The sequence below is a fragment of the Phocoena sinus genome, chromosome 21 (genome assembly GCF_008692025.1).
Source record: "Phocoena sinus isolate mPhoSin1 chromosome 21, mPhoSin1.pri, whole genome shotgun sequence".
NCBI lineage: Eukaryota > Metazoa > Chordata > Mammalia > Artiodactyla > Phocoenidae > Phocoena > Phocoena sinus.
The window spans coordinates 27,267,583-27,339,671 of NC_045783.1; positions in this window are offsets into that span (position 1 = coordinate 27,267,583).

Genomic DNA, 72,089 nt, shown 5'->3' on the forward strand with positions numbered 1-72,089 from the left:
CTGTTTTGAGTCTGATAACCTGAGTTTCTTCCTGAATTATGAACCGGGGACTCTTGGGTGACGCCTGTCATTTCTCTCTCCTAAGTTTTCTCATCTATAAGATGAACTGGTTGCACTCCGTGAAATCTAAAACCCCTTTTAGCTCTTCTCCCTGTCATAATGTTTCAGATTCCACCATTAAACATTGCTTCCTTTTGGTTTTTAAGGCTTTCAGGTTTTTAAGGATTACCATTAAAGTGCATACCTTGGGGGAGGAATAACACGTTAGAGTGTTTTTAGCCCATATATTTGAGGTGGTTTGCTTGATATCCTAAGGGGAGGGTCATTTGGGAATATGCCATGCATTGATCCACCAGAAAAAAGGGGGGCTACTAGAATCAGACAGAGGCACAAATGGGGTGACGGAGCACCAATGACACACAAAAAGAATAACCAAATGCTAGTTTATTTTACATATATTTCTTAATTTCTACAGAGAACCTGGGAAGTAGTCATTACCAAACCCATTTTTCTTATGAAAACAACTGAAGTTCAAAGATATGCAATGATTTACCTACAGTCACATGGGGAAGAAGGAAAGCATGGAACCCAAGGTTCTAGGTCACCAGAGTCCATGCCCACATTTTTCCCACCAAAGTGCGTTGCTTTTTGTTTTGCTGCTTATTTTTCACAATGTTACCTAAAATGAGTTCTAAAAAAATAAAAGTACTACACATGGATTATCACATTTAGCCCTAGCTAGTAGATCTCTTTATTTTCCCCAATTTTTGATGAAGATCCGGAAGTTTAAATATTTAGTTGTCTGACTAACAACTCATAAGGGAGAGATAAAGTGGGAACATATGCATACATGGAAAGTATGTTTTGTTTATCTTTGGCTGTTTTGGGTCTTCGTTGCTGCCCGCGGGCTTTCTCTAGTTGCGGAGAGCAGGGGCTACTCTTCGTTGTGGTTCTCGGGTTTCTCATTGTGGTGGCTTCTCTTGTTGCGGAACATGGGCTCTAGGGGCATGGGCTTCAGTAGCTGTGGCGCGCGGGCTTCATTAGTTGTGGTGCACGGGCTTAGTTGCTCTGCAGTATGTGGGATCTCCCAGGACCAGGGATGGAACCTGTGTCCCCTGCATTGGCAGGTGGATTCTTAACCACTGAGCCACCAGGGAAGCCTGGAAAGTATCTTTTGGAGCTTATAACAAAGACCCTGGTTTAGTACCACACTGAATCACCACTGCCAAAAGTGCTTTTCTTCCATCTCTACCAATTTTATATCACATTACTAATTTTTAATCCTCTAAATTTAATAAATTAATTGTGTTAATTGTTCTTTTTGTGTAGAATGGTACAAATAATTTATCTCCTTCCCCATCCTTTTTTTTTTAATCAACAAACTAATTCCTTGTGGGCCTCTCACTGTTGTGGCCTCTCCCGCTGCGGAGCACAGGCTCTGGATGCGCAGGCTCAGTGGCCATGGCTCACGGGCCCAGCCGCTTCGCGGCATGTGGGATCTTCCCGGACCGGGGCACGAACCTGTGTCCCCTGCATCAGCAGGTGGACTCTCAACCACTGCACCACCAGGGAAGCCCTGTGCCTCTTTTTTATTCAAACTGCTCTAGTATTTGATCTGAAAGTCAGGTTACGCATACTGATTTGTTCATTTTGAATTTTATCAATTTAAAATTTAAACAGATACTTTTTCAAATGTCACATATTAAATTTCAATTCTTCTAATACTTGTTGATGAATACCTGATCCGTCTCTGGAGCCAAAATTTTTATAAAATTTGTTTGCTTTTAATACCACCAGATGTAGTACACCTAAAACTAACAAAACATTATAGTATGTCAACTATATTTCGATAAAAATATCTACAACTAGATAGTATGGGAAAAACGATGTCATCTTTCTGAGACCTATTTTCTGTGACTATAAGACAGAGGAGTTGTGCTAGTCTTTAAGATGCTCTCCAGCTCCAAAATGGCATGCTTCTTACCAAGCCAAAGCTACCATTAGTTTATTTATTTGAAAGATATTCACTGAGAGCCTATGGTATGCCAAATACTGTATAAGGCATTTTAAACACAGTCATTAATTAGCTGTTGTGTTCAGGAACTGAGAATCTGCTGGAGAGCTCATTGCTGTAGAATAACAGTCTATTTATGTTTGTATGTTTCTTTACATGTGTTTAATGTACCTTTTCTATGTCCCCTCCCTTGCCTCTCACGTTATTCATCCCATAGGATAAGGCATCCCTACTGTTCTTCTTTCCTATCATCAATGGATTTTAAATCTGTCCAGCTTTCAGAGTTTTCCATTCCATACATGAAACCATAGTTAGAGGTAGACTTAATCACAAATTGAGTAGGTACCTGACTTCCTAATACGATTTGAGGGGCTTTCTGCTTGAATTTTATTTGTATTATTTTTAAAGTGCTTAAAGAAATATAGAGATAACAGAGGTTTCAGTTTGAGAGAAGATAAGCTAGGGGAAAAATAATAGATAAGAGTTGTAGTGATGAATGAGGTGTTCTGGTATGACAGACATGCCCATTCAAGGTCTTTGGTTTATCCCAATTATTTCTAAGCCCATCACGCTTTTGAGTTAAGTCTGATAGCCATAATAAATTTGGATGTAGTTGTCTGTTAGCTTAGAAATCTATTAATGCCTTGGACAAGAAAGGGGAGAGTCCTGTTCTACCATGATCATTATGTTCACATTGGGGCCCCAATTTTTTAGCGTGATAAAAAATAGAGGCCATTTAAAATAGAAGATCCAAATACTGGACAAGTTCAAAGCAACACATATGAGATGCAATAGTTGGAATAAATTGTAGTTGTGTCATTTTTAAGGGTTGTTATTTTTAAAAATACATTTCTATATAGTCTTAAATATTAGAACGAAATATTAATGGGGATCTGTATTAACTCTTTCTCCCATTTTAAAATATATTTTTTTCTTTTTTTAACAGCTTTATTCATATGCAATCCATAGAATTCACTCATATAAAAAAATGGGAGTAAACATAGGCAAATTATGTATTGAATAAGGGGTTAATATCTAAATATATAAAGAATTCATACAAGTCAATAGAAAAACATCCAGTTACAAAATGGGCAGAGGATCTGAATAGACATTTTTCCAAAGATGACATACAAATGGTCAGCATATATATGAAACATCACTAATCATCAGGGAAATGCAAATCAAAACCACAATGAAATATCACCTTACACCTATCAGGATAGTAAATTGTCAAATTCTCCCTTCATTTTTGTAAGGCTTTTGCTTCATGTATTTTGATGCTTTGTTATTTGGTGCCAACCTGTTTGTAATTGTTCTATCTTTCCGGGTTGATCCTTTTATTATTATTATTATTTTTTTTTTTTGATCCTTTTATTATTATAAATATCCCTATTTATCTCGAGTTACAGTCTTTGTTTTAAAGTCTATTTCATGCTAGTATAACCATTTCTTTCTGTGGTAACTGTTTGCATGGTATAATTTTTCTGCCTTTTTACATTCATCTACTTTTATCTTTGAATCTAAAGTATGATAACATATAGTTGGATTATTTTTTAGTCCAGTCTGAAAAACTCTGACTTTTGAATGAAATTTGTTTAATTCATTCAAACTTCATGTTATTTTTGATATAAAATTGACCCTTGAACAACACAGGGGTGAGGGGTGCTAACCCCTCAACACAGTTGAAAATTCATGTATGTCTTTTGATGCCCTCAAAACTTAACTACTAATGGACTATTATTGACCAGAATCCTTACCAATACCATAAACAGTTGATTAACACATTTTGTATGTTATATGTATACTGTATTCTTACAATAAAGTAAACTAAAAAAAAGGAAAATGTTAAGAAAATCATAAGGAAGAGAAAATACATTTACAGTACTGTACTGTATTTAACAATACCATAAGTTTACATATTCCACTTATAGGATTTACAATATTGTCTTACACAGTACAAAACACTGTGGATGTTGTATGTACTATTAACATTAGACACCAAAAATGAAAAAATAATTTGAAAAAGAAATTCATATATATTTACAGCTATAATAACTCATGCATTGGTAATAAAGGAGCAGTGATATGATTGTTTCATGGTAACCTAGTATTATTAATACAACTGACATGATCGTTTCATGGTAACCTAATGAATGAATCATTATAAAATTTTTATGGCATACAATATTATAATCATATTTATAATACAGTACTATAAACACTGTTATCTTGTTTCTAAAAGCCACTTACCTGTGGTTATAGGCTGATACACAGTTTCTCCAATTATAAGAGAGAAAGGCATACTGTACAGTAATGTAATTCTTTGAAAGCAAAATTATAAAGCAGTAAGAAAACTAACAAATTATTAATTTTATCTGAAATATGACTCATTCCCATTTAAGGATAGAATATCTACTTCAATACAATTCTTGCACGTAATGTTCTACATTATGAACACGCAGGTAACGATGATGGTGACACAAAAATGTCCCATACAGTTCTTGCCATACAGTTATTAGGTTTTCACAGGAAAACACACACATACACAACAGACAAGTTTCTTAACTGTATGGCACGATTGTTATTTACTATCTATTTAAGTGCAACTGGATCGTCCATAAGGTCTTCGCTGTCATCATCTTCACCTTAAGTAGGCTCAGGAGAAAGAGGAGGAGGAGGGCTTGGTCTTGCTGTCTCAGAGGTGACAGAGGCAGAATAGCTGAACCAGGTGGTGGGAGGCAGGAGAGGTTGGCACACTCAGTGCAACTTCAATGGAAATATATTGTAATTTCTTCCTGACGTTTTTGTCTTTTCATTTCCCTAAACATGTTTCTCTAGAGTACTAATCCTTCTTCCATCATTTGCTTTAGTTTCAGCCCGTATCATAGAAGGGTCCGTGTTGTAAAAGAAATCAAAAGCAGTCTTGAATAACCGGAACGCTTTTGCTAGATTTTCTAATGTTAGTTTGTTTGCTGGCACTGCTTCTTCTATATCTTCTTCCTCATTGTCTGGCACTCATTTGGAAGCACTCAGTTTGATGCAGTCATATCCTGTTAATTCCTTGGGTGTGGTGTCTATTAGTCCTTGAATTTCTCTAAGATCCATATCTTGAAACCCTTCACTCCCCATCTTTTTTGCCATATCCACAATCTCTTTCATGATTTTCTTGGTTGACGCTATCATAAATCCCGTGAAGTCACGCACAACATCTGGACACAGTTTTCTCCAGCAGGAATTTATTGTTTCAGGCTTGATGGCTTTCACGGCCTTTTCTTTAACAACAATGGCATCTTCAATGGTGTGATCCTTCTAGACTTTCACGACGCTCTCTCCATCAGGATTCTCTTCCATAACATCGACTTTTCTTTCCATAGAGTACTGTGTATGATGAGTCCTTATGATGCCCTGATCTAGAGGCTGAATTAAAAACATTGTGTTTGGGGTAAGAACACCACTTTGGCGCCTTTGGTGTTGAACTCGTGGGGTTCTGGGGAGCCAGGGGCATTGTTCAATATTGAAAGAACTTTAAAAGGCAGTCCTTTACCAACAAGGTGCTTCTGACTTCAGAGACAAAGCATCAATGGAAACAATCCATCTTGTACAAACAAAAGACTGGCAGCTGCTGTTTATATTTTTCTCTTCAAGGCTCAGGGGTTAGCAACTTTTTAGATAAGGACAGTCTTGATCGTAAACCCGACTGAATTTATACAAAACAGTAGAGTTAGTCTATCCCTTCCAGTCTCAAACCCTGGTGCTCGCTTCTCGTCCTTACTAATAAATGTTCTTTGTGGCATTTTTTTTTCCAGAATAGGGCACTTTCATCTGCATTAAAAACATGTTTAAGCAGATATCCTTTCCCTTCAAAGATTTTCTTAATGATATCTGTGAATTCCTCTGCTGTCTCTTGGCTGGCAGTAACTTCTTCTTCTGTTATCTTGACATTTTTTTTTAAGCCAAACCTCTGTATAAAATTATCAAACCGTACTTTGCTGCCACTAAATTCTCTAGCTGTACACCCTTCACCTTTCCTTTGCTTTAAGTTGTCATACAGTGACTTCACTTTTTCTTGAATAATGTTGGAGTCTATAGGTATGCCTTTCTTATAGCAAACTTGCAGCCACATACAAGCCGCATTTTCAATATGAGATAAAAAAAAAAGTCATCCACAGAAAGTGCCTTCTGGTGTAGCTGCAGGGACAACTTCACAAAGTTTCTCTTCTTTTTTTTTTTTTACAGTGTCTCATGCTGGATTTATCTTGAAATGCTGGGCAACAGCAATTGCAGACCTCAGTCCATGGTGCATATCAAGCCATTCTACTTTTTCTTGTAATGTCATGACTTTTCTCTGCTTCTTGGGAGCATTTTCAACATTACTAGTGGCACTCTGTATGAGTTCAGTGGATTTATTCAAGGTTTACCGTATTGCACTCAATGGAATAAAAAATACAGGAGAGCCATGAGAGATCACTTTTTGCTGTGATGCTCTTTACTGGAAAGATGAACTGCTCATGTCGAGAGATGTTTAGTGTCACATGGCACTGTACATGAATATTCAGAGCACTTATGGTCACCCAATAGCAACCAGTGGCTATGAAATTATTTCAGTAGTGCAGTAGGTACTACAGTTAGTTTTATACAGTTATAATATAATACGGTACCTTCATGTTTGTTTACATTACCCTGGACTGTGATCTGTGTTTGTGTGTGTAAGTTTTGATACATTTTAACTTTTTATTATGGATTTGTGTATATTTTATGGTAGGAAGTGATACAATAGATGGGTATCTACATAGAGTTTATGCATTCAGAACACACCTTTTTCTTAATTTTTAAACTTTTTTGATATTTCTAGGCTACATGATCTGTCTGTGAGTTTTTTCCAACTTCACAAACCTCCAAAAAATTTTTTCTGACATATTTATTGAAAAAGACCTGTGTATATGTGGACCTGTGTTGTTCCAGGGTCAACTGTACTTAGATTTATATCTGCCATTTCACTTTTTTTTAATCCATGTCTCATGTCTATTTTGCTCCTCTCTTCCACCTTCTTATTTTCTTTGACATTAAGCAAATATTTTCTAGTGAAGCATTAAATTTCTGATTTTTTTTAATTTAGTTTTTTAGTGGTTACTTTACAGCTTGTAACATACATCATAACTAATCAGAATCAACTACAGGTTTATACTAGCTTAACTTCAGTAAGATATATAAACACTACTCCTGTATAGCTCTATCATTTTCCCTCTTTGTGGTATGATTTTATGCATATCTCATCTACTAATGTTACAAATCCCAAAATACATTATTATAATTATTACTTCACATAGTTTTCTGTCTTTTAAAGCAGCTGAGAGAAGAAAAGAGATCAAGTATACGTTTATAGGTTTTGATGTATTAATCTTCTTTTTTAACATTTCTGATGGATTCAAGTTACTATCGTTGTCACTTCCTTCCAGCACAACTTTGCTTTTCTTCATTAATTACAGTTTTCTTTAGTTCTTTAAACATATTTATAACAGCTACCTTGAAGTCTTTTTCTCTGAAATCCAACATCTGGTCACTTTCACAGACCGTTTCTGTTGCATACTTTTTTCTTTCTTTTTCTTTTTTTCCTTATAAATGGGTCATACTTTCCTGTTTCTTTGCATGTGTCATTATTCTGTTGTTGGAAATTGGACATTTTAGATAAGAGACTGTAGCAATTTGGGGTACCGTTTCCCCTTCTAGGGCTTGTTATTGTTACTTGCTTACTTATTTCTTTAGTTATTAGTTATATTACTTCAGTGACATATATTTCTTTCTTTCGGTGTTTAGCTTCTGATAGGGTACCCAGGGAGACTCAGCTTTGTATATGCACCAGAGCCTCCAGAGGCCACCTTAGCCAACACTTCCTTTCACCTTGGTGAGATCCTACGCTACAAACCCAGCCAAGCTCACTCAGACTTATCTATAGAACTGTGAGTTGGTACAAGAGTTTTGTTCAAACTACTACATTTGTGGTAATTTGTTACGTATTAATAGAAAACTAATACAATGGTTAACCAGTGTGCAATATTATCCCACTCTAATCCATTCTCCAGAGAATCTTTTCTAAAATGGAAATCAGATTGTCATTCTTCTTTGCTTCCCGGTAACTTCAGAAGAAAATTTAAACTTAGCATAGTGTCCAAAGCTTTATCTAAATATATCTCCTGTGCTGAAATCAAATGGTGAATTTGTACCCCTTTAATAAGCTGGGCTCAGGCTTCCCTGGTGGCGCAGTGGTTGGGAGTCCGCCTGCCGATGCAGGGGACACGTGTTCGTGCCCCGATCCGGGAAGATCCCACATGCCGCGGAGCGGCTGGGCCCGTGAGCCATGGCTGCTGAGCCTGCGCGTCCGGAGCCTGTGCTCCACAACGGGAGAGGCCACAACAGTGAGAGGCCCGCGTATCGCAAAAAATAATAATAATAATAAGCTGGGCTCTCCTTCACAAAACACCCTGGTCCCTCACGCCCCATTTAAAATGAAATCTGAACTCTTTACTCCTGTCATTGTTTACCTACACAACCTGCTCCTCCTTTCTTTATTTCCCTGGTTTTATCTATAGTTAACACTGTCCTCTTGCTTACTACACTCCAGTCACATGTGTTCTCTTCATGCATACAGCCTTTGGACTTTCTCTTTTCTCTGCCTTAAATGTTCTTTTCCAGCACATTGCTTGGCTGGATAATTCTTATCATTCAGATCTTAGCTTAAATGTCACAGCTTCAGAAATGCCCTTCCCAACCACTTATTCTAAAAGAGTCTACAAGTCACTCTCACAATACCCCATTTTATTTTAATCACACACATATCTATATCAATTCATCAGAAAGATAGAGCAATTACAAACATGAAGGCACCTAATATTTGTTATTGTTTGCATCAAAATATATGAAGCAAAAGTCTTAGAGAAGTGAAGGGAAGAAACTGACTATTTTCCATTCTAACAGGAGTAAGGTAATATCTCATTGTCATATATTTTCTTGGTTATTTATTTGCATTGCCGCTCCCCACATACACTAAAATACTGGTTCTATAAAGCAGATAACTAGATCACTTTTTTAACTGCATCTTAATTTTTTAGAACAAGGCACACAATTAGCACTCAATGTTTGAATGAAATAATAACCTCATCAGTGTGGGTGCAAGGTCGTTAAATATGATTGCACAGTGCACAACTGGCTCAGCCATCCGCAGGAGGCAGCCACTGAGGGATAAAGCACAAAAAAACACATTATGCTATGATTTAATCTTCATAAGAGAGTTATAGAGTTATAAGGGGTAAGTGGGAAGTTTTTATTTAAACCAATTTCCCCCAGTACTCAAGATTACATGATGTATTACCTTGGCAAAAGTCTTGATCACTCTAATATCAGAACTGTGGCAAGTATTATATCTGCAGAAAGGCAGGTCAGGGGATAGCGGTTGATTTATTCAGTAGGAGAATATAATTACACTAATTATTGTTTTATAATAAATTAGCAGTGATCAAATTCTGTAATGAAGCTGTTCAGCACTTTTAGCCTGGGAACCAGCAGGCTGAAATTCACTGGGCAATTTACAAAATAGACCTATTAAGGAGTATAGTTTTCTAAAACCTTACCTGGCCAAGTTGGCATAGGATTCTTTATTAAAACCAGTATGAATTAGTCAAATCATACAATGTGAACTCTAAAACAAATGAAATTCCAATAGTCATAGAATACTGATTGCCAAGAAAACCCATATTCAAAAGGAAAAGATATTTAATGAGTCGGGAGTTTGAGATTCATTGGCAAAGGAATGAAAGATTTTCTATGGAAAATATTTTGGAGATATATGTCAGCAAAAATGTAACTAACCTCAATTGCCATTGAATAATATTTTCTAGAAGAAGGCATCTCGAGACCTGGTATTCAGCAATCATTGTTGCCTGCATAGTTTTGTATAAATCGATTAAATTCTCCAAGCCTTAATTTTTACTGCTAAACAGAGATAAAATAGCAATAAAAACAGCAATGTGCCTTTCCATCACATATGACAGTTTGGGGCTCAACTGCAAAAACTGTATGATATAATTTCATAAACTGCAAGGCAATATTAGAAGTGAGCTATGCGTTTTAGTAGCAATGATATTAGATTTGCTAGGCATTGAATACTCAAATACATAGCAACACTCCAACTCACCTATTTTTTATTTTCACAGCACAAATTGCTATGACCATTGAACAAAAATTAAATAGAATAAGAGATACATTAACAATATGTTGAAGCTGCTGACTTTCTTCTTTTACACCCCAGGAACACTGAGGCCCTGGGATCAAAAAGGCCAATGTGAATTTCTATGGCTAGGTTCACATAGCAGATCTCAAGGTTGTAAACGTTCACACCCCCATGTTCAAATTTCAAGAGTGCTGTGTGACTTAAGACTTCCTTCCTGCCCCTGAAAGGGTCTCTAGTCATAAGCGTATATGTGTCCTGTGGCCTTGTGCTTTTCCTCTCTCCATGCCCCCTCCATATGGCATTTCTGTTGCTGCGTCAAGTCCCTGGGGGCCTCAGCATCAGCAGTCACAGCTGGCAGGAGTGATTTCTATAAAACATTTCAGGGTGAAAGGGGCTTCATCCCCCTACAGTGCTATCACTATCAGTCATCTCAGCAGAATCAGAGTTGAGCCTCCTTCCAGTGTGACAGCAGCTGCAAACTGCTGATATCCTCTTGATATGGATTTCTTGACTGTTAACCTAGAATAAAATGTATATTGCTTTGTAAAAAATATATGCAGAAAAGCTTCTTACTTGAAGGATTAAAAGTAAAATCGGTTTTTGTTCTAATTTCCTTCTGTTCTATTGGAACAGCAGAAGTACTGACTTATTTTGACTATCCTTCTGCTCAAGGCAATGGTATTTTTATATTAAACAAAAGAGGGGATTTACTGCAAATATCCAGGCCTAGACTCAGGAACCAGGGCTACAAGTCAGCTACAGGAAAATTGGATTTTGTTACGAGATGCAACTCTAGATATTTTTTCCTTAATTGACTCAGTGACTGCAGAAAAGTTCATTTACTGTAATCAATATTACTTTACATTGTGCCTCAATCAAAAACTACTTTCTGTGGTCAATAGCAATTAGACAGACGTTCAGAAGTAATGAAACTCAAGATTTATACCTGCCGCTCTTCTCAAAAAAAAAAAAAAAAAAAAGCTGGGGAAACAGATAATTGCATTATATTGAATTCGCCACCTTGCAGGGAAGATCTAGAATGGGCTTTGGAAGAAAGTCAGAAATACCACAGGTCAGGAAGCTGAGATGAAAAATCTTGCTAAGCTTTTATTTCTGATGTCTTTCTAAGTTAACTGAGATCTAATAAACAACAGGAAAAACTCTGAAGCAGAAAACCCACAAAGGACACAAGAGGGATATAAAGTGTTACATCATAGGAATTTTCAAAGAAGCAGAACAATTTCACTGGAGAAGAAATTTATAGACAGTTGTCTTTGGTGTTAATGAAGAGCAATGGTTGGTGAACATTGGAAAGACAATAAGGATGAAAAGAAATCAGAGCGGGAGGCATACTAAACAGAAATGATGAGACATGAATGAGCACCTGTGAAGAACTGAATGGTTTGTCTGAATCAACTCACTTTGCCCCCAACAGGGTATTTTTTTTTTTTAGACGGAAGTGGATAGCTGGGAGCAGAAGACAAACCCATGTGAGATCGGAATCCACAACAGGTAGTGAAAAGCCCACCGGACTCTGGGCTCGAACCGAAGACCCTGAGATCAAGGGTCTCATGCCTTACCGACTGAGCTAGCCAGGCAGCCACTACCTGAATGAACATAGGAAAGTATTTACCTTCTGCCAGAGTATGTTAACCCAACTCTTCTCATCATACAATAGCCGAAACATCTGCTACTTGGTTTTCTATTTTTTTGCTTTGATTTTTTTTAACCTTATTAAATGGTTTGGACCAATATTTCCAGGAGGACAAAATTGCAGTGACACAGAAAGAAAGGCCACTAAGTGTGGTCTGAATCAAGATGGGATGAGTTAAGTCAAACTAAGGGTAGGACTGGCACTGGAAGCCGGGGAAGCTGTAGCAATGGTGCCTGTGTGGCTCTAGCAGAGAGAGGTAGAGGCTGAGGAAGAGGCTTCTTACAACAAAAGAAGCTACAGTGGGTGAAGGCAGTCAACAGGTACTACAAACTTCCACTTATAAGATAAATAAGTACCAGAGATGTAATGTACAACATGATGACTATAGTTAACCCTGCTCTATGTTATATATGAACGTTGTTGAGAGTAAATCCTAAGAGTTCTTATCACACAAAAGAATTATTTCTTTAATGTTGTATCTATATGAGGTGATGGAGATTCACTAAACTTACTGTGATAATCATTTCTTGATGTATGTAAATCAAATCATTATGCTGTATATCTTAAACTTATACAGTGCTGTATGTCAATTATACCTAAATAAAAGTGGAAGAAAAAAAAGAAGCTACATTTGATAAAGCAAATTTAAAAATGAAACGATGTGATGAAATTTAAGGTACTGAAGGGGAACAGAATAGGCCAACCCAAAATGTGTCACTTTGGCCTGTGGATTGTTTTGAGCTGAAGGCAATCGAGACCCAGCAGACTCAGGAAGAACTTTTACCTCTCCCTTAACTCCCTAAAATAATTTAGATAGGGAGATAGGGGCCCTGGCTCAGAAAGAGGGCTGTTACCAGAGATAACCTTTTTATTTGAAAGACTTACCTGCATGGCAGGGCAAACATCTAATTACCAAACATTTGCTCTTCTTATCATCCCGTGAATTATCTTTCTCTCCTTTGAAGCTCCAGCTCCAATCCCATTCCTTAGCTCAGGATGGCATATAAACCCCAATTGCCTGACGTGCCCTTGAGTCCCATAGTTTTATGATTCTCCTAAACATATGAAATTAAACTTGTTTTTCTCCTATTAATGTCTTCCATAAATTTAATTATTAAACCAGACAAAGAACCTAGGAGGGCAGAAGGAATATTTTCTTCCCCTATAATACAAAGACACAGCAGTTAATAAAGTAGCAAGATCCTAGAACTGGAAATCTAGATGAAGTCTGGTAGGAAGAATGCTTATAACCCAAGTTACTGCAGGACACCAAGCCTTGGGAAACACAAAAAGAGGCATACTTGTACCACAACCATTGTAACTTCCTGATTTTTCTGGAGATTTCACTCTCTCAAAAATAGCAATTTCTCCAGAAAAAAAAAAATCTAGAAACACCAATCTCATATTTTTGCTTTCTGGTTTGAAGAAGTTATTGAACTGTATTACAGATGCCTACAAATATTCATGAACAGACTCTCCTTTCATTGCTCAGGGGACTCAACTTTCTTTGACCATCTTGTCTTTTGGCTTCTATCCTTGTCATCCCTCTTTATCCATTTTCCTCAAGACACTCAGAAGAATCTTTTGAAAACTGGAGTTAATTGAGTAATATCATTTTCCTAACTCAACCCTTTCAATAACTTCCTGTTATGCTCTGAATACATTCAAAACTTCTAATGGCCTGGAAGGACCTGCAAGATATGCCCCCCTCACCTCTATAGCTGTATCCTGTGCTACTCTCCCCAGCTGGTGATGGTCAGTACCCCAAGCACCTCTTCACCTGAGGAACCTAATATCTCTTTCTCCCTTCCTCTCCCTTCAGTTGAGAACTTTCCCTCATGCCTGAGGTTTTGAAACTGATTTTTCTTACCGGATGATGTATGGATGTTTATCCTGGAGAGAGAGAGGGAATTAGCCAGAAGTCCTGACGATCTCCCATCATATTTTTTTATTATACTTAAAAGGGGGCTTCCCTGGTGGCGCAGTGGTTGAGAGTCCGCCTGCCGATGCAAGACACAGGTGTTCGTGCCCCAGTTCAGGAAGATCCCACATGCCGCGGAGCGGCTGGGCCCGGGAGCCATGGCCGCTGAGCCTGCGCATCCGGAGCCTGTGCTCCGCAATGGGAGAGGCCACAACAGTGAGAGGCCCGCGTACCGCAAAAAAAAAAAAAAAGGCATTGATGGGCATTTCACCTTAATTCTTAGCGGTGTGGACTCAGGAATGCGCAACACAGGCAATTATAGGAAAACCTGAGGGGAAGGAAAGAAGGGAGACAGATGGAAAACCAACTATTAGATGAATAATGCTAAGTATAGAAAATTATCAGGGATTCAGGCTAAGGAAAGAGCCTGTTGTCTACAGGAGAAACCTAAGGAAGGAATAGATATGAAATTACAAAAGGAAAGTACCAATGGACCTAAAAAGTCAAATAGGAATTATTGAACACGATAGAGTCACAGAGAGCCTGTCAATGTAAACAATGGAGTGAGAACGAATATTTAGAAATACAGTTTATATTTTGAGTTGATTTGTATAAGAATAGGAGAATGAGTAAAAGAATAAATTTGAATCTTTCAAAAATTATGATTCTTAAAATGTTGACCTGATATAAAATTAGCATAGAGGCCAAGATGTCATTGGTCCAAAACTCAGCTGCATTAACATTTTTCCTATATCCCAAAGGGGCTAAATAGACATTAGTACATCAGACAGATTTGCTTTCCTTCACTTGGTCTATTTACTTTCTGCAGTGCAGTGCCTTTTATGAATGATCTTTTGTCAAAAAATATGCTCTAGGTACAATGCACACACATGTTGTTGAAAACAGGACTGGGCTTTTACTGTTCTAGCTTCATTCAGGCATCTAGTACAAGTCTGCTGTTATCTTAAGCTGTACTGTGTCCCTACCTTCTCACTTAACAATGACACAAAGATCCAATTTATAACCATCAGATAGGAGGGGGTATTTATCTCTTGTGAGGACATACACAAGTGTAGGAGGCACAAATGGGTTTGCAGCACTTGTCACAGTCCGTTGGAAGTTGAATCAACAACAAAGAGGACATTTTAAATTATCATTTTGATTTCAATTTGCTGCTATACCCACAAGTAAAAGAGCAAATAAATGATCATTCTATAACAGGAAAAACCACCCATCCTTTACACCAACCAAAAGGGCTGTAATAATTACAGGGAACTTAAGTGGGGTGAAATTGTGAACTAAAAACCAGAATAAGCAGCAATAATACTCTAAATCCAAAACTGAGCTCAGAAGACTTTTTATTTTGCTTTATTTTGCTTTATTCTGCTACTGAACCATGAACCAAACAAAAGTTTTGGGGTTTTGTTTCTTTGTTTTTAATGTTTTAGAGAAACAAGATAAACAAAATAGAATATATATATATATATATATATATGTAGTATATATGTATATATAGTTTCTATGTATATAATATATAGTCATATATATAGTTTCTAAAATGATTCACTTTGAACAAAACTAGATTAAAATATTCTCTAAAGTAGCATAATATTTTCATTTCAGTACTTCCAATTATATACTATATAATCAGGATATATATCCCTAAACATATACGTGTAGATGTCTGTGTGTGAATGGTGTGTACACGTGTGTATACATACCACATGAATATTAGCTATTTGAGGATTAATTTGGGGGGAGTACAAATTGTCCATATTTTTCTCTTTTTACAACAACATAATAAATGCCATAACATGTATAAACAGTTTCTTTTTTTAATCAGATACTTCTTTTTATTTGGCTTTTATTCGAAGCATCTAATCTTCACATTTGGCACATGGAAGACACATCTACAGTGCAAAAGAGGCACATTTTCTGGCTTCTTTCTGAACAGTTTTGCAGGGGCACAGTTAAAGAGCTGAGAGAACAAAAGCACCCTGACTTGATGGAGGTGGATTTGTTGTAATGCCAACTCTTGGTTCAGCCATTAAACTTGAGCTTAAAGTCAATGCCTCTTCCTTCTTCTCTGCCCCCATCCCCCATGTAAGGCCAATTCGGCCTTAACCTTGTTTTAAAAGGGTTAAAAGCATTCCATCCATCCCAGAACAAGTAGGTTAATTTCACCGAGGAATAATTTTTCAGTGTTTTGTGTGGGTCAGTTTGCGTGGTGTGCTGAGTCAGCAAAACTCTTAAATGGAGAATAAAATGAGGTTTTAAACAAAACAACAAAAAAAAACTGGTAAGAGTGTAGAACTTTCTATCTGCTTTCATTCGCCACCTCTGCATTGAACAGCACAGCCTCTTAGAGGTGGCAAGGTGACAAAGGCCTTGGAGGATGGCAAAGAAAAGCCCAGCTTGCCATTCTTAGCCTTGGACTCCATGCCTTTGAACACAATGTCACAAAAAACTAAAAAGAAAAGAAGGTCATTAGAGATTCTGCCCCCTTCTTCCTGTGTTTCCTTTTGATTATTTAACTGAATCTATCCAAGTAAAGCTGATCCAGGGAGATCTCCGCTCGCCGACTCACCCGCATCCTCGCCCTCTGCACCGTATCGCTGTTGTGGTTGGCTGCGCCTCGTCCGCAAAGCCGCCCCGAGAACGGCTGGGTTTGGCCGCTCGCAGGCCTCCCGGCTTCCGTCACCGCAGGGAAGCGGCCCCTCCGACGCCCCGTAGAGCGCCGTCAGCTTCCGGTCCGTCGGGAAGTCTAAGTTCTGCTCGGAGTCTGACGTGGCCGACTTCAGGGAGCTCCGCGACCCGTCTGTACCGAACCACTCCCCTTGGAAATGTAAGTGTGCAGACGGTCGAAGGGCGGGGCCTGCCGGTCCAAGGCGTTTTCATAGATCTTGGCCGGCTCGTAGCCGTGGAGATGCTGTGGACGGACGTCTGAGGTAGCAGGAGAGGCTCTCGGTTTCGGGCCGCGTGTCCGGCCGCGTCTTGGGGGCGCCGCCTGCCTGCGCCTCCCTGGGCTTCCACGTGGCTGCAGTGTCGGTGGCCGCGGTGTCGAAGGCCTCGGTGTCCTCCTCGCCGCCGCCCTCGTCGTTGATTTCTCGGTGGATCTAAGTAGTTTCTTAAAGGGCCTGGTACATGTAGGTCCTGAATTCATGCTAGTTTTTTTCCCCTTTGTTTTTTTTAACCTTTTTTTTTTTTTTTTACATAAGGTACTTGTTACCCATTTTAAATATAGCAGTGTGTACATGTCAATCCCAAACTCCCACTCTGTCCCTCCCCCCACCCATCCCGCCTGGTAACCAGTCTGTTTCTGTTTGGGAAACAAGTTCGTTTGTAGCACTTTTTTTTTTTAGATTCTGCATATAAGCAATGTCATATATTTGTCCTTTGTCTGACTTACTTTACTTAGTGTAATAACCTCGAGGTCCCTTCATCAACAGATGAATGGACAAAGATGTGTACATACATACAAAGGAATATTACTCCGCCTTAAAAAGAATGAACTAATGCCATTTGCAGCAACGTGGATGGACCTGGAGATTCTTTTCCACTTTGGATAATGGTTAAGAAAGGAATCTTTTAAAAGATCACTTCTACTAATTCTGTGGGCATAACAGTTTTGTCATGCTAGGTAATAGAAACCTCTAAGTAAAGCACTTCCTTGGCTCTTTACAACAAACCAGTTAAATTGGCAGAGTGTAATTCCTAATTTAGAAGAGAAAGAAGAAGGAAGACCTAATAGAAATAACTTGTCTGAATGCACACAGTTAAATAGCAGTGAAGGTGGTAGGGGTCAAAGTTTCTACCCAGGGATTCTGACTCCTGTTATGGGTTGAATTGGGTCTTCCCCCAAAGTTTTGTTGAAGTCTGCCGCCAGGACTTCAGGCTGTGACTCTCTCAAGAAATAGGGTGGTTGAAGATGTAATTGGTTAAGACGAAGTCATACTATAGTAGGATGAGCCTTCAACCCGGCGTGACTAGTGTCCTCAAAAAGAGGGTAGAGACACGCAAGGACGAAGTGTCTCTGTGACAAGATATTGGAATGATGCATCCTCAAGCAGGGAACTTCAGGGTTGGCAGGAAACACCAGAAGCCAGAAGCAGCAAAGATGGAGTCACCCTCTACAGGTTTCAGAGGAAGCAGGGAGCTCTCGACACCTTGATTTCAGAGTTTTGGCCTCCAGAACTGTGTGGTTTTCCAAAGGACATGATATTTAATCCAGAACCTTAAGAAAGAATAAGGATGTTCCAGGTGAAGTAAGTTTAAAGTCAGATTACTGTCTTATTTCTGTTGTTGGAGATGAAGTTGGTAGTGATGGTGGTGTTTGAATAGCAATAAGCTCAACAGGGTTACGTTAAATTATGGAGTGTATTCTAAGGATACATGTGAGAATAAGTAAACAAGTATCTCAGCCATATGGCTGAGGCTGGAGAGAACCTAGGCAAAGCCAAATATCCAGGCAGAGGAGGAGTGGGAACCAAGCAAAACTAAGGCCCCTGAGCTTGGACAAGGGCGGTCATTTACACTTCACAGCAGATCTAGGAATCTTGGAAGCAAAACTTCTGAGGTTTCATTCTAGTTTTCTACCATTAATTCAAATCTGCCTCTGTGTCCACTTACTTTTCTGTTAATAATTTGCTAATTTCTCCCCATATTTTCTAGCACAAACTCCAAGAAGGGAATCAGATTGGCTCACCTCATAATCATCATTTACATTTGGGCAGTATTTTTCCCACCAAGCCATGTCATAGGCTACTGGTCATCCTGTTCCATCTTTCCAAGTCTGTCCCTCAGGAAGAGATAACAGGTGGGACAATCCTAGGAGAGGCTGTATAGGGACATTTGTAATAACAGTTGTGAAGGGCTTTCCAAAGGACATTTGTAATAACAGTGGTGAAGGGCTTTCCGTGTCTATCTAAGGAATTCTAACTTTATTATTTGGATTGTAATTAAAAGATGCTTTTACACAGGGAAGTGTCATGATTAGCTTTGCTTTTTAGGAAGACCTTTTAGAAGAAAAGACAAATGCAGTGAGAGCAGTGGATAAGATGTTAGTGAGAGGCTTTGCAAGGGTCCAAGGTAGTTAAGGGCAGAGGTATAACTAGAACCCAGGGTTTTTCTACCTTCTGCTCCTTGGTGGTTTCACATAGAAAGCTGACTCAAATATCTTGCACACAGATCACTTGAGATAGTCTGCCTTGATCTTTGCTTTTTATCCAGCTTTATTTAGCAACAGGTCATCAGTAGAAGGGGTGTGTGGACTTAGGGTTCTGGACAGTGATATACCATGCCTCTACACTGGGGGAAAAAACCACAAATCATGCTGTTCTACCCATGATTTTAACAGCTTGAGTTATATAAATGCTTTTTGCTTCAGAAAAGCAAAGCATCAACCAGAACACCTTCCATGAAATGGCACTGTAAAAAGATTAAGGATGGAGAGATCCATTTTGCTTTAGGTAGAAGAAAACCTCGCATACTTATTATTGCCGTCCTCCTTCTGCTTTACTTTTCTTCTTTTAATTAAGTTACAACTTTGTTTGAGTTCCAAGGATTCTAATCACGTCATTATCAAGCCACTTTAGAGAGGGAGGGAGGTTTGACAGGAGTGTGTCTGAGTCCCCACATACAATAGACACAGAGCAGAAAACAAAGACTAATGTCACTCAGCCATCTTCTGTCTTACATTTCAAACGGTTGTTCTAAACCAAAAAAATATAAATATTCCTGAGCAGTGGGAAAAGCAAAGCAGGCTGTTGTTGTTGTTTGTTTCCACTTTGTATCTCTCAGTGAGTTTCCTAATAGTGCCTTTGACAGGTAATATGCTTTTCCACTTGTGATCAAATCCTTAAAGAATAGGCAGCTCTTCTCTCCTTTATCAGCTTGCTCTATCACTGCTGCCCCAGGAGATTTTTTGTTTTTATTCCCAAATAAAATCATCTAGGGCCACAACTGAAAGGAAGATGTTTTATAATGAGTAATTACACCAAGATCATTTCATTAACCCTTCATTGCCCTCAAATCTGATTTAACCTTCCCAAGAAGAGCATAATTGGAAATACCGGAAATCTGTCACAGCAAATGACAGAGCTGGTGTGTGATGGAAAAATGCACCTTTAGGGGCACTGCCTGACCTTTTCAAGAAATCAGCAGTCGCAATTATGTACTGGAAACACACTGAGTTTCCAAAGGAGGAAGAGATGGGGATAGCATATTACAGTCCAATGCACTTCTCCATTTACATGGAACATGTTGTGTAGTTCGTAAGAGCAAGTCAGGTGGAAAGCCTGGATTCAGATTTTGCAAGTTGTCTATGCCATTCCAAGTTCTCCTGTGATAACGGAGGTTATGCTAGTTACTAATCCGTAAAGGATTGTGAAGATGTGATGCAGTAGTGTACATAAAACTCTAAGCAAAGGGGTTGGCACATAGTAGACCCCTAAGAAACATTAGCTTTTCAAGGTAAGATAGATAAGCCACTTCCCTTGAACTAAAGGAATTGGTCATCTAATGTAAAACATAAAGATTCTGGGAGATAATACTGGTTTTGATTAATTTGGTTAGTTGATTTTGATTCCAGGTAAATTTGGAAACAATTATTTCCTCAATCACTGTCCATTTGGTTGTAATATTACAGAACTATTCCTAGCCTCTGTTTTCCTCTGAAGTAGGAATACATTATTATTGTCCATTGCATGTTGGGACGTGAGTAAAAGAGATGATGCTTGTCTCATTCAATTTTAGAATTCATCAACCATGGAAAGAAGTTTAGCATATTGGGAAAACCTGTTCATAGTAGTCAGATAGATTTTGGTCTAACATATTATTTGTTTAGTAATATTAACGTATGTACTTTCTATTTGTCTTTTTTTAATCCATTGTCAGATGGGTTTTTTAAATTTTTATTTATTTTTATTTTTTGGCTGCTCTGTGCGGCATGCAGGATCTAGTTCCCCGAGTGGGGATCTAACCCTGCCACCCCCTGTGGTGGAAGCGCAGAGTTCTTAACCACTGGACCACCAGGGAAGTCCCTGTCTCACTTTTTTTTTTTTTTTCCTGGTACTCAGGCCTCTCACTGTTGTGGCCTTTCCTGTTGCGGAGCACAGGCTCTGGACGCGCAGGCTCAGCGGCCATGGGACCTAGCTGCTCCGCGGCATGTGGGATCCTCCTGGACCGGGGCACAAACCCATGTCCCCTGCATCGGCAGGCGGACTCTCAACCACTGCACCACCAGGGAAGCCCCCCGTCTCACTTTCTTCATTCTTTCCTACAACAGTTATTAATGTGCTGAGTACCTAATGGTGATTTTTTTCATTCCATTATTCCTGCTTTCTTCCTAAGGAAGAAGCTGTTCTTTCTTCCTTATTTATTTATTCATTTATTTACTTACATCAGTATGGATTCATGTATCTTTAGTTTATTCTGTGGGTTATAATCCTTTACTACTATTATTTATTTTGTTGCTCAGATTGTCCAAGAGTTGGCCTTTGGGAGTACATCCTTAGCCCCTGTACTATTTGAACATGATCCTATCTTCTTTTGAACCTTAATTTACTTTCTGGCACCACAGAGAATTATCCCAAGCTCTGTATTTTCTGCCCCAGCCTTGGAATCAGCTGTTTCTCCAAGGAGCCCTGGTTCCTTTTATTGAAGAATGGAATTTAGAAGTCAAGATCTGGATGCAAGGTGTGCTAATTGCTATCACGACATCATTGCTTCTAGGTCCTCTCAGACAGGGCTAGGAAATTCTACCTATAAATTCCTACATTCACAGATCTACATTTTTATATCTATCCGTCTATATATATATCTAGAAAAACACAAATTCATGCTGATTCCTTTTGTTCTCTAAATTAGGAATTCTAATCCAGTACCACAGAGTTCAATCTAACATTCCTCCTTTCCTTATTCATAACTCCTTTTTCCAACAATGAGAAATGTGACTCTCGTTACTTACAATATATTTACTTATTTGTTCACTCTTTGTATGTGCACAAAGTTGTTTCAGAATTGCTTAACCATACTCCTGTGAAAACCAAACTTACGAAATGGAGGACCACAAAATAGAGGACAATACCTGTGGATAGTTCTTTTGTCTTTTGCCTTACAAAACATATAATCAAAAAGTTATATTCCAGTATTTAAAGTTATTTAAATTAGTTATTTTCTTCCCTCACTGATTTCAGTTGACTTATATCACTTATTGGTACTACAGTTGGATTCATTTGTTCTATTCCCTTTGGATTCCCCCAGCAATTCAGTTGATTTCATTGATTCATTCATTCTTTCATTTTAGGTAGAGTCTAAAGGTCAGAACTGTAACAAAAGCTATCCTCAGAGAAGTGTTCTCCTCCCTCATCTTATTATCTCATTCCCATTCTCACAGTCTTTTCACCCCAATCCCACTTTCCCCCTTTAAGTAACCAGTCTCATTCATTTCTAGTTTATCCTTCCCATATTTTTGCACAAATAACCAGACATACATAGTTTTCTTATATCCCTTTTTTTCCTTATATAAAAGTAGCAAACTATAGACACTTGTATGTGCTTTTTTGTTTTCACTTAACAATATATCCAAGAAACTTCCCCGTATCACTTTATAGAGATCTTTCTCATTCTTTTTGGTAGCTGCATAGTTCTATATTGTGAGGATATACCATAGTTTATTCAGTCCCTCTTCTATGCATGGGCATTGGGGATGTTTCCAATATTTTGCCTTTAATAAAGAATGCTGCAATTAATAACCTTGTGCAGATGTATATTTGTATGTTGAAGGTATTATATGTTTATAGTTTCTGGTACATAGTAAATGTTAGTTACCAATCCTTCCAAGCATGAGAGGGCCTGAGCTACGTTCTAGGAGGTTATTATTGGCTGTTCATACCCGGTGTATAAAGAGGAAAAAAAGAAGTGTCCCCAGGTTGAGGAAGCTTGGAAACAGGAGACAGTACAAAGACAAAATCTACTGGGGAGAAAGAGAAACTTAATGTGACATAAAGAATCTGCCAATCTAGTTGAACCAAGGTGTTTGGAAGAAGAAAATCAGAAGAAAGAGTCTGAGGCCTCAGTGAGTGGAATCCTTTACAGGGAATGGAGAGCAAAGTATTGTTAAAGCCACAAAGGAAGTAAATGACTCATTGCAAAAGGCCTGGCAAGTGTGCTCTTTTTGGGGAGAAAAAAAAATTCTCCAAGCTATTATTGATGGAAATGTAACAGAGGCTACAGGAAGTGAAATGACGATTTGTTCTGTTTCTGACATTCTCGTAAATGAATCTAGGGCTTCCTGACCCACGTCCCTCCATTTGAGAATTCTCCCCTAAGACAGTTCTCCAATTTTTATAACTTCAAATTGATGCATATTTAAAAAAATTAATTTCTGGCTCTGTGACTGTTCTTTATACTTTATCCTGGTTTGCCCTTAAGCCAAAAGATATTACAAAGGAAAAGAGAAAATTGTTGAAGTTCTCATTTCTCCCACTAGGTGAAAGAGGTGTTTGAGGCACCAATAAATACATTCATCCTTATTGTCCAAATTCTAAAATAATTGAAAGAACAGTGTAGACATCAGAGAGATAGAAGGCAAAACAGCAGCTTTCATACAAACAAAACAAAAAAACGAAGTAAACAAAAAAAATCAGATTGGAGAATGTGATTTAATATCTGTGATACAATGATCTTGTTAATGCTACGTCTGCATCACAGGAGAAACAGGAAAATTAAAGGCTTCCCTTGTGGGGGGGTCTGTCTAGCAGAAAATAGAAGCTTCTGCCAACAGGTTCAGTCTGAAAGTGGAAAGCAGGAGGGGTGGAACTGGGCACATTCAAGTACACTTTCCAAATTCATCCATCAAATAAGTTATTTCTGTTTCCATGTGCAGACTGATTAAAGATGGGGAAGAGGCCAGGGCCCCTCTCTGTGCATAAATTATAGTGAGGAATGGTTGTTCTTCTCTAATACTGAAGATGCATCCACACCACTGGAGAGTAACTCCCAATATACACACTTGCAAAGGTGAGATAGCAGAGCTACTTTTATACTCCCGGTGCATTTTTCAAAGCCACACTTTTGCCTTCTGATGTGGCCATATGTTAAGACTCTGGATTTTATTATATATATTTTGGTGGATCAGCGCCCTGCTGGGTCCTGACCTTAGAGGAATGCTTGGTGGCAAAGCCCTTAGCAAGGGTCCTGAGGCTCCTAATCGATGATAATTAAATGCTCCAGACTCCTACTGCTTTTGTCTCTTATTTGGGGGGTTTTGATTTCTTTAAAAAAATTTTTTTTAAAGTCTGATGCTGCTTTTACATCTTGAACTAATTATTCTTCCAAAGCTCCTTGATTTGTTTGTCTCATGCAGGGAGAGATAGGTACGAGAGTTAATTAAATATCCTCTCATCAGACAGCTGATGAAATCTTCAGTGCCCCTGGTTCTGGTGTGTGTGTGTGGCTGTATGTGTTTATGTTCTTAACTTACTGTTCTGTGAGGAGACTGAAAGGCAGTATCGGTCTCCTTATTTATTTTAATAGCTGGGTGGACTTTGCTTTGGAAAAGATCAGACTACTGCATCACAGAAGCAAGGTAGCAGCAGGAGTCTAAGTGGGTTATTTAGCTGACAGTGCTCGTAAGTAATTAGGGCTGTGTCATAGCCAAAACCTCTTTCCTTGGCTCTGCACTAGACACTGAACCCCCAGATCTATTTCATTGTGTCCTTTGTGCTGATAGGGATGGACACAGCCCATTGCCTGTAAGGATATAGGAGGCTGTTGGAGAGAATTGTGTTACTACGAGAAGAACAAGATTATTACAAGAGCAGATATCTGGGTGAGGGACAGGGAGTGAGTGATTGGGATACTGGCAGGGCTTAAATGTCATCTGGGAAGAGAGAGCACTTTTTTTTTTCAACTTTATGTCAACAAAGAATCATTTCTAGGCTTTTTATATCTGTGGTCACAGATACTGTTTCTTTTAGTTAGTTTGTTTATTTTAAAATGAATACATATGTTGTCTTTGGGTAGAGGATAGGTGAGAGGAAGAAATATCAGATATAAGAGTCTTTGAAATTTATCTCTAATACTATTTAAGAGACAAGCCGGTTTCTGGGAAGTTAAGTCATGGTTTATCACAGATAGCCAGAAGATATATATAAGCTGTGTGCATTTATTATTTTTTTTAACAGAAGGAAATAATCTCTTTATTTTAAATAAATTTATTTATTTTATTTATTTATTTTTGGCTGCATTGGGTCTTCGTTGCTATGCGCGGGCTTTCTCTAGTTGTGGTGAGCGGGGGCTACTCTTCCTTGCGTTGTGGTGCGCGGGCTTCTCATTGTGATGGCTTCTCTTGTTGTGGAGCACGGGCTCTAGGCACACGGGCTTCTGTAGTTGTGGCTCGCAGGCTATAGAGCGCAGGCTCAGTAGTTGTGGCACACGGGCTCAGTTGCTCTGCAGCATGTGGGATCTTCCTGGACCAGGGCTGGAACCCATGACCCCTGCATTGGCAGGTGGATTTTTTTTTTTTTGATACACAGGTTTTTTTTGTTTTTGTTTTTTTTGCAGTACGTGGGCCTCTCACTGTTGTGGCCTCTCCCATTGCGGAGCACAGGCTCCGCACGCGCAGGCTCAGCGGCCATGGCTCACAGGCCCAGCCGCTCCACGGCATGTGGGATCTTCCTGGACCGGGGCACGAACCATGTTCCCTGCATCAGCAGGCAGACTCTCAACCACTGCGCCACCAGGGAAGCCCCTAGATACACAGTTTTTAATCTTTTTTACCCTTTTAACAGGATAGCATGAGTATAAATGCTTCAGAAACATCATTTTTAATAGATTACAATAGGCTCATATGCTATAAATTATTTAACCATTTCCCCTTTGGTGAGTATTTCTTTCTTTTTTTAATTTATTTTTTTATATAGCAGGTTCTTATTAGTTACCCCATTTTATACATATCAGTGTATACATGTCAATCCAATCTCCCAGTTCATCCCACCACAGAAGGATATAATTTCTTAAAATAAGTTACTTATTTCCCATTTTGAAATATCCAGAAAAAGTGCCACACATTTCTTCATTTGAATAATGAGGAAGATTTTTTTTCCACATAATAAAAAAAATAACGAAATCCTTGGAAGGGGGCATGGCTGCCTTGTCTGGTGTCGCATCCCTAATTCATGCAAAGGTATTTTGGGTTCATCATCCACATGTCTTGAAAAATATCTACCTATACTTCCTCTCAAGGAGCATATTTCGGGGGACTTCCCTGGTGGTGCAGTGCTTGCGAATCCGCCTGCCAATGCAGGGGACACGGGTTTGATCCTTGGTCTAGGAAGAATCCCACATGCTGCAGAGCAACTAAGCCCGTGTGCCACAACTACTGAGCCCCCACATGCTGCAACTACTGAAGCCTGTGTGCCTAGAGCCTGTGCACTGCAACAAAGAATAGCCCCGCTCACCGTAGCTAGAGAAAGCCTGTGGCAGTAACAAAGACCCAATGCAACCAAAGATAGATAGATAAATAAATAAATAAATAAGGAGCATATTTCTCTAAAACCAGATTTCAGACTCTTCATCAATTAACTAAAGACCACTAGCATCACAGAGTTTTCCATATTCATTCCAGCTACAAGCCATCTTTTCTTGAACTCCTTTACTCTGTGGCCTCACCTCATTTATAATACTTTTCAGACATTGTCTTTAATAGCTATTTTGTTCTGCTCCCTATTTCTTTAGTACATATATTTCTTACAAGACGGGACTGTGTCCTTAAGTGGGCTGATGGTATGAAGTCAGCATTCATTCAACAAGGCCCTGATCTCATGGAACTTATTTCTAATTGGAGGATGGGGGTAGGGAAGATAGAAAAATTAACAAGTACATAACTGTATGAACACACAGTAATAATTTCTGAAAAAAATAAAACAGTAAGATGGTATAGAGTGAGCTGAGGAGGGGGGTTCTGTGCAAGCAGAAGTAGGCAGTAGGTAGGTTGAATAGTCAGGGAAGACCTCTCTGTTCTGCAAACTGAAAAGAAGCCTGAATGAAGACAGGACAGAAGATGCCAGTATCTGGGATCAGGTGGTTTTAGGGAAAAGAAATAGAATGAGCAAGACCCTTAGACAGTCATGAGCTTGGAATGCACAGCAAAGGGGAAAAAAAAATAAAAAAAAAAAAAATCAAAAAAGCTGCTGTGTGTAGAAGGAGAGTGGAAAATGGAAGAAGTTGCAGGTGAAGTTGGAAGGGCCATCAGGATCAAATCCTGTAAGATCTTGTGGGCTCTGAAAAGGAGGATCTTAGGCCCAAGGGTTAAACAGACTGATTTTCATTATTAGAGATCATTCTAGATGCCGTGTAGGTCAGGACTGTGAGGGAGCCACAAAACAGGAGGAAGACCAGTTAGGAGGATAAAGCATTAGTCCAGGTGAGAAGGGATGGGGCTTGGACTGGGGTGGACTGTAGCATTTAGTGCTGAGCTTTGTTGAGCAATAATAAGTTTATGGGCGATTAAATAAATGAATTGAAAAGGATGATTTTCCTGGAGTGAGAATATCTCCGTTTTGGAAACCTCCTTTCAAAAATCAGAAAAATCTGAGGCAATCCTAACTCAAACCCTTACCCTAACCCTAACCCCAAACCCTAATCCTAATACAAACTAAAGGGATTATACTGGGAAAAGCCTTATTCTCCTTTGGACATTTTGATATAGGTTTGATAAAATTGTACATTTTTAGAGATGGACCAAAGACTCGAATTATTAGAGCAGAAAGCACAAACTCGACGTCTAAACTAGTACTACCCAATAAGGGGCTCTCCTCTCTTTTTGTCTGAGCAGAACTGAATCAGCTATTGGGAATCTAGGCTGATTGCAGTGCTAAATAAATTAGGCCAAAAATTATAGGAATCGAAAGAATTTATGTCTCATTATCCTATAGTGCCCCTAATTATATCAGTTGTAGACCCTTGAAATACCCACCTCAGTACTCTAGGAGGATTCTGTTAATCCTGATTCCTTGAAATTTTGTGCCCCCTTGAAAATCATTTCTCTGTTTGCTCATGAATTTTGCCTCCACAAATCAACTGAAACATTCAGAAAAGCATAGATGGAGGCTTATATTATCATTATACTCTCAGTGTCTATGAAGTCATGTATGTAGCTAGTGTTCAGTAAATGTTTGGGGTGCTACTAATGCGAAAATCATCCCACCACCCCTAAAATGACCTCTGTACTTTGACATGGGGGTGGGGGGGATTTACCTGATGAAGCAATTCTTACCAGGTAATCTCAAGTCACACCCCAGGTGGGTAGTTCTCCCTAGAGGATTATGACAGTGCCCTCCTGCTCAGGAATCTTGACCCTGGCCCATTGATCTTATTTACATTGTGGTTTTTTTTTGTTTTTTTTTTTTTTTTTTTTTTTTTTCACAGAAACTATTTCTTTTTATTGCAGTATAGTTGATTTATAATACCGTGTTCGTTTCAGGTATACAGCAAAGTAATTCAGTTACACATTTTTTTTCAGATTCTTTTCCATTATAGGCTATTACAAGAAAGTGAATATAGTTCCCTGTGCTATACAGTAAACCCCATGTTGTTTTCTCTAATTCATATACAGTGGTGTTTATCTGTTAATCCCATACTCCTGATTTATCCCCCCTATCGAGGTTTTTTTTAATTTTTTTTTTTGGTTATTTATTTTTGGCTGTGTTGGGTCTTCATTTCTGTGCGAGGGCTTTCTTTAGTTGTGGCGAGCTGGGGCCACTCTTCATCGCGGTGGCGCGGACCTCTCACTGTAGCTGCCTCTCTTGTTGCGGAGCACAGGCTCCAGACGCGCAAGCTCAGTAGTTGTGGCTCATGGGCCCAGTTGCCCCATGGCATGTGGGATCTTCCCAGACCAGGGCTCGAACCCGTGTCCACTTCATTGGCAGGCAGATTCTCAACCACTGCACCACCAGGGAAGCCCCTACATTGAGGTTTTTGACAATCCCTTCTCTGTCCAAGGGCAGTGACAAGCTAGTATGCTAATAGCTGGTTCTTTCTTGTGCCTGCAGTACTCTTCAGTCTTAAGAAAAAAGATGCCATGTCAATAAATACATTTTTATTTCTTTTGCATTATCCAGTGAGAGTAAGATGAGCTAAGCCACTTAACTGCCTTGAGACTGTGGCACTTTGCGGCTCTGACCACTCCCTTAGCCTGAGCTAAATGTGCAGTGACCTCAAGGTGAAGATTTTCATTGGCCCTTCCTAAATCCCTAACACTCCATTCCTCCAGCATCTTAAATGTTTGCTTCGTGAATAGAAATGTCAGAAGGTTTATTTATAAATTTGTGTCCCTAAAGTGACCCAGCAGAAAAATTTAGGCCAAAAAAAATTTATTTATTAAGGAATGGTTCATAAGCTCTGAATTAGCTGGAGGGGTGTGGGTAAAAGTAAAGATGATCATGGTTTCCTAAAAGGTATTGCCCTCCACCCTCTGTGTCACCTTGTCAGACGTGCTGGCCCCTGCTTTGAGCTGGAGGATGAGCTGCCCGTTGCTCTGCTTTGGGACAGTTTGACGAGAGTCAGCACAGGGATGGAGATTTTTAAACATGTTTTATTAATGTGTCCTTGACTGTTCATTTGCTAAGGGTTTACAAATGCTTTGTCAATTATTAATGGTCTTGATACCTAGCTTTAAGAAAAAAAATCCTTAAAGTTGGGAAGGATATGGGCATTGAATAATTCACACCCAGTGCCACTTCTACTAAACTAATGCTGTTTAACAGGTAAGGCCAGAGTAATCTGGATTAAATTTGTTTATCTCTGGTTTGTTACCTTTCCATTTCTTTAAATAGGGACTGTACCTTCAAAACAAGGCATGTCATTTAGTTGTTAAAATTGGAACTTGGGAGCCAGGACTTTAATGGTTTCAAGCTTATGTTTCTCCTGACCTTGGGTAACAGTTGGAAAGTCATTTAATAGGTCTCTCTTCTTGACATTTTCAAATTTCTCTGGCTTTATTCTGCTACTCATTTCTAGATGAATTATTGAAGATGAATTTAACCAGCCACCATTAGTTTGCACTTTTCTCACTCTTCACATACCACTTTTGGCCTGTTTTTTTTTCTCCTTGCAGAGATTGAAAGCAATGACTAGTTCCACATTCTCTCAGTAGAGGCTTTTTCTGATTTCACACTTCTTCACACTTCCATTTTGTTGCTTTTAACCAAATGCAGTCAGAAATCCAAGGGCATTTTGCATTCTGTGCGTGCGTGTGTGTGTGTGTGTGTGTGTGTGTGTAAATGTATGGATTTTTCAAGGTCAAGAAGCACAATGCGTTTTTCAGGTACATGACCTTCAAGATAGTAGGCATTTAGAGTGGGGAAGTATTTAGGATGAGCATCCTGCAGTGAATCAAGATGAAACCTCTTGTCAGAGCCACTTCTCTGAGTTGTGGGATATCAGCCTGGGAAAACTAACTTGGCTATAGAACTTGGTCTAGGCAAGCACATCTGGGAAGCCGTGCTTATTTTTGTAAATAAAGTTTTATTGGAACACATTCAAGCATATTTGTTTACATATTGTTTTTGGCTGCTTTCATAATATATTTCCAGATGGATAGTTGCAACAGAAGTCATGTGACCAGCAAAACTGATCTTGATTTTTATGGAAAAAGTTTGCTGACTTCTGCTATAAATTACTCTGCAAAAATAGAGCATGTAAAGTGCCCTGTATTGTGTGTAGGGGTAGTTGTGCTGAGAAAGAGGTAAGTAGTAGTTTTCTTGTGCTGAGAAAGGGGTAAGTGGTAGTTTTCTATCCCTAATCCCCTGTATGCCTTTCTAATACGTGCTTCTGTGACCCTTAAACAATGTTGCTTATAGTCAAATAAAGACATTACAATGGCTCAACCATGTTTGATTCCACTGTAGTTCTCTACTTTCTGTATCTGAACATCTTTTAATTAGTGAGTATGTTGAAAGATGACAATGGTAAGACAATATGGGATCTTTCAGAAGCCTATAAGAATCACAATGGAAATAATAATAGCAATAATAAAAAAACACCTACAAAATTACCTCTGTGCTGGGCTCTGTTCTAAATGCTTTAACATAAAATAAATTGTTCAAAACTTAAAATAACATTATGAGTGGTTACTTTTATTATCATCACCGCCATTTTATAGATATAGACAGAGGGGTTAAGTAATGAGTCCAAGCTCAAGAAGCCAGTGAGAGACAGAGCTGGGATTTATTTTATTTTTATTTTTATAAATTTATCATTTATTTTATTTTCAGTTGTGTTGAGTCTTCATTGCTGCACGCAGGCTTTCTCTAGTTGCAGCGAGCAGGGTCTGCTCTTTGTTGCGGTGCGTGGGCTTCTCATTGCGGTGACTTCTCTTGTTGCGGAGCATGGGCACATGGGCTTAGTTGCTCCGCGGCATGTGGGATCTTCCCGGACCAGAGCTCGAACCCGTGTCCCCTGCATTGGCAGGCGGACTCTCAACCACGGCGTCACCAGGGAAGCCCCAGAGCTGGGATTTAAATCCAGGTAGTCTGCCTCCGAAGGTTCTGTTCATATCCCCTATAAAATGTACTTAAGCGTTTGAAGTCTATGATATCCAGAAGTGTCACGAAATAGTATGTTCTAATGATGGACATGTTGTACCTAATAGGAAGTAGAACATACCAAATGAGAATTACCATGCTAAACTATCTTTATGTCAATAATAGAATTAACCCCCAAACTCTACCAACTATCTAAACTAATGATTTAAAAGGTATATCTAGAGTTCACAGCTCTGAATTATAAAAATCAGCTGCTTACTTGGCAAAGAGTGAAGCCTTGGCTAATAGAAAGTTTCTAAGAAGAAAAATAAAGCCTTAAAATAGGGAACATGCTGAATGTTTTTTATCAAATTCCCTTAATACAGTTGGGTAGAAGGAAATATATATGGACAGATGGCTAAATGGCTGATTAGTTATGTGACATAAGATGGAGAAGGCTGTCCTGGAAATTTACAAGCATATCCCAAATCAAGGCATTGGGCTAGTTCATGACTTGGTTCTTGCAGTATTCTTGTCCAGTCTCTTTTTTTCTAGTCTTATTTACATTGAAACAAATGATGTACGTGCATCGTTTTCCCTGAAGCCCTCTCAGAAATGTCTGTCACAAAGCAGTTGCCAAACTTTTCTTTCCAGTCTCTGATTTTAATTGGTTCACCTCTTGTCACTGAGAAATCACTTTGTTTGGAATTTTCAAGGTACCTTTTATTCAGCTCACACAAATACATTAATGTGTTTTGTGCTATGGTGGCAACATAAAATAAAACTTTTTTCTTGCTGTTCTGAAATTACCAGCTTAGTACTGAGAATAATGATGTGCCTTTAAAATGCCTGCAGTTGAAAAAGGAAATGCTTTCTGAATGAATTGAATTCTTATTTGTTTTTACTCCTGTGATCTTTAGCGTCCCCCACTCCCATGTCATCACTGAATTATAAAAGCGTCAGAAATAATTCCCTAAGTACTGTTCCAGGCCCCTTCCTGCATTCAGAAAGCACTTCATGTAAACTGTTTTGGAGAGATCCATTCATTCTTTCAGTAGTTATTGAATGCTTACCGTGCACCAAAAACCTTCTCCAGCCCAGGTGACACAAAGATGAAAAGACAGTGCCTCTTCCCTTGATGAGCTCTCTGTCTGGAAGGGAAGACATATACAAAGAAAACAAAGACAGACGTACATTATGATGAGTACTTGCCTAGATACTAGCTGGGGAAACTCTCAGAGGACACAGTAGTCTATTTTGCCTCAGGGAGGGAGAAGCACCTTCACCAGGGAGCTGATATTTAAAGATGCCCAAGTAAGGCCACTCACAAGTCTCTTTTAATTTAAAAAGATAGATTTAAAATCAAATGAGGAAATAGTTAAAATTATTTTTAAATTTTAAAAATTAAAAATATACATTCAAGAAAAGGTTGGCTAAATTAATGACATCTACATCCTTGACGTTCACTGGAGAGTAGGCCCCATAATGAAGCAGATTCATTTTCACTAGCAAAGGACTTACATCTTTTTTTTAAAAAAGTTACTTTGAAATCAGGGTTTTGTCCCAAATTAACTTTATATTCTCTCTCTCACATGGACTCTGAAAGATGTGAATTGGATCTCAGCTGTCCAGTCTGTTTATCCCTGGATTCACAACTCTTCTTTATTACTACAGCTTTAAAAAACAATCCTGATATCTGGTAAGGCAAGAACGCTCCCCACTTCTTCAGAAGTTCTGGGCTCTTCTTGGCCCTTTGTTCTTCCAAATGAATTTTATGATCGTATTACGTTGTCCATATCAATTCCATAAAATACTTTGGGGAATTATTTGGAATTGGATTGAATGCATAGGTAAACTTAGTTAGAATTTATGCTATCACAGTCTTCTCCATGAAAATGATATACATTTCCATTCATTTAGATCTTTTAAAATATCTCTTAATACAATTTGTACTTCTCTTCCTTCTTCTTTTCTCTTGCTGTCTCCTCTGTAGAATTCTCAAAGTAACCTCAAGACACCAGAGATATCGCAACCACATCAACACACCTGTTCTCCCAGGGCCCAGATTTCTAAAAATGTCTAAATCCAGTTTAAGTTCAATGCCTTATTATTTTCCTCTGAAGCCTTTGCTGGTAAATTTTGTCCCACTATGATCACTTTCTTGCTCTTTTTCCCTTCCACACATATTTTTGCTGGACTTCAGTCAGCAATTGTAATAAGGCCTTTTCACTGGTCTTTGGTTGTGTGTTCTTCTGTTGTTTTTTCCTCCTTATAAGAGCCTATGACTGCTCTACTTTGTCATTCCTCCGCTGGATTTAGTAAAGGGCTTGACATGAGTTAGGCTGGCATTCAAAATTGTTTATTAAAGGAACCAAAAGCTTCAGCAAATGGTTCTTTTATCCAGAGTCTTTCATTTTTAGAGTCAGCCCCACTTGGTGATGGATCATGAGAAAAGAAAGCTTTCCCCTTGTCACCTTACTTCTTTCAGACTTCTCAACATGGCTTTCTTCACACTGAAGAAAAATAATGTATCACTTAGTATCAAACTATTTGCTTTTCAAATTGAATATCTTAGAATAATAAATCATAAGAGAAAGGCCATGAATCAAAAATGCCACCTGAACACATCCTATGTTTTTTTTTCCTCAGTACAGCCCAAAGTGCCTGCTCCGTTAGAATGAATCATCAGATAATCAACACAAAAGGCCTCATTTCAGTTCATTATTCACAGCGAAAGGCTGGCTTTGAGCCCTGATACACTTCAGAACTTTGGTTTACAGAGATAATAAAAACATTCAGAGATACGTGACGCCAACCTGAGTGTTTCCATCTCTGTATACACGGCATGAGTCCTAAGCGGGCCTTAGCCTCGAGGGGCAGCTTCTCCTCCTGTAAACAGCCTCCTTCCCTGGCAGTGTCTCCCTGACCATGGTCATCCTGAGCCTTGGTTAAGCGGCAGCGCTCCCCACTCAGATGTTCTTTATTCACCCCTCTGTCAGGCCAAATAAACACTTTTTTAAAGATCCCAATCCCACTCTGAATAAAGGGGGCAGATTTATTTGGTCATATATTCATTTGGCAAACATTATTGAAGGTCCAGTGTGTCTGGGACAGTGTGCTTGGTGTGGAGGGAAGAGGGGCGGACCAGACCAGATGTTCCCACAACTTATACTGAAGATGAAAAGTAAGAGGAAGGACATCTTTATGCACATAGATGGTAAAATGCAGACACGAGATGTCACAAAGCAGTACAGAGGGTTGCTGCCTGAACAGACCCTCAGAGCAGTATGTACTCAGAGGGTAACAAAAAGTGGAGAATAGGTTGGTGTTATTCGGGGTTGGGGTTGGGGAATGGGATTGATTGTAAAGGATGGAAATGTTCTATATCTTGATTGTAGTGGTGGTTATATGACAGTATACATTAGTCAAGTCTTAGATTTGTATGCTTAAAATAGGTTAATTTTATTGGATGTAAATTACGCTTCAATAAAGCTAATTAAACATTAAAAAAAAAGTGCTCTGAAAGCAAGGGGTTGGGAAGAAGGACATTGTCTTCGTAGACAGGAGACCTCTATTCTATTACCTGCATATGTAACAACGTTCTTCAAGGCTTTGAGATCAAGACTGCCGTCATCCCATCAGAGTCAGAAGTCTACTGGCCTTTAAGCCCGGTGTCCATTCACATCAAAGTGACTGCAGAAATAGCGTGCGCCGTCCCCTCCTCCCTGTTTTTATAAGATATTCTCATTAGCCCTCTTCCCAGTGATCATCTCCATATTTCTCTGAAGCCCTCCCCCATCCTGTCCTCCAGCAAACCTCCCAAACTCTCCCTCTGTGAAATTGCAGCTCATTGACCAACAAACTCTTCTCAGTTTTTAAACTTCTTTTCTCATTACTTCAGCTGACACCTGCCAATCTTTTGAGGGTCCTACTTCCTTTGTACCCTCTGAGGTGGTGGCTGTTTATTTCCTCAAATCTCCTATCTTCAAACTAGAGATGGATCTAGAGTCACCTTTGCTACCTGTTGCTGCTTGCAGATCATTATCCTACCAGTATAATTTTAACGGCCTGTCCCTTTGAGGCCCATGACATTCAGTTATGTCATCCTCTTCTGCTCTCCACTATTATCATTTATCATGCCTCAGATAACTCCTTGCCATTCATCAAAAACTTTGGTACCCTACTCCAAGGGCTGCTCTCAGTTGGAACAACATTACATCCATTTCCCTGACTCATCCAAACATGCCTCTCACTTCCTCACCTCATTTCCAAGGACATTCTCCCCCCTGCCTTGGCTCTTTCATTATTGATAACTGCTCCACCTCCCAAACTTCAGTTTAAACATCTCTTGTCAACCACAGCCTTTTTTGTTATCCAGGTTGCTTCTTTTGTAACTATCACTACCACTCACTTTGAAAAATTATCTTTCTGGTTTAGTCTTAGAAAGATTTCTAGTTTCCTTCTACTGTCTAGGCTTCCCCTCTTCCTCGGTAACGGAAAACTTGTATGTTGTCTTGGTACATGGACATCTGGAGGAAATACTAAATTTATCTTATTCTCTGACCAACCAACAGTCCCAAGAGGGGGTGGGCTGAATTTCTTTACCTTGAAATGGAAAATGCCAGGAGTGGCCAGGCTGGGAAATCTTAGGATCTGAATTAAGATGTTGGAGAGGGAGCAGCAAACACCCAGTGTTCTCTCAGCACAATCTCAATCAGTCTAATATCAGGAGATATCCCAGCCCCTGCAGATGTCCTGGGAGTTCCAGACAGAGGATCCAGGATCATCTCTGTCTATATTTGATCTGGAGTGAACAACCACTGTGTAGTGGAAAAGTGCAGCCAGGACTTGGAAAGATGTAGCTGGACCCTTGGAACTACCAGCATGATGGTTAGGTCATTTCCTTAACCTTGAAATAATGGCTCTCCACATTTTGTACAATTGAAATTTTTGGACTCTGTGCATTGGATTATGGTAGAGTTTTCTGAAATCATGCTTTGTTTCCATTACCCTTTGACCCTCTGTAATCTGGTTTTACTCTCTCACTTCATTGAAACTGTTTTTGTCAAGGTAGCTGATGTTAACCATAGTGCTAAATTGACTGTACAAATTATTTGTCTTTATTTTACTTGACCTGCATTCAGGATACCTGACCACATCCCCTTTTTTTCTAACACTCTCTTAACTTGGATTCCATGACAACATCCTCTGTTTGCTTTTTCCCTTACCTTTAGGGCCATTCTTTCTCAAATTTCTTTGATGTCTTAGCTTCTTCCATCTGACCTCTTAACTACTGAAGCCCTTCAGGGCTCCATCCTAAATCATTCTCTGTGTCTAGACGATCTCATTCACTTCCATGGACTTAAGCAGCATATTGATGTTGATTATTCTCGAATTTATATTTCTACTGTACAGTTCTCTTTTGCATTTTAAGATTGCATATCCAATGGCCATCTGCGCCTGATATTCTCAAAGTTTATTAGAACAAAATTTTGTTATAATCAGTCTTGTTTTCCCACTCTTCCTGCATGACCCCAGAAATAACCCCCATTTCTAAATTTTCCATCTAAGCACTCTCGAAGGGTGCTATATTCAGAAACTAAGGAATCATCCTTGATTCTTTTCTCTCCCATTGGCCTCTCTTTAGTCTATTTTTATTTCCTGTTAATTATGTAAGTTATATTTCAGAGTCATCCGCTTCCTCTATTTCCAAAATTATGCCCTCAGACCACCACCATCTCTTACCTGGACTACTGCAGTCAACTACTACTCACTGGTCTCTCAGTGACTCCCATTTCCCTCCACCTCTTCTCCACATATTGGGAAAAGGGATCCTCTTAGGGGTAAATTAAATAATGTTTTCCTGCACGAAATCCCTCAGTGGCTTCCCTTTTAACTCAGAAGAAAACCCAATTTTTTAATCCATCCTTGCATGATATGGCCTCAGAACCAAACCACTGTCCCCATTTCTCACTGAAAGTTGTCTTTTCTAAGCTCCTCTGACGTGCAAGGCCTTTGTTGTCTCAGAACTTTTGAATTTGCTCTTCTTCCTCTGAGATGATTTCCCTCTGTTCTCCTTTCTGTAGGTCTCAGCATAAATGCCACCTCGTCTCAAGGAAGACTTCCTTGATCATCCTAATTAAAATTGATCCCTCCGAGGATTTTTGTACCTCAGCCTTTCATGGGTTTCCTTATTAGCACTTGGTATCATATGGAAATGTTTATATTTGCTTATTTGAGTGCATGGACTTAACTGTTACCTGTCAGTATCCTTAACATTATCACAGTGCCTGGTACATAGTGGACATTCACTATGGGTACATAGACCTTTTCTAAAAAGGAGTTATCAGAAGGAGCAGTCATAGAGGAAAAACTTATAATTTTACTTGGCAGTTTCTGGTATATGTTAAGGACTCAATAAATGTTAACTGTTAGCCACCGTTACTGTATTTGTAATTTAAGCCTCACTTATAAATTAATCTAGCTCTTCCCCAGGTGACAGATCCAGCCTCAGCTAAGGTCCAGACTGTCTCAACTCTCTCATTATCAAACCATAGAACTCTCAAGCTGTAGTATGCATCAGAATCACATGGCGAGACTGTTCAACATGCGCATTCCTGGGATGCATCCCCAGAGATTCCTTCATAGTAAGTCTGGGGAAAAACCCAGAAACGTGTGCTTATAATGAACACTCCAGGTTATTATTTATGAAGATGGGGGTTCCAGGACCTCATTTGGGGATAAGTTGGCATGGGATCCATCTGTTTCTTCCTTGCAGATAAGCTAATCTTGTAGGATTGAGAAGAAATGCATTTTGCTGGTTGGATTTTTAGAACAAACAAACAGGAAGGAGGTTTGTTAAAGAGAAACTTTTAAAGAAATGTATTAAAAGAGGATTTGTCCTAGAGGGCCATGAGATAGGGAAACTCACTTGGGAAAGTCATTGAGCATCAGAGCCTTAGAGCTTTGTCAGAACAAACTAACACATGCCCTTACTCCCTCTCACACTCTCTCTCTCTCTCTCTTTCTGTTTCTATCTCTATCCCTCTATAATCTCTCTCCCAGTTTTTGGTCGCTCATGGATCTTTCTACTCATATTTGGGCTGGTGCAAAATAACTACATCAGTAACACCATCACCAAACACAGAAATCTATAAAGCTTTGAAAGATAGCTGAAGGGATCCTTAGTTCTTTTGTTGAGGCTAAGTCTGCTATATAGGGTTCTTAGTCCTGGTGGGAGCAGCAGCTATAGAAATCATGAATATGCTACATGGCAGATTGATCTTGCTAACGTCCAGAATGTCTGTTTAACTGTTCTATCAATGCAGTCTGTATTCTGCCAGTTACTTCTCTGCACTTCTGGTAAATAGAGCCAAGTAAATGACAATGGAGAAAAATAATTCTCATATTGATACATCAAAATATTTTCTTACAGACATATTTCTTACAAAAAGCTGTTTAAATCATACATTTTGTTATGTGAATCAGTGCCTTTTCTCCTCAAGATCATTTTCTTCTATTTATCCACAGACAAATTAAATTGAATAATTAGGGTTGAATGTCATTTTTCTGGATTGACTTTATTTAAAAAAAAAGATCAGATTTTTTGAGCATTTCTCCATGTGGTTGGGTGTCAAAATACTAAACCTTTAATTTGAAACCGGACTAATACAGGAAATCCTTTGTTCTCTAGGTCTTTCTTAAAAAAGGAGATGTACATGTTGATACACCTTTAATAATCACATTGCCTATTATCACAAAGGTGTTTGTGGGGGACAGTAGCAGCCCATCAAATTCTAACCTTACACTTTCAGTATGAATTTCTGCCATCTCTTGTGTGTGATAGTGATGAACGCTTTCATTTTAAGTGCAATAGAATAAGCATCCTCAGTAAAGATCAGAGTTTCTTTGTTCTGTTTACATCAAATCTTCCCTCAATTGTTGCCATTTATCTGCCAGTGTAATTGCAGATGATACCCTGTGTCTGGATGCCACAGAAACAAAAATGATTTAGCAGAAGCAATTGCTACCTATCCTTACTTACCTTGCTAGAAAGTTGACAATAAATTGAGAAGAGGGCACTCAAGTGAAAGTACTTCAAAGAAGGTGTACTCTGAGGGGTGTCAACCTTTATTGCCTGCAGTAAGTACTGGAGGACTCGAGTCCCTCAACAATTTATCCTCAAATAATCTTCTTAATGTCCTCACTACTGACATTTCCCATAGATCTATGACTCAGAACACATCAGCCTAACCAGTCCCTGATGGTACTGAGCCACTGGGTCTGTTGCAGTACAGCTAACCAATGCTTTAATGGTGTATTGTTGATGAATATTTATTGGATCCATCATGTTCCAAGTATTATGCTAAGCACCGGAGATAGAAGAATGAATAAGACATCTGTGATCACTACTGAATGAACTTTTCAGTCTAGTAGAAATGAGACAGTAATTAAACAATGAATTATAATAAATTCTGGAAACACTATGTAGTGAGCATATAAGAAAGAATTAGAAAATGAAAAGGGCAATCTCCTTTATCTACTGGATTAGTATAGGCATTCCGAGGGGAGTGATGTGAAGTTTGAAGCTGGATTGGGGAATTGGGAAAAGAAAAGTATCAGAACCTTAGGAAGAGAAAACCACATATTCAAGTGACCTAAGATGAAAAGGATAGCACATTTGAATATCTAAAAGAAGCATAATATACGTAGAGCCTAGAATTTAAGAGAGCATGGAGCTTGATAAGAGACTCGAGATGGTTGTGAGCTAAATGATGGAGGAATGACTCAAGAAGTTTGGGTTACATACCAAGAGCAATGGACAGTAGAAGGTTTTTAAGCAGGAAAAGTGAAATCATTGTATTTTTGCTGTTAAAATGTTCGCTCTGAGAAGAACCTAGGGGATGACTAGGAAGAGAAAAACTAAAGAGGAGAGAGGAGAAGTATGCTTGCTATGTGAAGCTTAGCAATTTACAGTATGTTAGACATTTAATTTCCCAGGATAATGACAGGACTTGGCATGGAGAGAGAGAGACAGTGAACCAGCAACTAAATTCTTAATGGGTGAGATAGCAAATGATAGCAGTGAGGAGTAGCAGTAGAAGATTCAGTATACCGCCCATTCTTCTGAGCTGCCAGAATCACATTTTTTCACAGACATGGCAGAAGCACATGAGAGCTGTCTCTAATGCAGAAATACATTTCATGCCTTTTTTGGATCATGACTTACAACACCTTTTAGCCAGATCAAGTCCATGGCATATCTCACCATCAATGATACAGGAAAGTATACTTCACCCACAGGGTGGGGTAGGACTATTTGCTGAATCCAAACCCCAATAGGGATTATATTCCTCAAATTAAGTCATGGTAACCTGCAGGACTGAGATTGCTTTGTGAGAACTGGGAAGGAAACTGCCTGGCATACATTGGCGTCCAGTAAATATTTGTCGAACTACTAAATTTTTTTCCTACCCTCACTGTATATACAACCTGTGATACTCAGTTGGATTTTAGAGATTTGCTAGACTTTGATCCAGTTGAGATTTCCAGATTCTATATCCATTTCACTCTCTCATCTTAGGCAAGTTCAGAAATGCTTCTCCTCATTGATCTTGCAGTTAGGTTACAGATCGCAGACACATTATTTATTAGAAAATGTTTGGGGGTTCTGTGATATATATTATGTAAGCTATTCCAAATATTCAGTTTTAGCTTCTAATCAGACCTCAGCAATCATTGTGTGGAAAATATCACCTGTTAAATAACTAATTTTTGATTTTAAGTAAAAACCACTTTCCACTTCAGGGAGTACAATGAACTTTCCAACCTTTCAGGCATCAATTGTTGTAACACATGAGTCCCAAATTCAGAATCTTTGGCTTTGAAGCTTCATATGTTTTATAAATATAAATAAGTTCTCGTGAAGTATTAGTGCATCCTCTCCAAGCCACAAGGAAAGAAAGGTCGTAATGAATAAATGAATGAATAAAGAGACTCAAAATATCTTTAAAACCATAATGAAAGAGCACATTCTAAAAGCAATAATCAGACAATTAAATTACTAGTAATACATCATATTGATAAATATTTGTTCACTGATTTACTCATATTTTTCACATTTGGGGGGGTATGTGTATATATATTCTGTGCCAGAGAAAATAATAGTGAAGATTAATATTGTACTTAGTATGTATCAGGCACTCTTCTAAATGTGTTGCGTATATTTTGTAACAACCTTAGGGGTTGATTCTATTATTATCCCCATTTTACAGATGAAAACATGGAGGCACAGAGGATAAGTACCTTACTGAAAGTCACAAAGCTAGTTAAGTGTCAGTGAGTGGAATTTGAACTCAGGCTTTCTAGGTCCCCCAGTCTATGCTCTTAACCATTAAGTGACCACATCAACTTGGAAGATGCACACTTCTTTAGGAAGGCATCATACATAGTGATTAAGGATATTGGTTTTAGAACAAACAGGTTTCAATTAAAATCCCATTTCTACTCTTTATTAGCTCTGTACCTTCAGCAGTTTTCTCACATCTTTAAACCTCAGTTTTGTTTGTTTGTTTTTTTGCGGTACACGGGCCTCTCACTGTTGCGGCCTCTCCAGTTGCGGAGCACAGGCTCCAGACGCGCAGGTTCAGCGGCCCAGGCTCACGGGCCTAGCCGCTCCGCGGCACGTGGGATCTTCCCGGACCGGGGCACGAACTCATGTCCCCTGCATCGGCAGGCGGACTCTCAACCACTGCACCACCAGGGAAGCCCTAAACCTCAGTTTTTTCTGTGTGTCAATGAAGAGTATATTTACTTAGAAGGGTTATTAATGAGATAAGAAAGTATACTTAGAGTATTGGCATATAATAAACTAGGATTATTAATACTATTTTGTCTGAGTACCCAGGGAAATTAAATGGCTTGCCCAAGGTCATATATCTAGTTATGGAAAAGTAAAGCCTAATCTATGGATTTCTTGGTTTAAAGTCCAAAACCTTACACTCTGGCAATGGCCACTCCCCAGGGATTTCTTACATTACTTGATAAGGTGAGATGATCCAGAAAGGAAACATGTCCCCTAACAATGTGGTTACGAACTACACAGCGTGGCCAGGCTTTACAAACATGTTACATCACTTCCATCAGCCTGCATGCTATTGTCATCCTGTTTTCTTCAACAAATCAGAAACAATAAGTAACAGGATATTCACAACAAAGCCAGTTTTCTTCATGAGGATTTTCCAATAAAAATTTGAGGATGCAGTTAAGTTTACATCATCAATATCTCCATCCCCATACTAAGTGCTGCTCTATTTCTCACTCTACACCCTAACATTTATCATCACTCAGTTAAGAAGTTCACACATTTATAGATTTCTATACCTGAGCATTCAACTGCTAGTTTCTTGCTTAATATAAGGTTATGTCAAGAATGTTTAAAAATCTACTTGTTCCCAAATTAAGTTATCTTTTACCCTTCTAATAGGAGGAGATGTACATATAAGGGACATATTCTATTTGCCTGGTATTTTGGATGTTTTAAAGCTATTCATAGACATTGTAGCACATAAGCTGTTCTGTGCCCTTCATATATATTACATTAATAAAATTATTTAGGTTGCATTTAATTTCTAGGAATTCAATTAATGCAGTCACACTCAAAGTGGTTTTAAATGTCTTTGTGGTCTGCATAGCATTCTTCCAGGAAGGCCCTAAACGTTGTTCTTTCAAGTCATAGTTTTGATGACCCCCTGTGCTTTCTGCAGATATTTTCTTGACATTCTCCAAGTCTGATTTGATTTAGCCCCATAGCTTTATAACTGTCCCTGAAACACATGGGGTATAACTATAATCGATGATTCAGCACATTTCCATCACATAAAAATCAAATTTCCAGTGGCACCACTTACTCTTTATTGTGCTGAGATCAATAGTTGGAGGGACCCTTAACCCAGCCGTGTACCTGTCTACCCAACATGTACTCGTAATATCAGTCTATAAATTCAATAGAAATATTAGGTTACGGGGGCATTCATGCTCAGAATAGCAAGATTTCTTGAGTTTTCAGTGTGCTTCAGACAAATTGCGCTACTAACTAACCACGGTCTTCCAGAGTGAAAGTACACCACAGGGCAGGACTCTGAGCTGCTCAACTGTGTGTGGTGAGTAGCGGGGCAGAGTGAGTTCTAGGATATTTTTAGGATTTATAAGAAGTCAGTCCTTCCATCTACTTGGTTGATTATAAGAACTGACATCCTTGGATACGTTCATATTTCTTTTTTGCTGGACTTTTTCAAATAACTCAAGACCCTTCTTTTTCTGGGTCAGAGTGGGAGTTCTTAGCATCATTCCATAGAGTTGCTCCTCACTGAATACATATTCAAAGCTACTTATTCACCTAGTCCTGCTTTTCTTCTTGTTCATGCCTTTTATATTTATAGTAAATGCAACTATACCTCTTTTTAATGTCACACCTAAACTCTAATAAAATATTTAATTGGACAAGAGGCATTGACACAAGCTTTCAAAACACACAACGTTCAGAAGCACCTTTGAAACGATTCTTAAACCAAGAGTGAAGCACTTTTAAATAGGTTTCTCTAGTAGATTTTAATGCTTTCTAGTTTACATTGTTTTAAAAAGCATGAAATAAAACAGACACTATTTTCTTATACTTTGCTCAAGCTAGCTCATCGGTAACTGATCTAAATCTAAGCTGTTACCTCCTCCCGCACAAAAGTTGACTTTGAATGGGTTTTTTTTTTTTTGAGGTAAAAAACTTATAACAAAATATAATTAATTATATATTAGTAATTACATAATTATTGCAATTCTTATTTTTAATATAACTGACTAAGGGCTTAAGAAGATCCTCTTACCAGCTAGAAGAAAATTCACAGACTACTGTTCTTCTATCTTCATCTGTATATATATTTTTTAATTTATTATTTATTTATTTAGTTAGTTAGTTTCTGCTTTATAACAAAGTGAATCAGTTATACATATACATATGTTCCCATATCTCTTCCCTCTTGCGTCTCCCTCCCACCCTCCCTATCCCACCCCTCTAGGTGGTCACAAAGCACCGAGCTGGTCTTCCTGTGCCATGTGGCTGCTTCCCACTAGCTATCTATTTTACGTTTGGAAGTGTATATATGTCCATGTCACTCTCTCACTTTGTCACAGCTTACCCTTCCCCCTCCCCGTATCCTCAAGTCCATTCTCTAGTAGGTCTATGTCTTTATTCCCATCTTGTCCCTAGGTTCTTCATGACCTTTTTTTTTTTTTCCCTTAGATTCCATATATATGTGTTAGCATACAACAAAAAATCTAGAAACAATAAATGCTGGAGAGGGTGTAGAGAAGAGGGAACACTCTTGCACTGTTAGTGGGAATGTAAATTGACACAGCCACTATGGAGAACAGTATGGAGGTTCCTTAAAAAACTACAACTAGAACTACCATACGACCCAGCAATCCCCACTACTGGGCATATACCCTGAGAAAACCATAATCTAAAAAGAGTCATGTACCACAATGTTCATTGCAGCTCTATTTACAATAGCCAGGACATGGAAGCAACCTAAGTGTCCATCAACAGATGAATGGATAAAGAAGATGTGGCACATATATACAATGGAATATTACTCAGCCATAAAAAGTAATGAAATTGAGTTATTTGTAGTGAGGTGGATGGACCTAGAGTCTGTCATACAGAGTGAAGTAAGTCAGAAAGAGAAAAACAAATACCATATGAGTGGGCTTTTGCTGAGTTGTATCCCAACTAAGATTCCACCATAAGACTTTGCTATTTTAAGGCAGGAAAATTAGTTTGAAAAGTGAGCTATCTTTTGTTTACCAAAAAGATTTGATGAATTATTTTGCTGTTAGATTTCAGAGAATAGACAGGAGGAGTAAGACAAAGAGAAAGCTATATTGCTATGCATAATAAAATAAAGAAAACAATGGAGTTTCTAGGGGTAGCTTGGGAAGACAGGATGGGAGGGCCCAGGGATGGGGAGCAGAAAAGACATGAAAACAGTGACAGAGACCAGGGGTGGTCCTACAGCAGGAGACCTGGTATCTGAAGGGATAAAGCTGTCAGGAAATGATGGTAAAGATGCCTGAACATTCTATGAGAAGAGGCATGCTAATGTTCGGGTTCAAGTATTGGTTCCACTGTGATTCTGTGTAATCCCATTCACTCTCTTGATCTTTATCAAAAAGTCTGCTGCACACAACTGCTTTATGTGAGTGGAATTTTTTTTTAAGTTAAGAAAACAGTATTTGTACCAAAGTGTGGCTTACAGAAGAGCTAAGGGGTGTGGAAGTATATTTATACTTCCATATCTTAATACATATACAAATAGATACAGGTATGTATATATCTTAAAAATCTAGATTATTTGGTGTCTTCTAGCTTATTTTTTTAAGATTTGGAGATTTTTATGTGTCAAGCATTGAAATGAGTCTTTCCACATTGGAGGATCACTGCCTTGAGGTAGAACAGAAACAATTCAAGAAAGGCATGGCGTGATGTTCCTAAGTGTCAGAGCAGGAGCGCAGTTCTCACTCCTCCACGGACACTGTATGATTGTGAGACGGAAGAAGAATGTGTTAGGGGTGACTTCATTTATATGAGCCCGTGGCTTGCCTTTGTTTCTTTTTGAGAAGTGATCAGTATCTTAACAAATTTTTCACAACAAATGTACACATCAACTGAAAAATGCTTCTATCAGGACATCCCTAAAGCAGAATCAGCGATGACCACCTAAATGGATATTGTGACCAGGAAAGTCGAATGGTACATTTTAGTTTATTTTAACTTCTGTTTGGAGAACCTACTGTTTAATCTTTCTCACGATCAACTAGACGTCTGTCCCCCACCTCCAGTAACATAAAACCTCAGACACACACTTTACCTGCAGTAAGATATTTAGGAATGTGTGAAGGAGAATACGGATACCAAAGACGTTCCACCATTTCTTTATGGTGAAATTTGGGGGCAAATCAGTTAACATATCTGAAACCTCCATTTCCCATCTGGAAAACAATAGAATAATCATACCCAAGAATGTTTTGTGAAGTGCATTTCAAGTCTCTGTTTAGGTTATGCTTGCTATTGTCCCATCAGCCAAAGTAAGTCACAAGGCCAGCCCAGAGTCAGGGCAGGAGGCCATATCGAAGGGCATGGACAGAGGGAGGCCATCTTTGCAAGATTACCACACTTTCTCTTAAGATTGGGAGAAGGAAGATGTCCTTCCTGGTTCCAGACGGCCTGACAACATTCTCAAAGAAAGAAAATCTTGCTGTTTCTCACCTCACATCTCATGTTCGCTGAGTATTTGATTCAGTGCTGTTCTTCCATTGCCAGTCTTCCACACAGCCTCCTTTTGACAAGGACTTGTATATCTCTGACTCCTGGCATAGTGCTGGGCAGGTAGCAAATTCTCAATAAATAATTTTGAATGAAGAAAAGAATGTTTTGTGAGAGTTAAAGTGTAACATTTTAAAAGTGCTTTTTAACAAATAGGTAAAGGGCTTAGAATTCTAGCCTGTTAGTTTTTAGCCTTCTGGGCTACCTCTCGCAGGCTGCTGCCTCTTCTTCCCTAGCACACTGTGGCTTCTGCCATTTGTAATCATCAGCAAAGCCAAACTGCCTCACAGGCTGAATACATTTTTATTGCTCCAAGTCAGGAGTCTTGCTGGTGACTGCATTGAGAGAGATTTTTGGCCCTGCTTAACTGTAGCAATTACATTCAGAAGAATGGAAGGGCTGAAAGCCAGTGTGTCAGCCAAGCAACTGCTACAAATGCCTGTCTCTTTTAAAAAGAGTTAAAAGCTGTATTTTGAAAGGAAATGCGCACACACACACACACACACACACCCTAGTACAGCACACCTCCACTACCACCACGAAAGCATTAGCCGTTTGCTTCCCAAAGCCAAAATAAACTATTTACATTTTACTCTCATTTTTGCCTTCTTGGGACATTTTTCTAGAGGAGGTAAATGTATCTAATTTCCTACCTAACCCATATAACTCACGATTCTCTCCTCCTCTTTAGTGACTGTCAAAGAATAGATAACTTCATTGAGAATTTTGTGTCTTGGCTGTGCCAACTCACAATTATTGTCCTCAATTTACAGCCCCAGAGAAATAGCTCCCTCAGTGCTCTGAGTGTTGAGTGCAAAATGCTGCTACAAGACTCTTGAGTCCAGGAGATTAATCGTCATTTCACATTGCCTTCCAAGTTCTTCATTATTAACATTACACATATTAGTTATGCATATTAATACAGCTATACATATTAACATTATTTATACATATTTTTAACCTTATTTAGTACACTGCTATGTGACAGGCAGTGTTCTTAGTTCTTTAGATATATCATTTAATTTGATCCTTTAAATCATACCACGAGGTTGGAAATGCTTTATTATTCCCAACTTACAGATGAGAAGACTGAAGCATGGATGGGGTGGTAACTTGCTAAAGATCTGTCATGAAATTGGAGAGACAGGATGCACATTCACACCTCTAATCCTGCACCCCACACCTCGTCCCTGGGGCCCCACACAGGATTGAGAACCACTGAAACGTGGTCACAGGCTACCTTTTCTTTCTTTCGTTTTAATTGAAGTATAGTTGATCTATAATATTATATAAGTTACTGGTATACAGTATAGTGATTCACAGTTTTTAAAGGTTATACTCCATTTGTAGTTACTGTAAAATATTGGCTGTATTCTCTGTGTTGCATAATATATGCTTGTAGCTTATTTTATACTTAACAATCTGTACCTCTTAATCCCCTATATTGCCTCTCCCTGCTTCCCTTTCCCCACTGGTAACCACTAGTTTAATCTCTGTATCTGTGAGTATGCTTCTTTTTTGTTATATTCACTAATCTGTTGTATTTTTTAGATTTCACATATAAGTGATATCATACTGTAATTGTCTTTCTCTGTCTGACTTTTATTTCACTTAGCGTAATGCCGTTTCAACCCCATGCATGGTGCATTGTCACCCCACTAGACTGCCCGCTGTTTGGGATGTGTGCGTACTCTGTGTTTCCCTAAGTGCTGGTCCCCAAACCTGGAATTTTCGTCTCCTTCCCTCTTCCCTGTGCTCACCTGGAGAAACTCCATCCCCAAGGCGTCCAGTGTCAATTTCATCCTGTGGATTTCTGTGCCCACCTCCTGTCCCTAGACAACATTTAATTATCTCCACAGCACTATGATCTGTCTTCCATCATGCCAGAGTTTATATGTCACTGTTAACTGTTTACTGTTCTTTCTTTCCTTCTAGCTCTTTAAAGCAGGGATGGTATTGGAGGAGGTCATTGAGAGGCTGTGACTACAGGTTGACCCTTGAGCTGGACCTGGGCAGTTAGGTCTCCTCACTTGTCCTCTGTCCTTGGAATGTGCATCCCACCTACTGTTCCCACACTAGGAACCATGTTCAAGGACGCAGCTTTGAGAGAGCACGTGTTGTTGAGACCATCTGGACACTATATGTGACTTAACCCCTTTAAGGCCTCTACATAAACTCTCTAAGATTCTGGAGGTCAGTGCAGAGACCTGCTCGTCTTGTGGTACCCAAGACAAGCCTTGTATGAAAATTCCCTTGCTTAGTAAACCTGCCGCCCACCAATCTGAGTGGCTTGCCTCTTTCTTTGATCTCCCCATGCTCTCCCAGTATGAGGACCAGTTTCAGATTTCACCCAGGGAAGCTCCCAGGTTTCAAACGAACAGATGGCATTTTATTGTTCTGCATTCTCTGTCTATTGAAGTGACTGGCCTATAGCAGATACACATGCATTTAATTATATTTTGAATTGATTTGATACAACTGCTTTAGCTGTCCTTTTGATTCTGTACCCAGTAAGGATTAGAACTAAATAAAATCAGAGACCCTTTCACCTAATTTTGCTCTCATTGGACATTTTTAAGTGAGTCAATCAGAGGTTTAGTCCTTTTTCAGAATGTTTCAGTCTGTGATTTTTGTTTCTGTGAGGTAATTTTAGTCCAATAAAAATAGCTGTTAGGTGTGTCAGGTCACTCTATGAATGTGGTGGCCAGGGTTTGCAGTTTGCTTTGTTTCTACCCTCTGACATTTCTCTAGCTCTCATTTCCTTTCCATTAATTGTTGGTTTACAGGCCTTTTATAAATTACTTTTAGCTATTAGTGAGATTTACCTGTTCTTCTTGAAAGTACCATGTGTTCAGATGAAGGCACCCATTTTAGGATCATGTTGTATAAAATCTTATGCTTTTTTGTATGATGCTAATATTAGTTTCTTCATGAGTTCTAAAATTTCTCTCTTAATATTGTTTCATTATAGGAAGTCAAGAGAGATCAAATATGATGTTTGATGTGATAAAATGTAACTTAATATACTAGTCCTGCAACAGTCTTTCAAGTTGATGTCCGAAGCTTTTCCAGGCCCCTTAAAGAATAGAGAGGGGAGGTGGGAAATGGGAGCCCTCCCCTCTTCACAAGCACATACAAAGGCCAAGTGGAGCAGTAGTGCCCACCCTCTGGAATTTTGCCATAAGGCCATTGCTTGCAGGTCTTGGTTTTCTACTCTTTGATGCTCCCTACAGCATCTTGTGTCTCTCTATTGGCTTGATCAGCATCTGGTTATTGTTCTCAGTAGGCTGTGATTATACCTGCTGCTTCAACTCTCTTCCAGAGTCTTCCCTTATTTCTGTTACTCTGAATTTTGCCACCCCTACGATCCACCTCTAGTCCCATTCTTTCCCAGACTCACACAATTCACTCCCGTTTAGATCCTTTCACTCCCAGAGCTGCCTACATCTAGATTGTCTCACATGGTGGACAGGTCTTTACCTTTGTATTAATTTCTCATTCTCAGAGAACGGCAATAGAGGAGAAATGACTATATTTATATTTTTTCCTTAGATGGCATAATAGAAATTTTTTTAACATCTTTATTGGAGTATAATTGCTTTACAATGGTGTGTTAGTTTCTTCTGTATAACAAAGTGAATCAGCTGTACATATACATATATCTCCAGGCATAATAAAAATATTACTGAAATATATTATAACTTGTTTCTGGTCCAGTTTCTGTTCTTAGTGAGCTGTGTAACATTAGGCAAACAATCGATGAGGAGTCTGCATCAGGATAACCTGTACAACCTTTTCAGTACACAAATTCTTGTGTTCAATCATGGACCTATTGAATCTGAATCTCAGGAATGTGCATATTTCAGATCTACACGATGGTCTTGATTTTGTTATCTCAGATTTCCATCCAGGAATAAAATTTTTGTATATCAAAACTGTTTATCTTTAAGAATTCAGGAGAATGAGACAGAAATATTAAACACTTGAATTTATCTAAACACAAATAATTTTTTCTTTAATGTTTATTCTACTTAGCCTTGTTTTAGCATATAGTTTCAGGCGATTATCATGACCCAGGCTGCATTTTTAGTTTTTATTATTTTATTTTGTTTTTTTTTTTGAATTTTTGAATTTTATTTTTTTATACAGCAGGTTCTTATTAGTTACCTATTTTACACATATTAGTGTTTATATGTCAATCCAAATCTCCTAATTCATCCCACTGCCACCCCCACCCACTGCTGCTTTCCCCCCTTGGTGTCCATACGTTTGTTCTCTATGTCTCATCTCAATATCTGCCCTGCAAACCAGTTCATCTGTACCATTTGTCTAGGTTCCACATATATGCATTAGTATACGATATTTGTTTTTCTCTTTCTGACTTACTTCACTCTGTATGACAGTCTGTAGATCCATCCACGTCTCTACAAATGACCCAATTTCGTTCCTTTTTATGCCTGAGTAATATTCCATTGTATATATGTACCACAACTTCTTTATCCATCCGTCTGTCGATAGGCATTTAGGTTGCTTCCACGACCTGGCTATTGTAAACAGTGCTGCAGTGAACATTGGGGTGCATGTGTCTTTCTGAATTATGGTTTTTTCTGGGTATATGTGCAATAGTGGGATTGCTGGGTCATATGGTAATTCTGTTTTTAGTTTGTTAAGGAACCTTCATAGTGGCTGTATCAATTTACATTCCCACCAACAGTGCAAGAGAGTTCCCTTTTCTCCACACCCTCTCAAATATTTGTTGTTTGTAGGTTTTCTGATGATGCCCATTCTAACTGGTGTGAGGTGATACCTCATTGTAGTTTCGATCTGCATTTCTCTAATAATTAGCGATGTTGAGCAGCTTTTCATGTGCTTCTTGGCCATCGGTATGTCTTCTTTGGAGAAATGTCTATTTAGGTCTTCTGCACATTTTTGGATTGGGTTGTTTGTTTTTTTAATATTGAGCTGCATGAGCTGTTTATATATTTTGGAGATTATCCTTTGTCCATTGATTCATTTGCAAATACTTTCTCCCATTTTGAGGGTTGTCTTTTCATCTTGTTTATGGTCTCCTTTCCTGTGCAAAAGCTTTTAAGTTTCATTAGGTTCCATTTGTTTATTTTTGTTTTTATTTCCATTACTCTAGGAGGTGGATCAAAAAAGATCTTGCTGTGATTTATGTCAGAGTGTTCTTCCTATGTTTTCCTCTAAGAGTTTCATAGTGTCCGGTCTTATGTTTAGGTCTCTAACCCATTTTGAGTTTATTTTTGTGTATGGTGTTAGGGAGTGTTCTAATTTCATTCTTTTACATGTAGCTGTCCAGTTCTCCCAGCACCACTTATTGAAGAGACTATCTTTTCTCCATTGTATATCCTTGCCTCCTTTGTCATAGATTAGTTGACCGTAGATGCATGGGTTTATCTTTGGGCTTTCTACCTTGTTCCATTGATCTATATTTCTGTTTTTGTGCCAGTACCATATTGTCTTGATTACTGTAGCTTTGTAATATAGTGTGAAGTCAGGGAGCCTGATTCCTCCACCTCTGTTTTTTTCCCTCAAGACTGCTTTGGCTATTCAGGGTCTTTTTTGTGTCTCCATACAAATTTTAAGATTGTTTGTTCTAGTTCCGTGAAAAATGCTATTGGTAATTTGATAGGGATTGCATTGAATCTGTAGATTGCTTTGGGTAGTATAGTCATTTTTATAATATTGATTCTTCCAATCCAAGAACATGGTATATCTCTCCATCCACATCTTTAATTTCTTTCATCAGTGTCTTATAGTTTTCTGCATACAGGTCTTTTGTCTCCCTAGGTAGGTTTATTCCTAGGTATTTTGTTCTTTTTGTTGCAATGGTAAATGGGAGTGTTTCCTTAATTTCTCTTTCAGATTTTTCATCATTAGTGTATAGGAATGCAAGAGATTTCTGTGCATTAATTTTGTATCCTGCAACTTTACCAAATTCATTGATTAGCTCTAGTAGTTTTCTGGTGGCATCTTTAGGATTCTCTATGTATAATATCATGTCATCTGCAAACAGTAACAGTTTTACTTCTTCTTTTCCAATTTATATTCCTTTTATTTCCTTTTCTTCTCTGATTGCCATGGCTAGGACTTCCAAAACTATGTTGAATAATAGTGGTGAGACTGGACATCCTTGTCTTGTTCCTGATCTTAGAGGAAGTGCTTTCAGTTTTTCACCATTGAGACTGATGTTTGCTGTGGGTTTGTCATATATGCCCTTTATTATGTTGAGGTAGGGTCCCTCTATGCCCACTTTCTGGAGAATTCTTACCATATAAGGGTGTTGAATTTTGTCAAAAGCTTTTTCTGCATCTATTGAGATGATTATATGGTTTTTATTCTTCAGTTTGTTTATACGGTGTATCACATTGATTGATTTGTGTATATTGAAGAATCCTTGCATCCCTATGATAAATCCCATTTCATCATTGTGTATGATCCTTTTAATGTGTTGTTGGATTCTGTTTGCTAGTATTCTGTTGAGGATCTTTGCATCTATATTCATCAGTGATATTGGTCTGTAATTTTTTTTTGTAGTATCTTTGTCTGATTTTGGTATCAGGGTGATGGTGTCCTCATAGAATGAGTTTGGGAGTGTTCCTTTCTCTGCAGTTTTTTGGACGAGTTTGAGAAGGATGGGTGTTAGCTCTCCTCTAAATGTTTGATAAATTCACCTGTGAAGCCATCTGGTCCTGGACTTTTGTTTGTTGGAAGACTTATAATCACAGTTTCAATTTCATTACTTGTGGTTGGTCTGTTCATATTTTCTATTTCCTCCTGGTTCAGTCTTGGAAAGTTATACCTTTCTAAGAATTTGTCCATTTCTTCCAGGTTGTCTATTTTATTGGCATAGAGTTGCTTGTAGTAGTCTTTTAGGATGCTTTGCATTTCTGTGGTGTCTGTTGTAACTTCTCCTTTTTCATTTCTAATTTTATTGATTTGAGTCCTCTCCCTCTTTTTCTTGATGAGTCTGGCTAATGGCTTATCAATTTTGTTTATCTTCTCAAAGAACCCGTTTTTAGTTTTATTGATCTTCGCTATTGTTTCCTTTGTTTCTATTTCATTTATTTCTGCTCTGATCTTTATGATTTCTTTCTTTCTGCTGACTTTGGGTTTTGTTTGTTCTTCTTTCTCTAGTTTCTTTAGGTGTAAGGTTAGATTGTTTATTTGAGATTTTTCTTGTTTCTTGAGGTAGGCTTGTATAGCTGTAAACTTCCCTCTTAGAACTGCTTTTGCTGCATTCCATAGGTTTTAGATCGTCGTGTTTTCATTGTCACTTGTCTCTAGGTAGTTTTTGATTTCCTCTTTGATTTCTTCAATGATCTCTTGGTTATTTAGTAATGTATTGTTTAGCCTCTGTGTGTTTGTGTTTTTTACGTTTTTTTCCATGTAACTGATTTCTAATCTCATAGCATTGTGGTCAGAAAAGATGCTTGATATAATTTCAGTTTTCTTAAATTTACTGAGGCTTGATTTGTGACCCAAGATATGATCTCTCCTGGAGCATGTTCCGTGTGCACTTGAGAAGACAATGTAACCTGCTGTTTTTGGATGGAGTGTCCTGTAAATATCAATTAAATCTCTCTGGTCTGTTGTGTCATTTAAAGCTTGTGTTCCTTTAGTAATTTTCTGTTTGGATGATCTGTCCATTGGTGTAAGTGAGGTGTTCAAATCCCCCAGTATTACTGTGTTACTGTTGATTTCCTCTTTTATAGCTGTTAGCAGTTGCCTTATGTGTTGAGGTGCTCCTATGTTGGATGCTTATATATTTATAATTGTTATATCCTCTTGGATTGATCCCTTGATCATTAGGTAGTGTCCTTCCTTGTCTCTTGTAACATTTTTTATTTTAAAGTCTATTTTATCTGATATGAGTATTGCTACTCCAACTTTCTTTTGATTTCCATTTGCATGGAATATCATTTTCCATCCCCTTACTTTCAGTCTGTATGTGTCCCTAGGTCTGAAGTGGGTCTGTTGTAGACAGCATATATATGGGTCTTGTTTTTGTATCCATTCAGCAAGTCTGTGTCTTTTGGTTGGAGCATTTTAATCCCATCACATTTAAGGTAATTATCGATATTTATGTTCCTATTACTATTTTCTTAATTGTTTTGGGTTTGTTTCTGTAGGTCCTTTTCTTCTCTTGTGTTTCCCACTTAGAGAAGTTCCTTTAGCATTTGTTGTAGCTGGTTTGGTAGTGCTGAATTCTCATAGCTTTTGCTTGTCTGTAAAGCTTTTGATTTCTCAATCGAATCTGAATGAGATTCTTGCTGGGTAAAGTAATCTTGGTTGTAGGTTCTTGTCTTTCATCACTTTAAGTATATCATGCCACTCCCTTCTGGCTTGTAGCGTTTCTGCTGAGAAATCACCTGTTAACCTTATGGGAGTTCCGTTGTATGTTATTTGTCGTTTTTCCCTTGCTGCTTATAATAATTTTTCTTAGTCTTTAATTTTTGCCAGTTTGATTACTGTGTGTCTCAGCGTGTTTCTCCTTGGGTTTATCCTTTATGGGACTCTCTGCACTTCCTGGACTTGGGTGGCTGTTTCCTTTCCCATGTTAGGGAAGTTTTCAACTATAATCTCTTCACATATTTTCTCGGGTCCTTTCTCTTCTCCTTCTGGGACCCCTGTAATGTTAATGTTGTTGCATTTAATGTTGTCCCAGAGGTCTCTTAGGCTGTCTTCATTTCTTTTCATTCTTTTTTCTTTATTCTGTTCCACAGCAGTGAATTCCACCATTCTGTCTTCTACGTAACTTATCCGTTCTTCTGCCTCAGTTATTCTATTTATTCCTTCTACTGTATTTTTCATTTCAGTTATTGTATTGTTCATCTCTCTTTGTTTGTTCTTTAATTCTTCTAGGTCTTGGTTAAACATTTCTTGCATCTTCTCAATCTTTGCCTGCATTCTTTTTCTGAGGTCCTGGTTCATTTTCACTATCATTATTCTGAATTCTTCTTCTAGAAGGTTGCCTCTCTTCACTTCATTTAGTTGTTTTTCTTGGGTTTTATCTTGTTCCTTCATCTGGTACATAGCCCTCTGCCTTTTCATCTTGTGTATCTCTCTGTGAATGTGGTTTTTTTTTCCATAGGCTGCAGGATTGTAGTTCTTGCTTCTGCTGTCTGCCCTCTGATGGGTGAGGCTATCTAAGAGGTTTGTGCAAGTTTTCTGATGGTAGGGACTGGTGGTGGGTACAGCTGGCTGTTGTTCTGGTGTGCAGAGCTCAGTAAAACTTTAATCCGTTTGTGTGCTGATGGGTGGGGCTGGGTCCTCTCCCTGTTGGTTGTTTGGCCTGAGGTGACCCAACACTGGAGCCTACCTGGGCTCTTTGGTGGGGCTAATGGTGGACTTTGGGAGGGCTTACACCAAGAACTTCCCAGAAATTCTGTTGCCAGTGTCCTTGTCCTCACGGTGAGACAGAGCCACCCCCCACCTCTGCAGGAGACCCTCCAACACTAGTAGGTAGGTCTGGTTCAGTCTCTGTGGGGTCACTGCTACTTCTTCTGGGTCCCAGTGTGCACACTACTTTGTGTGTGCCCTCCAAGAGTGGAGTCCTTGTTTCCCCCAGTCCTTTCAAAGTCCTACAATCAAATCCCACTAGCCTTCAAAGTCTGATTCTCTAGGAATTCCTCCTCCCGTTGCCAGACCCCCAGGTTCGGAAGCCTGACTTGGGGCTCAGAACCTTCACTCCAGTGGGTGGACTTCTGTGGTATAAGTGTTCTCCAGTCTGTGAGTCACTTACCCAGCAGTTATGGGATTTGATTTTATTGTGATTGCGCCCCTCCAACCGTCTCATTGTGGCTTCTCCTTTGTCTTTGGATGTAGGGTATCTTTTTTGGTGAGTTCCAGTGTCTTCCTGTTGGTGATTGTTCCTCAGTTAGTTGATTCCGGTGTTCTCGCAAGAGGGAGTGAGAGCACGTCCTTGTACTCCGCCATCTTGAATCAATCCTCCATTTTTATTTTTTAAATAAAATGCACAGAATTTGAGTCATATGGAAGAGTAACCACAAATAGTACTTTTAAAATTCTGAGTAGCTGTTGCACAGATTTCTCAAAATCTCTGAAAGTCATTGTTAATTGTCATTCATGATAATTAACGTCACATAATATGACTTCTGAGGAACTGATTTTCCCATAAAAGACCAATGGGATTGCACCTAATATCATGCCTTATACATGCAATAATTATTGTCCCGTGACAATATAGTCTGTACTTTGGAGCATGAAAATTCTAAATAGAAAAAAAATCACTGGTGCCAGTTGAGCTGCTTGCTGGAGGTGAAAAGATAGCATTAAAGGGAAAGGAGAAGAATTAATTTATAACATAGCAGGGGAAGTTGTATCAAGTCATTGGCTTCTGCTTAACAGGGTAGATTTTTTCACTTTATAGCCATGTTGAAAATCTTTTCTTCCTCCAAAAAGTCAGGGCAATTTACACAGTCTCTTCAACCACCACATCCAAAGGCAGAGCAGAGAGAGTTGTCATTTGAGGGTAACTGTTGACAGTCGCCTTGTAGTGAAGACTGAATGAAACAGAGCTTTTAACGTAAAATAGGAAATCAGAAGAGAGAATAGGGCTATGAATTTATAGCTGATGAAGAATATCTGTCTTGAAATCCTGGTATTTTTGCAGTTGTAGAGAGAGACTGAGAATTCTACTCATTTATTTTAAAAGCCACAATCATGAAAAAAGTCCATTTTGGCCAAGATTAAGAACAGCACAGACAATTAACAAATGGCATGGAATCAGAATATAAGGTCTGGAGTGTGCTAAAGCAAAGAGAATTCATTACAGACATCCCTGACTGTAGATTTACCATGTTCTTAGTAGGTAGGAGTCAACACCAACGTTGCACACTGTACATATAGTGTGCATTCACTTTCTCTCTCTCTGCATATTTAAGTTAATCGTTTGGTAAACTCCCATGTTACTAATTTCATGATGTTTTTCAATCAGTTTTTTCAATCAATTTGGTTGTTGTCTGTATACAATTTGAGTAAGAGAAGCATTTAAAAGGTTGTTCTACTCAACTGGGTGGACCTAATTAGCAATTAAGTAGAACATAGAATTTAAAAGTTCCAACATTTGGGCTTCTCTGGTGGCGCAGTGGTTAAGAATCCACCTGCCAGTGCAGGAGGCATGGGTTCGAGCCCTGGTCCGGTAAAATCTCACATGCTGCGGAGCAGCTAAGCCCACATGCCACAACTACTGAGCCGCGCGCCTAGAACCCGTGCTCCGAAACAAGAGAAGCCACCGCAAGGAGCAGTCTGTGCACTGCGACGAAGAGTAGCCCCTGCTTGCGGCAACTAGAGAAAGCCTGTGTGCAGCAACGAAGACTCAATGCAGCCCAAAAGAAAAATAAATGAATTTATTTTTTTAAAAAGTTCCAGCATTTACAGAATGGTGATTGAGCGTTGTCAAGCTTTGTTTTGCTTTCTTTTGGGGAGGGTAAGTTCTCCAAGAAGGTGAAGTCTTTTTTTTTTTAGCATGTGGGCTCAGTAGTTGTGGCTCGCGGGCTCTAGAGCACAGGCTCAGTAGTTGTGGTGCACGGACTTAGTTGCTCCATGGCATGTGGGATCTTCCCGGACCAGGGCTCAAACCTGTGTCCCCTGCATTGGCAGGGCGGATTCTTAACCACTGCGCCACCAGGGAAGCCCCCTGTGAAGTCTTAAATGAGAAATAAAGTCAGGTTTTCTTCCTATAAATCTGTTCCATCTTCTCTCATTTCCTGTTCCTGTTCCCCACTAATCACCTCACTTGCTTTCTTCCTCTCTTCCTTAATTCCTTCCTTCTCTTCTTCCCTTTTCACTTTCTATACCCTTCCATTCCTACCATAAACATATCTTGAGTAGCAAACACAGTGCATATTTTACTTTCCTTTATTTTCCTCTCCTTTATTTTCCTCTGTGCCTAATGAAAAATGCCCCAAAGGATCATTCTCACTGGGTTCATGCTACAGAGTCAAGTCTCACAGCCCTGAAGTGATGCTCTCTGGTGCATAGCTTTGCTGAGTTGGGCACACACAGCAGCACTAAAATAACAGGATACTCAAACAATGCTGTCTTGTGAACTGAAGTGTGGCAGCTGCAAGTAAGAAGGGTGAAGAAACGCTTTAAACATGTACCAAAGCATGGAGATGAGCAATCTGGCATAGCAGGAGCTCCTAGGTAACAGCTGAAGCAGACAGAGAGAATGCCCTGGTATTTAGAAATTGAAAACTAAATTTTACCTGAATATGAGGATATAGCAACTGATACTGCAACTTCCTAGGATTGATGTTTTTCTTAAGGTGGAATGCTTTCTTAATCATCGATATGTTTAGCCATACCAGGATTGCCGTAAGTAGTGTCAATCTTGAAAAAAGTCCAACAATTTGAAAGGTAGCTAAGTATATTACCCAAGTGACTTAATAAAAAGTATGAGCTGCGGTGCTTCGGAAAATGGAGAAGCAGCTGACTAATGCTATGAAGAGTGCTTTCATTTTTTATTTGTTACATAGGATACGCCAGGCTGTACCTGACCTTCAATTATTGATAGATTGATGACTGATCAATAGATCAAAAGATAGGTATGGGAGGAACATGTGTGGAAAACTGGGGACTATAGCCAGGTATTCTGAAAATTCAGGCAGAGTGATGGGCTCTCCATTGCAATGTACTTGAAGGAAAGTTTTGTAGAGGATAAGAAAGTACACGGGGGCTTCCCTGGTGGAGCAGTGGTTAAGATCTGCCTGCCAAGGCAAGGGACTTGGGTTCCATTCCTGGTCCAGGAAGATCCCACATGCCGTGGAGGAGCTAAGCCCATGCGCCACAACTGCGGAGCCAGCTCTCTAGAGTCCATGAGCCACAACTACTGAATCTGCATGCCACAAGTACTGAAGCCCACATGCCTAGAGCCCGTGCTCTGCAACAAGAGAAGCCACTGCAATGAGAAGCCCACACACCACAACAAAGAGTAGCTCCCACTCACAGCAACTAGAGAAAGCACACGTGCAGCAACGAAGACCTAACACGGCCAAAATAAAAATAAATTAATAAATAAATTTATTTATTTAAAAAAAGAATTTAAATTATTTTTAAAAAAGAAAAGTACATGGAACTCAGGGTCAGCCAATGAACTTGTGTCATATCTAAGGGCAGACAACCTGGAGCATCGTAGTATGTGGTATATGTTGACTTGCTTTATAAAGCACAGTTAGAGGAGTTTGAACAACTTCCTTACAGCTTCTGTATCTCTGAAGAGGTGTGAAATATTATTGCCTTCACATGAGTGTTCCTTAGAGACAGTATTCTCTCTCTCCCTTATGTGTTTGAGTAGATGATGGATACCGAGAATTCTTTTTTCTTTAACTGTAGTATAGAACAAGAGTTTAAAACAACACGTTTGTTAAAGAACAAGGGCGTTTATCATATCACCTCAATAACATGGTCACAGTGGATACAATTAGTAATCCCCTAACGTTATCTCTATTTCTGCCCATATTCAAATTCCTTTCATTGTTCACAAAATGTCTTTGCAGTCAGGTGTCCAAACCAGAATCAATCCAGGGCCAAACATCACATATGATTATACATCCTATCATTGTCTCTTGCTTTAGAAGAGAGTTTTTGTTTGTTTTCTTTCCTTCTTCAACAGCAGAGTCTTACTGAAAAAACAAACATAACCAACAAAACCTACTCTGTTATTCTGCAGAGGACTTTCTTTCTTTCTGGATTTGGGCTCTTTATTTTCTCCTAGTGTCATTTTTTTCTCATTTCTCTGTTTTCTGAATTTCCAATATTTTGGAAATTAGCTCTAAAACCTTCAGTTAAAATTAAGCATTAATAATTAGAATGTCCAGCACATTAAATAAATCACGTTTTGTATCATAACAACACTATGAGAGGGATCCTTATTGCCCCCTATTTTTAGCTGAGAAAAGTGTGGTTCAGGTAAAGTAATTTGCCTATCTCCTACACTTAGGAATTGTACAATTTTTACAATGGAAATATAATAAATATAAGGTACATATTAAAAGTGTACAACGTGATACATTTTAATGAATGCCCCACATTCATGATACCACCACCACAAGCAAAGTGACAAACATTTTCATAACCCCCCAAAGTTTCCTCATGCCTTTTTGTAATCCAGCCCTTCCTCACCACTGTTTCCGGGTAATCACTGGGCCTTTCTGTCATTATGAACCTGTTTTTGTTTTAAAGAATATTCTATGAATAGATAATATAGTAAGTAGTCTTTCTGACTGCTTTAATTTACTGAACACAATTTTTGAGAGTCATCCATTTTTTTTAATAACCATGATTTGTACCTCTTTTATTGCTGAGTAGTCTTCCACTGTATGAATACACCACAATTGGTTTAATCATTTCAGGTTTTGGCTGTAGATAAAGATGCTATAAGCATTTGGTGTATAAATCTTTTTGTGAAAAAATGCATTCATTTCCCTTGGGTAAATACTTAAGAGTGGAATTATCTTGATCGTATGATAGGTTTGTGGTTTAACTTTTAAAGAAACAGTCAAACTGTCTTCCTAAGTGGTTGACCGTTTTACTTTCTCAGTAGTCATGTTGAAGAGTTTCAGTTATATCATACTCTTTTCAACACTTGAATGTTCTGTCTTTTTAATTTTAGCTATTCTAATGGGAGTGTAGTAGAATATAATTGTGTTTTCAATTTGCATTTTTTTTGCTAACTAAAGATGTTAAGCATTTTCCCTGTGTGTTTATTACTCATTCGTATATCTTCTTTTGTTAAGCATCTGTTCAAATCTTTTGCCTATTTTTTTTTGCCTATTTTTTTTTTTTCGGTACACGGGACCTCTCACTGTTGTGGCCTCTCCAGCTGCGGAGCACAGGCTCCGGACGCACAGCCCAGTGGCCACGGCTCACGGGCCCAGCTGCTCCACGGCATGTGGGATCCTCCCGGACCGGGGCATGAACCCATGTCCCCTGCATCGGCAGGCGGACCCTCAACCAGCGTGCCACCAGGGAAGCCCTTTTTTTGCCTATTTTAAAATGAGCTGTCTGTCTTATTGAATTCAAAGAGTTTTAAATATTATATATTATATATATATATATATATATATATCTCCTTTATCTGACACATATGTGGTAAATGTTTTCTCCCAGTCTATGTCTTTTGTTTGGGTTTTTTTTTTTTTGTTTTTTTTTTTTGTTTTTTTTTTTTGCGGTACGCGGGCCTCTCACTGTTGTGGCCTCTCCCGTTGCGGAGCACAGGCTCCGGACGCGCAGGCTCAGTGGCCATGGCTCACGGGCCCAGCCGCTCCGCGGCATGCGGGATCTTCCCGGACCGGGGCACGAACCCGTGTCCCCTGCATCGGCAGGCAGACTCTCAACCGCTGCGCCACCAGGGAAGGCCCATGGGTTTTTTAAATGATGTCTTTTAAATAGCAAACATTTCTAATTTTAATCCAAAATGTCAAGTTTTTCTTTTACGATTCATACTTCTTGTGTTTTATTTAATAAATCTTTTTCTACCCGCAAGGCCATAACAGATTTTCTCTTATGTTTTCCTCCAGTAGTTTTATAGTTTTAGGTTTCTCATTTAGGCCTATGATCCATTTTAAATTCATCTTTGTGTATGAGGTGGTATAAGGTATACTTTTTTTTCCGTATGGATATCAAATTGATCCAGCACCACTTACTGAAAACACTTTCCGTTCTCTCACTGAATCATGTTTGCAATTTGTCCAAAAATATGTTGACCATATACGTTTGGGTATGTTTCTGGAGTATCTATTGTTCATTGGATCTACATGTCTATCTTTTTGCCAAAACCAAACTATCTTGATTATTTATTGTAGCTTTATGGTATAAGTGTTGAAATTAGGTAGAATGAGAATTCCAATTTTGTTATTCTTTTTAAAAATTCTTTGGCTATTCTAGGCCTTTTGCATTTTCTTATAAATATTAAGCTTGTCGATTTCTACAGAAGTGTCCACTAGGATTTGTTTGGGATTTGCATTGAAAAGTCCTGGCTTTTTAAGCAGTCCTATCAATCCCTGAGAGGTAAACAAGTTTCTTATACTTAAGTTTTGCATGAACTTCCGACTTACACTGAGACATGGCTTTGAAAGCCTCTGGCAAATGCTGGCCCTAGCAGGTGGAGACACAGGCTTTAGCTGTCAGTGTTTAGCTGCAAACTCACTAAGATACATTTTCAACTACTTTGAAACCCTGGCAGTTAAAGTCACTTCTTTAAAGGAGAGAGTGATACATTGGAAGTTAAGATCATTATCACTGCACATTAATTTTTTTTTTTGGTATAAATCCACTTCTTCAAGACTTTTAAAGAACTCAGTTTTCATAATTATTCAATAAATATAAACTGAAAGAAATAATTCCACCAGAATCCCAGAAGTGGAAATAGCATTACAATGCTAATATAGTCAGGAGGAGGCCACAGTAATCCAGAGTATCATACATAACTGTCTCATGGAAACTAATTTGACTTTTATTGTGTTGCTAAATGAAATTATTACAATGATCTATAGATTATTGAGCCCTGCGGCAATGCTGGAAGATGAGGCACCGTGCTGCATCTTTACTTTGATGGTTGCAAGGTTTTAAAACACTTTACACACTGAGTGAGTAAAGAAGACTATAATGCTCAGAACAACACAGTGACTAAATAAATTACTTGCCAGAAACCATAAGTATGGCAGAAATAATGTAGCAAACAAAGCATTTTCTCATTAACCATGTGCATCCAGGGAAGTCAAGGCTTTGAAAAGAACTTGCATGTGAGAGCTAAATATCTTTGTTTTCTTCCTGCCTCTCTGATTACTCTCTTTATGCTTCATAGAAAATTCTTCTTCCTCTACCCAGGCATTGAATAATGTGTTGTCTTAAAGTTCAGAATCTCCCCTTCCTTTCACTCTACAATACCACTTAGGAATTTTATCCTACCCCGTGCTTTTAAGTAGTATTAATATGCCAGTGACCTTCAGCCCAGGCCTCCCTTCTGAGCTCCAGAACCTTGTGTATAACTGCCTACCCAGGACCTCTACCTGGATACCTCAAATATACTTGACATACAACATAATCAGAACTGATTCTATGATGCACTGTCCATGTACAGCGGGAAAACATCTGGTTCTTGTTCAGTGCCTTTGATCTCAGTAGAATAGCATTATCATTCACCCAGTTATATAAACCAGACTCCTTGGGGCAAAACTTGACTCTCCCTCTTCACCAACCTACATTTCCCTTCATTGCCACGGTCCCTTCAGAGCCTTTTTTACTGTGAATATCTTTCAAATTCCATGCCTTCTTTCCATCTTAATGGTTGCTAACATAGCCCAAGCTACCATCTTCTCTCACCTGGAGTCCTATAATAGCCTATTACTGGGTCCTCCAAATCTATAATTTATTTTCCAAAATGAAGCTACATTGAGTATATGACTGTGTTCCCTCAAGCCGTTCCTGTCAAAAACGTTTAGTGTTTCCCACTCCTCTAAGGATAAGGAAAACAGAAAGTCTTTATGGGACTGTGGCCCAGCTCCTGACCATCGTTGACTATTCTTTCTCTATATTCTCTGCCTCACTCTCTGGAATCTTGCCACACTAGCCCTTCTGAAATTCCTCCAATGTGCCACATTCCCTCTGTAACAGGAACTTGACTTGTGCAGGTCCCTATGTGTGCATACCCTTCCTTTGTTATTAAATAAATTCATAATCACCCCTGACCTCTACTCAGATACCACTTCCTGAGACAGGCTTTTCCTGACCCACAGGCTAAACTAGATTCCTTTTCTTCAAAGCACCCATCTCCTTTTCACATGTACACTTCGGTCTTCTCACATGTTACTTCGGTCTGTGCCTGTCTCATCTCCACTGCCTCACAAGGTCAGATTTTCCATGAAACTTGGACAGAGTCTGTTGGGAACTTCCCTTTAGTAAGAACTCAGTATATATTTTTGTTGTTGTTGAATGGATGGAAGTGTGAATGGATGGATGGATGGATGGATGGATAGGAAAACTTAAAGAGTATAACATCAGGTTCAAAATATGAACAATAAACTAGAACATACATTTTTTTATATTTTCTTTATTTTTCATGTTTCTTATTTCAATCAAGCAACATCTTTTAGTGACTTTTTGGTCTCTTAATTTTTTTCAAGTTAAGAAAAAAAGTGAACTTTCTGATTTTTTTTCTTTTACCTTAATCATTGGGCTTTTTATATAAATTCAGTATTCTGGAATAAACTTTCATCTCCCAAACCACCTACTTTTCAATTCAAAATTCATAATATCCCACAGCAGGGAAGAAACCTTATTATTTAGTCTAATGAGAATAGTTTCCTTTTACTCAAATCTTTGATGTTCAGTAATGGCCATGCTCTTGAAAAGGGAATTGTGATAATTTATTTTAATTCATTTTAATAAATATCACACGCCTACCATGTGTCACAGGGCTTGACTGTGAGAATATGGAAATGAACAGGACCAGATACTTGTTCTGGTATTAACAGAAAAGCTGGTGGTCTAGAGATAACAGTTATGTTTGGAGTTATGATAATCATTTATTGTAACATTTAATTACTTTGTTGCTTGAGTTTCCTGGCCTTTCAAAACACTTAATTCAATAAATAATATTGACCAAGAGTGGCCCCTTGTTAGGACCATTCACACTCCCAATAATGATTTTTTAATAAATTTGGGAGTCCTCAGAAACAGACAGATAGACGAATGGTTATACATGACTAGAGGAAGAGAAACATGACTTTAATTAATGAACATTTCTAGTAGTCAGTCACTCTTTATGATAAGTCTTTAACCTAAAGTCTGTATCACAGCCGCAAAATCTTAAAAATAATAATAATTTATGTTACTATTATTATTATAAAGAACTCTGGGAGGGACAGAAAATATAAATAATATCCATAATACCCTAAGCATGAAACATAGTGTCTATCTGTATGTTCAAGCAAATTAAATTTTAGCAAGACTAGGAAATTAAAGAACAAATAGTTTAAAAATATCTGTATCGGAAAACTTGAAATACATTACCTATTGAATGTCTCTTTCTCCTAACATTTGCTTCTTGAACACCATATTCCTTAAAGCAGTGATTCCTATTTCTCCAGTTTTTACCCATTATTACTTTTAATATTGACTGAGACCTTGGTATATGCTAGAGAGACACTAGGCTAAGAACTTCTATAAATCATCTCATTTTAATATTGATTGAGACCTTGGTATATGCTAGAGAGACACTACACTAAGAACTTTCTATAAATCATCTCATTTAACTCTACAGAAAACTAATGAGCCAGACAGTTATTATCCCATTTCATTAATGAAGAAAATTGAGGTGCAGATAAATTTAAAAACTTTTCTAGATCATATAGCTAGTAAGCGATAGAGCCAAGATTTAAAACCATGCTCCAGTGCCCTTAGTCATTTTAGTATACTCTCCTCCAACAAAATGTTCTCAAACTGAATTAAAATTCAAAAAAGTGAATAAAGCACGGATTTTAGAAGGAGGGAGACATGTGGCTTAAGAATCAAATGATAGATTTCAAAATCTAAAATGTTGGAGGAATCACTGCCTTCCTCCTTCCCCATGAAAAGCGAATGGCCATCTTGGTAAGATCAAAATGAACAGTCTCTATTTTAAATGGCTCAGTGGATCAGAAGCCTCCAACTGGGTTTTAGTACTTTTTCTTTTTCTTATGGTTTTCTTTCCCAAAGATCTAACTGAATTTGTGGGGAGAATAAATCAAACTTTATGGGCCTTCCCTATTTCTTGGGAGGTTTTTTTTGGTTGTTTTTTTGTTTGTTTGTTTTTGTTTGCTTTATAAAAATGTTTGCTACCTTTAGCTACAAATCTAAAATTGAAATCTTGCAATGGAGTCAGAGGCAAGCGTCTTGAGTGGGTGGAGTTGCACAGGGCTGAAAACTATAAAATGGAGTAAATCACAGACCAAAGAGTGTGAACTTTAACAGCCAGGTTGGGCCTGTATTCAAGGGCAGATTCACATGTCACAGAGAGTGTTTTCATCACTCAGAGAGGCAGTTCTGAAAAGGACAGCTTGCTAGAAATGAGGAGGGGTAGGTGAGGCCCAGGTCATCTGCTACAGTTAACTGCTTACTCATTGTAGCTACCTCAGGGGCATGCGCTAAGGTTTTCAGATTAACCAATTTTGACTTTCCCTTTTTATTTCTTTATGGTCGTCAGTGAACTCTGGTCCTTATCAGGCATGGTGGAACATGCTAATTGAAGATTAACCTAACTAACCTATCCAGGCATCTGTGTGAGTAATCTTAACTACTTGCTCATTTTTGGCAAAGCACCAAGCGTGCGCACACACACACACACACACACACACAGGTGTACTTTCTACTGTGGTCCTCTTGGGAGTCGGGGACTGCAATTAGAGGGAGGAAGGGAGAGAGTGACACGTGGTATGTACAGTGCAGCGTATGTATAACTTCATATTAAATATTCGGCTTCCTCTTTTAAAAATGTCCTTTATTGACCTCACTATGGGGACACTTTGATAACACATTAAGTCCCAGACTCACTCTATCCCATCATTGTTCTCTTTCTGTTTCTCCTCTGCCCTTTCTTCTTTCTCCTTTTCCTCTCCCTCTCAGGAGCCAGAAAAACAAAACCAGAAACAAACACTAGGAAGGAAAAGGGAGGGGGGATGGATGGAAGGAGAGAACAGAGAGAGGGAGGATAAGTATACAAATGGACAATGGCTAGACCTTATATAAAAATAGACTTCTGACCCACAACTTGCAACAACCTGCCCAGAAACCAAACTCCTCATCCACAAGAACCAGCTCAGGATGCTAGCCTGCTGCAAGTAAGACTTACAGGAAGTAGGATTGCTATCTCTAGTAACAATCCAGGAAGCTAACCAGTAATTTCTCTAATGATCCACCCCAAATGACCAGGGTTTGGTTAATAACTGACAGCTTCTGTCATTTTTGTCCTCACTTCCAACTTAGCACCAACCAGCGAAAGTCAAATATGCACCCCTACCAACTGCATAGGATGCCCTACTTCTAGTTGGTCCACCTACAGTTTCCTCATGCCCACAGCCTCCAACTGTAGCATACTTGAGCCCTTTGCTTCCTTCCACTGTAAAGCTCTCCCACTCCTCTGCCTGCCCTTGAGTCTCTGCCAAATGCAAGTGACAGTGTCTGGCTCCCTTGGTGTAGCAGCTCTGAATAAATAGCCTCTGCTTTTCTCATTTGGTTAGTCTTTGTTTATTTCCACAGAGAAAAGAAAGAAAGGGAGAAAGGAAAAGAAAGAAAATTCAAAAGTCCCATTACTGTTACTTTTTATTTAAACTTTCTACATATCCAAAAAAATTATGAATTTATTGTGGGTGAGAATTATATTTCATATATATATATCTGCATCCCTCAACATTCCTAGCTAAAGGTTGTTTTTTTTTTTTTGCGGTATGCGGGCCTCTCACTGTTGTGGCCTCTCCTGTTGCGGAGCACAGGCTCGGGACGCGCAGGCTCAGCGGCCATGGCTCACGGGCCCAGCCGCTCTGCGGCATGTGGGATCCTCCCGGACCGGGGCACGAACCCGTGTCCCCTGCATCGGCAGGCGGACTTTCAACCACTGTGCCACCAGGGAAGCCCCTAGCTAAAGGTTTTTAATGTAGTAGATGATAACTTTTTAAATTTATTACTAAATGAAATGAAGCAGCATAGTAATGTGCAGACCAAAAGAACCTTCTAGGAACTTTGATGTGACTTCCATTTCAAATGGGAGAGCTGAATCACAAAAATATAAAGTTGGAGCTCAAAACACACAGCTAAACAGTAACTTTTTAAGACTCCTGGATTTTGTTTTTTTCCTACTACATCATGCTTTTTTCTGCACTTAATCTCTGAACATACATATAGAAATTACATTAAAGGATGTATGTATATCTTTATCTCTCATATGTATCAATTAATTCTTTCATAAAATGAATGATTCTTTCAAAAATCACACCCCAGTTTATATATTTGATCTAAAAAGTAATATTTTAGACGTTATGATTTATTTTAAATAGGGTAGCTTTTTTGACTCCATGGTTAAACTCCTGTTTCACTCCAAATTCTACTGAAATAACAATGATGATGGTAGTAATAATAATAACACTGTTTATTATATAACTATAGTATTACTTTTATTCTTTATACTTCTAGTATATAAAAGTATTAAAAGGGAATAACACCACAAGAGTGCTGAAAGTAGTAGAAAAAATGAAGTGTTTGGGCAGGAGATTTTGACACATTTATATAAGACAGAAAGCTAATGGGACCAAGTAGAAAATTCCTGAGCATACCAAAGAGCTTTTGTTTATAAAGTTATATTTATTTATCTATATCTTATTAGAAATTAACAGTGAAAGAAATAAATATTATTGATTTATTTTAAAATGGCAATCATAAGGCCATTAAATTAACATGGAGAGTAACTGAAAAATAACAAAAAAATAATGAAAAGAATGACACTGGTTTTACATTTTTGTAAGTCTCTTTTATGGCCTAAATAGAAGACAACCAGATTCTCATATTTGCTTCTGAATTTAATCTGTTAGGACTTGGGTGTTTTTGGTTGCTGTATATGCAGAAAATCTGCCCTCACACAGACACGCAACTGGAGAAGGGAGGAGTAATTTAATAGCCATTTTAGATCATTGTAGATCGTCTTCTTTGATACTACATCAAAATAATTGTAAAAGTCGAGCGTGGGGACCACTGCTGTGGATCTACCTCAGAATGTCTAGATTCTTTACAAAGCTTTCTTGCAGTCAGAACTGTGAATGAATAAAAACAAGAAAACTAATGACACTCGTGTTAACATGTGTAATGGTATAAAGTGTTTCTATAACTTACTGTAAAATGCATCAACAAAATAAGATGGACTGCTGTAGAGCGAGAAGGATGGTTGGTGGATGTATTTAATAAGTTGACTAAAATGTGAATTGTAAAATCTAGTAGAGAGTACATGGGTGTTCATCCTACAAGCCTTTCAACTTCTCAATATATTTAAATTTTTTCATTAATAAAATGTTGGGAAATTTTTTGAAAAGTCGCACACAAACAAAAAACATAGTAAAAATAAAATAAATGAAATAAAAATCACCCTGTCCTTGCTATTGACAGAGTCTTACTTTAGTGTCAGCTGTAGGCTGTCTTTTCAACAAAAGGCTCAAAAACTGCCTCTCTTTGGGTTGGCAAAGGAGCAATTTCAGTTCTGAGCAAAGATCTGAGAGGAGGAACACAGACCTTTCAAAGGCTGGCTCCCTTTTCCAGTGGTGATTTTGTTACAGGGACTTTTTCAACATTTCCATTTTAGAAACTTGCCTTAGAGGTTCTTACAGTTTGCCTCCAAAATTGATTCTTGGTCTAAACACTACATAAAGTTCTTTGGCCTCAGGGAATAAATATTTAATTTTTCTATAAAATTGAACATACCTATTGATCTTTGTTGTCACTATTGTTGTTTTTATGAGAAACCTTAAAATTTAAGACCTGCTTATGAAACAATTACAAAGAGACCTCTGTAGGATCTCAGGTTTGGGGGCCAAGAGGGAGGTGTTAGAAATTGGTGTCAGCAACAAAAAGTAGATTATTCAGAAACGTTAAAGGTCATTACGTGGATTCACGTCAAGATATTCCTTCTGCTTTCAATTCTTGATTTCCACTACTAGCACTGAGAGGAGACCTTAGGCAAACCATTCCACCAAGAGTAACTGAAACTTCCCTGCATTTTGTATCTAATTTTCCAGAAAGGCTAAATAAGAAGAAAGGAAATGAGTGTAATCATTTTCCAAGTATCTTCCATATTTTAGGGTTCAAACATCCAGGGATTCTCCTCAGGGCTGTACCTGGGTAAGGACTTCATATATTTTTTTTCTTCAGTCCTGCTCGCTCTGACATCTATTTTCACAAAATGAGAAGAGAAATGTGGGTTCTAGATGTGCCACAGTTTTACTATGGCCAGCATTCTTTGTACCCACTAAGCAAGACCACAGTAAAAAGTCCTGCGACACCTCAGTCTTTATCACTGTCCTCATTCAGAGAACTGGGTGCTGAGAGATTTGTTGTCGTTCCTTTTGTTTCTTAACAAGTATAAAGTTATAAAACAGCTCAACAGCTCTTCAACTTTTCCCTTAGAAGTGGAGATCTAAAGTTTTATCTGTTAAGATTAAAATTAAAATTTAGGAAATGCAGCCAGAACCTGCCAAATGATGAGTTTGGCTTTCCTAAGCAGTGCTAAAATATGAGATACATGTTTTGATCTAAGAGAGACTCTTGGCAGACCCTTTACTTCACTCCAGATATTGTGGACAAGAGTGACTCAGTATCAGGACTAAAGGATCTCAGAAGCTAATAGCTTGTTAATACCCAAAGCTCCTCACAAGCCTGCGCAAATCTCCTCAATTAACCTCCATCTTAAAACCCAAAAAGTAAATAGATAAGTAAATAAAAACCAACTGAACAGCATCTCCAAGGCATTAAGGAAACAAACGCAACATGTCATTTTGTTTTATAAAAAAAATTGGGAGCGGGAAGAGCGGGGAAAGGGAGAAGGTTTAGACAAGGGTATGGATGGGGAGAGAGGTTTAAGGGTGTTAAGTCAGTAATGTGTATCAACTTACATCAAGAACCTGATTTATGTTTCTGTTATAGATCTCACTGATCCCATAGCATAATGATCCAGTCCATTGTGGCCCTATTGAATGTGTAATGCCTAGTGTTTATTTTCACCCTTGCTATAGGATGGGTTGGATTGAGTATCCAGGGAACAGAAATTCCTTGAAGATTTTGTCTCACATTCTAACTGAGATCATATCACTTCTCATGGTTTCTCAGTTTTGGTATCTACCAAGTGGAAGGAGCAAGATTCTCAGACTTAATGCAGAGTTCCAATACTTTGTGAAAGCTTTTGGAACAGGCTTTGGACAGACACTCGTGAGGTTTAGTTTTGCCTATAACACTATCTCATTTGTCTAGAGTAGAGTTTTTCCCTTGCTGGGTAAAAATTCCAAAATTGGTAAGATGGGAAACTCAGTAATGAACTATAAAGTTCTATCCTCTGTCTTCAGAAAGGATGTTATAAAGGGACTGGGAGGGATGATGATGGTGTCAGCTAACATTGATCAGACACTAATTATATTTGAACACTACCTTAAATATTTTACAAATAATATTTCACTTCATTCTCACAGAATCCCTATAGATGAGAAATCTAAGGCATATTCTTACGTTGGAGAGATGGGGGTATTACAGGACTTTCACTGATTCTTACAAATCTAATATTTTTTTTACCTCCTTCACCCCAGATCTATTGAGATGTCAA